At 36.7% G+C, this 72089-nt stretch overlaps 1 protein-coding gene, 1 long non-coding RNA gene and 1 pseudogene across 2 annotated transcripts; 1 reads left to right on the plus strand and 2 right to left on the minus strand.

Annotated features, from left to right (window-relative positions):
- Nucleotides 1–27067: 27067 nt before the first annotated feature.
- Nucleotides 27068–29208, plus strand: LOC149178444 (glycosyltransferase family 92 protein At1g27200 pseudogene; annotated as a pseudogene).
- Nucleotides 29209–29293: 85 nt separating this feature from the next.
- Nucleotides 29294–29963, minus strand: LOC149178445 (uncharacterized). Its single transcript, XR_016258854.1, has 2 exons — nucleotides 29817–29963; nucleotides 29294–29721 (listed from the first exon to the last, which is right to left on the minus strand). It is a non-coding gene; the product is annotated as an uncharacterized LOC149178445 (long non-coding RNA).
- A 661-nt stretch (nucleotides 29964–30624) lies between these two features.
- On the minus strand, nucleotides 30625–32715 carry LOC149178446 (uncharacterized). Its single transcript, XM_089423654.1, is given in 4 exon segments — nucleotides 30625–31563; nucleotides 31659–31866; nucleotides 31970–32206; nucleotides 32302–32715. Coding segments are annotated over 4 exon segments (954 nt in total). The 5' UTR covers nucleotides 32569–32715; the 3' UTR covers nucleotides 30625–31321.
- Between the last annotated feature and the right edge of the window lie 39374 nt (nucleotides 32716–72089).

Raw genomic sequence — 72089 nt, forward strand, 5'->3', positions numbered from 1 at the left:
GCTAAGTCATGCCTTGCCCTTTCTTTGACTTGGTGCTTTGTTTCCTCAATGCATGCCTCCAGGAGCCGGAAAAATGGCAGGCTATCGTCTACCAGCGTTAACAGGAAAAGTAACAAAAGACATACATCTAGATCATCGTTGTGGACAACTGGTCCGAGCATAAACCCGTGTGGTGTACTTGTGAAAGTATGCAGGCATGGTTACCATGTATTGAAAACATCTAATATCATTATGTTAAATGTGGCACTTTGATTTATATTTATTAATAACAATTTTTTTATTTTATTTTTTTATATAAATACTTTACTAAATACTTTCCTCAAAATAAAAAAAAATACTTTACTAAGTTTTGAGATTTGGCTTGTAATTCATGTTTAGGCGGATTAATAACAAGAAGGATTTCATACTCTAATCACTGCTATTTTGACGGCGTAGAACCATTGATCGTACTCCCAAGCACTCTCACCAATGATTTGCTTGATCTCCTTCAGTTCGACGTAGCTCTGTTTCTCCGAGTTAGGCATTTGGAACTTGGCATTTATGTAAAAATAATTTCTAATATATTTTGTTTTTCTCTGCTTTGCATGTTCTCCCCGCCCAAATGAATTGATATCCACAGTATTTTGCAATTACACTAAATCAATAGGTGGAGGTTTTTTTCTTCTTAGAGACTGCATGAATTCCGAATTGCTCTGCAGGTGGGTGGTGTTTTCTTCTTCAAGACTACAAGATTTCTAAAGCCTTTTCTAGATTTCGGTGGGATTGGCTTTGTTGGGACTTTACACAAAACCATTGGGCCTTTACATAAACCATTGTAAATGCATTGCTCCTCGAGTCCCTTTATTACTCTTCATTGTTTTTTATAGGTCTATGCAATATTCAATGTTCGAATTCGAATTTTCAACTACCCGATCCTAACTAACACAAGTTCGAGAACCTAAAAAATGGACATCTACTTTGATCGAAGTTTATTTACAAATATACGGGTTTTCTGGTATTCTCCATGAAATGATATGAGTGCTTGTGAATACCCAGTTCATTTTTCCTTTTGTCTACAGCTCATTACAAGTATGTAATCTGATTATAATGGGCTGCAGATAAGCATAAGGTTGAACCCGAGAATTTGTAACCAGAGGGGGAAACTTGCAGGTTCGTTCTATAAAAGGGGTGCATGCATAATACATATTAGGGCTTCGGGTTCTGCAATTTTTACAGGTTTATTTCTATTTGAATACTTGGATTACCCATTTTTGTATACAGTTGAGATTGCAAAGATTGTAATTGGAAACGAGTTCTGAAGAAGTGAAAAACTAGGCTAAGAAGAGGATTTTTAAATTATTGGTAATTGATTCGTCCTTTCGGTGTGCTTCACTTGTACTTTTCTTTGCTATAACTACAGGTTTCAACAACTTCTTTCAACAAGGTTTTAAGCAGAGGTCGTCCTCTAAACAAAATATCTTGGTCTCTTTGCCAGATTCACTAGGACTTCTAAAGGATTTCAGACTCTAATCACTGCTATTTTGATGGCACAAAACCATTGATCGTACTCCCAAGCACTCTCACCAATGATCTACTTGATCTCCTTTAGTTCGGCGTAGCTCAGTTTCTTCGAGTTAGGCATTTTGAACTTGGCATTTTTGTTTTGAATGAGAGGTTGTATGTTTCCTTTAAGGAGATGAAACATGTTTTAAATTATTGGTAATTGATTTGTTCTTCTACAGGTTTCAACAACTGCTTTCAACAAGGTTTTAAGCAGAGGTCATCCTCTAAACAAAATAGATTGGTCTCTTTGCCAAATTCACTAGGACTTCTGAAAAAATTAAAATTATTCAATGTTTTAGGAACCAATACGTCTAATATTTCATGTTAGTTATGAAATCAGTGGATGTTCCTACATCCCTTGCTTGCAAGTGGTGATGTGAAGGCATAATTCCCTGTTCCCACTAATGAAGGCATGCAATTGATCTCCGGGATGTAGCGTTTTCTCTTTACGGTCAGACTGCACATTTATTTATGATGCTATGCATACATGGGATTAAACTATTAGTAGTACTGGTGGATAAGCTGTTGCTGAATCAACAACATCGACTTTTGGATATGTTGTCTCTGCTACCATAGCCCTTGCTGCTGTTTCTACTGCACCTACTCTAGTCTCCTGAGGATGCTAGCTACAACCAGTTGATCTATTTGCCAATTTGCCAACCAACTTTTGTAGTTTTAGTAACTACAAATTTGAATAAAATTTTAAGCAAAGTTTGTGCACTAAACAAAATAGCTCCCCCAAATTCAATGCCCTTTCAACGCAGGGACTTGCTGCGACGCAGCCCTCCTTGTTTTACTCTTGCGATTGGTGTGGAGAAAACTTTTTTTTTCATTCCGATAGGTTAGAATGAGCCGTGCTTGAAGTAGGGGAACCAACAACAAAGGTATTTACTCTAGATGTAAATTATCTTTTCCAGGTTTACCGTGCACAATAATGCATTATAGAGCCATACCCGACATACAATTCAAATAAGGGACGCAGACCACACTCTCTTTGTCAAGTGGACCGTTCTATCCAATTTTATTTATGGGTCATTGGTCGATAATAGTAACAACCCCAAATCTGAATATATAATGGTTGTGAAAATTAAATTCAAACTCAAATTCGAATTATACATGTTAGTGGAGAAGCTATGTCATTATAATCTCCTGTGGGATAAGTGGAGAAGGTAATGTTCCAAGGAAATATAAACATTTCATAGTCTGATATGCATCTACAGTTGTGGGTTTATACCTCATAATTCATGGTCTAGAGACCATAGAGAGGAAAGAAAAATGCTTCTTAATGAAATTGGAAACTTAAAACAAAAAAAATTCCTTTACGTTAATTGTTTTCGTAGGGTAATAAATAGATAATATATTAAGTAAAGTGTGGTAGGTTATTTTAATTGTTTTTTTAAATTGTAATAAATAGATAATATATTAAGTGAATATAGTGGTAGATTATTTTAATTATTTTTGTATTGTAATGATTAGATAATATATTTTTTCTTTTCTAAATTATGCTAAATTCTATTATTGTAACATAATGGTACATTGAGGCTTTGGCCTTTGCATGTCTGTGCCATAGTTTAAGGCATATAACAACAAAACAAAATTGTGACTGCCCATAACGAGAAACCAGTCCAGTTAAAAAATGAAATTGCAAATATTATCTTGCTACCCATGCAAGGGAAATCAACAATTAAGCATAGTATCTAACCAGGTTTTCAAAAAATCATCAAAGAAACCAAATGACAACAAGTTTTCCAAAAAAGCCCTGAAAAAACCAGATAACATAATTCCCGGAACCTGAGACTCAAAGACACGTGGCATGTTGTGTGGCTGGTCAAGTGTCATGCTGGCAAGTCAAGTGTCATGTTGCGACGACGGGTGTTCCTCAATGATGAAACACATGTGTGCATCCATGTCGTCTTATTCCTGTTGCGTTGCTCATGTGTCATCTTCTGCCTAATGGTCTTGGTCCTTCTCCTCCACAGTTTTCTTGTCCTGAGGAGTGTCCTGCTTCGCCCTTGCGCAGTGTGATCTTCCCTCGACCTTGGCTGGCTCCTCGCTGGTAGGGCATCCACCTCCGGTAGCTAGCTCCTCGTGGAAGGTAATGGAGATGGTGGCGGTTATGATGGGTTGGTTCAGGGAGTAGTGGTAGGTGAATTGGGTTGAGTAGAGGGGCTGCTGTGGACTGGAGGGGATTTCAGTGGGCAGAGAGCCAGAATGCATCGGTTGGAGGCCGAGAGCTTGTAAGCAGCCTCTGATGGTGTGAGTATTTGGATATCGGCTTGTCGTCAATTGAGTCGCGGGGGAGGAGGCGTCTGAGGCAGGAGACGGTGGAGAGCGAGGTAATCTACCTCTGCTGCTCCCTCTTCTGATTCGCATTTTGTGGTGAATCCTAGGCATTTTGACGCTGGGGGGAGGAGAATGTCTGCTCGGAGACGACTCAGAGTGATGAGAGGGCGCAGCAAGTTCAGAGGTTGGCTCAGAGGAAGGAATAGCAGCAGACGCAGGGTGGAGAATAAAAGTGTAGATCAAGCTCTGTGTAAAATGATTGCCCGGACCAATTTCAATGTAGCATAGAATGCTGCAATGCCTGCCTGTAGTAGTGCGTAAGCTTGGTTCTACTATGGCCAGTGGGCAACGACATTGTAGAGGCGAGGGATTAAAGACAATGGCGGTGGAATTAAAATTACCAAAGGTCGCCATTAAGCCGAGCCAAGGCGAGTCGACACAGTCGGATTGATTACAGTGCCAGTTTAATTGCCATTTATGGTCGCTATTAAGTCATTTTATGGTTTGGTGTGCGGGATTACGGAGGGCCATGTGGCCACGCCACTTTCCGTCCCATTTTGCCGCTAGCATATTAATCTTGAAATACACCCGCATCCAAGAGTTGTGCTTCCTTGTGCACCGGGTCAATGCATTCTTGTAATTGAGTTTGATCATTTAGAATGTTGATGGTTCCTGATTGTAGAACCTGATCGTGTTCGACTCCTGTGTTTTCCAGAAGATCGGCAACCTCGTTTCTCTCTCTCTTGACATGAATGAAAGTGGTGGCTCTTCTGTTTTTCATCCATTGCTCTATTAGTTCTAGATGAGTTGGTAGTCTCCTGATGGTGGCTACTTTCGAAGCCAGGGTTCCCATTTGTATTTGGGTAGCCATGTTGATGAGCATTTGAGAATCCCTTTCTATTATAATAGGATGAAAGTTATGTTGATGAGCTAGATTCATACCTTGCCATAATCCTTCCAGTTCTACTGAATTATTTGTGTCCCATCCAATTGAACCAAAGTATAGTAGTAGAGGTTTGCCTTCATGATTTCTGAATATTCCTCCATGTCCTCCTTTGACTGGGTTTCCTTTTGAGGCCCCATGAAAGTTAAGTTTGATCACATTTGTGGGAGGGGGATTCCATTGTGTGGGCGGCTTAGTGATGATGGTGGATTCGTTGTGATCATGCTGAGCCTACGAGATCCGTATTTTCCAGTTTTCCCAAATATTTTGTTCTTGTGCCTGAGTGGGGAGATCCTCTGCTTTCCATTTTTGAAGTGCCAGGGTTTCTTGAATGTTTTGGCATAGATTGTTCTAGATGATTTCCAGTGGAGTACTTTGGTTTTTGAAAATTCTTTTGATCCTTTCCTTCCAAATTGTCCATAGAAGTAAGCCCAGGAGGATTGTCCAGAGAGAGTTTAGAAGCTTGTTGTTGTAGGGAGAAGGGGCCCAGCTGCGAATGGTGCTTGTGATATCCCCCGATATTCTGCAAGGTCGTTGACACCTGAAGGTGAGTTTTTCCTATAATTGGTTTGCCATGTGGCAAGAATCCATGAGATTTTGAATAGTTTCACCTTGTTTTTTGCAATTAGGACAGTATGAGGGTCCCTGGAATCCTCTATTTATTAGATTGTCCCAAGTGAGAATTCTTTGGTGATAAAGCAGCCAGGTGAAGGTAGAGACTTTGGGCCATATTCTAGTAGTCCATAAGCATGTCTAGACAGGGTCTGTTGTTTCCTGTGTTTGAAGCATCAGCTTATATGCTTCTTTTGTTGTGTATATCCCCCTCGGAGTGTATCCCCATCTCAATACGTCTTCTGCACTTGTGTATCTGATTTTCCTACTGGTGAGCTCCTTGTACAAATCTTTGTAGTAATCTTCCATTTCTTGATGTATTACTTATTCAGCTTGTTTCCATTGCCTAAATTGTTGATTGATGTCTTGAGTCTAGTGCTGATAGACATGGTCATTTTGGTTGATGTCATTGCCTTCAAGATTTGGAGGTGTGAGGACTTCTAAAATTTTGGGGCGTTTTTGCCATGAGTCAGTCCAAAATCTTGCAGTTATACCATCGCGTATATCCCAGAAGCTATGTTGTTGTATTAGCGCTTTATGCTGTTTTGCTGCATTCAAAATTAGAGAGTTTGTATCTGTATTGGTGATTCTGATTATCTCTTTCGGCGGTCAATTATTTGCATATTTTGTAGTCCATAGTTTGGCCCATGGTGTGTGTGGGTTTGACACCCAACGCCACCATAATCTTTCTCCCATCAATGTATTGTTGTGTTGAGGATCTCGCAGTCCTAGACCTCCTTACTTTTTTAGTGTGCAGACTGTCACCCATTTTACTAGTGCCCATTTGTGATTTTGCCTTGAGGAACCCCAGAGAAAGTTGCGTTGCATGTCTTTGATCTTTTTAAGCACCATTTCGGTGTTGCAAGTACTGAGAAAAGATAAAGAGGCATAGATTGTAATATTGCCTTTATCAAAATAAGCCTGCTTGCCTTGTTGAGAGCTCTGTAAGTCCATGATGATAGTCGACCTTCAATTTTCTCAAGGAGGTGCTTCCAGGATGCATGCTTTAAGGCTGAGTCTATCAGTGGAGCACCCAAATATTTGGATGGAAGTTTGGTTGGTGAGAAGCCTATGATTCGGGCAATGACTCTTTGGGTTGCAGGGGCAGTATGAAAGAAGAAAATTTTAGATTTTGCAGTGTTTATTGTGGTTCCTGAAGCCATAGAGAACGTGTCTAGCAGGGCTTTAAAAGAGTGAGCTTCGTGGACTGAGGGGTGTCCAAACAGCATATTATCATCCACAAATTGTTGATGAGTGATGGCAGAGGTTCCATGGGCAGAGATGCCTCTGAGGTCTTGGGAGTAAATAGCATGTTTTATAAGGCGACCCAAACCTCCTACCATGAGGACAAAAAGGAAGGGAGATAATGGATATGCTTGACGAATTCCTCTAGAGGGTGAGAAGGGACTTAAGGGGACACCATTAACTAAGATAGAGAAGAAGGCGGATGATATTAGATTCGTAACCCATCTGACCCAGGTCGAGCTAAAACCAAAGGTAGTAAGCATTTGTTTTATGTAATTCCAGCTTAATTTGTCAAAAGCTTTAGTTAAATCAATTTTGAGAAGCATACATACTTTTTTGTTGCTCTTTAAGGAATGTATGATCTCATAAGTCAGTATTATGCCATCCAGGATTTGACGGCCTTCTACATAGCCTGATTGTTCCGGCTATGTAGAAGGCCATGAAAAATCCTTTTGGGCACAGCTGAAGGGTAACATGCCCTTTTGGCTTCCATTTTGAGGCTATCCATCCTCGCAGAGCTTTCTCAGTTCACTGGTACCCTATGAATTTACCTATGAGTGCATGATCCTTCATATATTATATTTGGGCATTGATTCTATGGCTTGGTAGATCTATCTTGGGGCATTCCACTGCAATAGGATTGCATGTTGAAGACGTTGCCTTCTTTGGTTCTTCAGGTCCTGTGGAGGTGTACTCCTTTCCTTTGTTCAAATCTTCCTCTTCCGACTACTGTGCAAGTTGGAGCGGCGGCTGTTACATGCTCCCAGATAAGGGCTGTTCATTTTCATTCCCATTTGGCCTGCTTCCATTGTTGCTACTTGTGTTGGGAGGCCCTGTGGCCTCCCCCATCTGAATGTTCATTGTTTGCGTCTGTCAGATCAGCTAAACCCGCACTCGAAGTGTTACAACTTGTTTTTGAAGGTCTGTTGCCTTTGTCTTTGTGCCGTGGAAGGGTTTGTCAGAAACCCTCGTCCGCCATTTTCCTCTGCTCCATTTCTAGAGATGTGTCGAAAAACCAACGATTGTAATTAATATGTTTTTTGATTAGAAAATATATTAATTGAATTAAGTATGGTAGATTATTTTAATTGTAATAGTTAGATAATATATTAATCGTATAAGTTTGGAAGATTGTTTTAGTTATTTTTATATCGTAATAATTAGATAATTTATTAATTAAATAAAGTGTAGTTGATTGAATTTTAAGATGGGAAAGTTATTTATGACATTTAAGCGTATGAATATCCATATTAATATTATAATGATTATTTTGAATTAATAAAAAAATTTAATTATAAATTAATTATTAATAAAGAATTTATTTGAATCTGGTGAAAATTAAAGAATGATGTTTTCTTTTTCAAGTAAATTTTGTATTATAAATTATAAATAACTGAATTATATTTAGTGAATAATTTTTAAATGATCATTAAATTATTAAATGGATCTTTATAGTTCACATTGATTATTAATTGATATTATTTAATTTACAAGTTTGTTTTTTATAATAAACTACGATAATAGGTTGTTGAGATTAAGAACCTGTTTAAACATGAAGATCATGAATCATATCATATGAAGTTTTATACAATCTCTCTCAGAATATTTCAAATTTCCTGTTAATGAATCAACTCCTTTCATAGCTTCAGAAATTTTAGATTATTTTATTTACAGTGGTGCAGATATTAGGGGCGTAGAATGCCCAAATTCAGTAGCTCAATTTGTTTGCAAGTCGTGTTGGTGTGGACTGCGATTTCGGACTGTTGTAATACTTTATTCACAGCTGGTATTAATATTTACGTTTTGTTTTTATAATCCATGCAGGAGTTGGATCAGATCCGGAGGTTATGATTTCGTAGACGGAAATCGAATACAGATATGAATATGAATGTCAATATTAACACTATCACCTCGCGATTAGGGGCGTAGATTGATAGATTCAGAAGGGTCGTGATCACGTTTTCTTGCAGTTTGGTGTCCGGGGAGTAGAGATGGTCCAGAAGATATGCCACTGTGCCTGCCTCGGCTATGGAGAGGCGTTGATCGTTGGCCCATTTGGTCAGCATACAGTTGTTAAATGTATTAACATTATGACTTAATTCATTTTTAACCTATGCATGCCAGAAAACTCGAGGCAAACCTAGAGGATTGGAATACCCAATTCAATGTCAGATGCATTTTTCAATCAAGTTTTATCACGCACTTTGAATAAAGGTTAGATAGATCATATTTTAAAGTTTTGTCAGCGTCAAATTTTGAATAATCTCTCAGGTTAGACGAGGAGGTCGTCGGCGATTGGAGGAGCCATCTAATTATACATCATGTTTTATATATTTTTATAACATATTTATATATGTTATATTTATTGATGACACGTTCATGTGAGGCAAATAAATCCACTTAGTTGTCTAAATTCAAAAGTGTCGAATATGAGTGAAACTTCCATAGGTTTATATTTACGTATTACAATGGATTATGAGGCTTATGTGCACTTGACCCCTTTGAGTGCGCACATAAAGTAATAAGGTCGAACGATTTATTATAGAAAAGTTGCAAGTTGGTGTAAATTTTGTTTATTTATTAAATTCATAAATTGGAGTGAGTTAATGAATAGAAGGTTTCATATCTATTTTTAATTAAAAAGTGATTTCAAATTATTACACTTTATCAAAATGATATAATAAGTTTTATTAAAATGTATTTATTTTTTTAATATCATATATATATATATAAATTGGGATACAAATATCTTAGTGTCATAAAGATGATAAATTTTTATAACTTTTGACTTTTTGAAATAGTTTAAGATTATGGTTCATTAAAGAACTCTTAATTTAATACTATAATAATAATATAATTGTTAATGTTATAGACAAATCAAACACCATGTTAATTTATGAGAGCCCTATCATACATACATAATCTTGGAAATAATTTCGACGTGGGAGGAATGAATAGTCGGTAGATAAATATATAATTTCTTATAAAATATAAAATGAATAATCACTTCTTTTGATTGTCAATTACCATTCATTTGGTTTATAATAGAATCCATTGAGTTTATAATATAATTTTTTTTGGTTTATTAATCTAAGAGTTTGTATTCCAAGGGTTTAATATAATTTCTTTGGGTTTATAACCATGGTTAACCAACATCACATTATGAGAAATATTGTCCCAAGATGAAAATAAAAAAATTTCAACCATTGTCAACCATGGTCAATCATGATCAATATGGAAATCAATCATGGCCAACCATGGTCCAACATCACATTCTGACAAATATTTTCTCAATGTAAATATCAAGCATGGTCAACCATCATCAACCATGGCCAAGCATAGTTATTGATTGTCAACCATGGTTAACTATAGTCCAACGTCTCATTGTGACAAATATTGTCTCAATTTGAAAGTCAACCTTTACCTATCATGGTCAATGATCATTAATAACCATAGTCACCTTATGACAAAGATTGTCTCATTGTCCAACGTCACATTGTGTCAAACCATGGTCAACCATGGTCCAACGATGCATTGTGATAAAGGTTCTGAATATGAAAAATAACCATGGTCCAACATCGCATTATGACAAAGATTCTCTCAATATGAAAATATATCATTGTCAACCATGGTCGAACGTTGCATTGTGGCAAAGATTGTCTCCCTATGAAAATCAACCATGCTCAACCATGGTAAATCATGGTCAACCATTGTCAACCATCATCTAACATGACATTGAGACAGTGATTGTCTCAATATGAAAATCAACCATGGTTAACCATGTTCAACCATAATATCAATCCCTATGGTTTATAATATAAATCCCTTGGGTTTATTAATCTAAGGGTTCATATCCCTAGGGTATAATATTATTGATAGGTTTATATTAATATTCCTTGGGTTTAATATAAACACCTTCGGTTTATAATCCATTGGGTTTATAATATAAATTCCTTGGGTTTATGTTCCTAGGCTTATTATTCAATGTAGGATTTACAATATTAATCCCTTGCGTTTATTAATTTTAGGGTTTAATTTTCAACAATGGTAAACCATGGTCCAACGTCGTATTGTTACAAAAATTCTTTCAATATGAAAATCAATCATGGTCAACCACTGCATTATGATAAGGATTCTCAATATGAAAATCAACCATGGTCCTACATCGCATTATGAAAAAGATTCTCTCCATATGAAAATCTATCATAGTCAACCATGGTCCAACGTCACATTCTGACAAAGATTGTCTCTCTATGAAAATCAACCATACTCAACCATGGTCAACCATGGTCAACCATAATCTCAATAATATCAATTCCTAGGGTTTATAATACCAATCCCTTAGGTTTATTAATCTAACAGTTCATATCCCTAGGGTATAAATATATTATTGATAGGTTATCCTTGGGTTTAATATAAATCCCTCGAGTTTATAATCAATTGGGTTTATAACATAGATTCCTTGGCTTTATAATATTAGTCATTTGGTTTATAGTCCTAGGTTTATTATTCAGCGTAGGGTTTACAATATTAATCCCTTATGTTCATTAATTCTAGGGTTTATATTCCTAGGGTTTAGTACTCATCCATGGTTCAACATCACATTGTGAAAAATATTCTCTCAATATGAAAATCAATCATGGTTAACCATCGAATTGTGACAAAGATTGTCTCAATATGAAAATCAACCATGTTTGTTTTACAATTTATAATATTTATCTAGGGGTTTATATGCCTTGGATTTACAATATTAATCCTTTGGGTTTGGGGATTTTAGTATTAATCCCTTGCATTTATTAGTTCCTTGGGTTTATAATATCAATCCTTTTGGTTTATTAATCTAAGGGTTCATATTCCTAATGTATAATATTATTTATAAGGTTTATAATTAATCCTATGGTTTAATATAAATATTTTGAGTTTATAATCCATTAGTTTTATAATATAAATTCCTTGGGTTTTTAAAATTGATCATAGGGTTTATATTCCTAGGGTTTAATATTAAGCTTAGGGTTTAGAATATTAATCCATTGAGTTTATTAAGTTCAGGGTTTATATTCTTAGGGAATAACCCCCCATTAACCCTAAACTTAATATTCTTAGGAAATAATCCCTTAGGTTTTTAATATCCTAAGTTTATTCCCTTGGGCTTTTCATATTAATCCCTTGGGTTTATAATATCAATCCCTTCAATGTATTGATATAAGGGTTCATATTCCTAGGGTACAATATTATTCATAGGTTTATAGTATTAATAACTTAGTTTCAATATAAATCATGGTTAACCAATGGTTTATCTACTTCGGATTTATAATATTAGCCCTTGGGTTTAATAATATTAGTCCCTTCAGTTTATAATATCTTGAGGTTTTAGTATTAACTCGTTGGGTTTATAAAACAGTCCATTAGGCCTATTAATCTAAGAGTTCATATTCCTAGGGTATAATACTAAAACACCAAGGAATTAATATTAACGACCCAAAGAGTTATAAACACAAGGGAATAATATTAAACCCTAGCGATTAATATTATAAACTAAAGGTATATAAACCCCAAAATAAATATTATAAATCCAAGGTATATAAACCCTAAAATAAATATTATAAACCCTAAAATAAACATTATTGACCATGGTTGATAATGGTTGATTTTCATTTTGAGATAGTCATTGTCACAATGCGATGCTCGACCATGGTTGACCATGGTCAACCATATTTACTCAAATGTATTTCATATTTATCTTAGGGTTTATATACCTTAGGTCTATAATATTCATTCCTTGGGTTTATTTTTATTTGTTTGGGTTTATAATCACTTGGTTTAATACTGAAAACCCAAGGAATTATAAACCCTATGGAATAATAATAAAACCTAGGAATTAATATTAATTACAAACCCTATCAATAATACCATACCCTCTAAATATGAAACCTTACATTAATAAACCCAAGAGATTGACATTATAAACCCAAGGGAATTTAATATACCCAAGGGGTTAATACTAAAACCCCAAGGGAATAGTATTAACTCAAGGGATTAACACTAAAATCATTAGAGTTTATATTCCCTTGGGTTTTTAGTATTCCTTGGGTATAATTTTATTCATAGGGCTTATGAACTTAAGGGACTAATATTATAAATCTAAGGGATTCATTTTTTTTCCCGTAGAAAAAAGTCGTAATTTTATTCATATGAAGAAAATTACATTTTGTAGATGCATAAAGCATATGCATATGAGCTATTCCTGAAAATCAGGAAACATAAGAATACAAAAAATAAGAAAAGAAGAATTGATCCAGTGGGCCTATACTTTCCTGCCCTTCTTCTTCTCCACTCTTTGCCAACCTCCAGTGTTAGGAGTGGGAGAAATAATGGCAAGCTAGTTTTCCATTGTATTCACTGGTTGTTCTTTATTAGATTCTGATCCTTCGGAACCATGTGTTCATTTGGTGCCACTTATTTCCAGTTGTAATTCTTGCTGTTGTTTCCAAATATTTTACCCCAAGTTAGGTCATCGGGTATTCTCTTCCTGTATGTTTTCCTGTCTCATTTGCATGCCTGTAGGTTTTGTCTTCAATTCCTCCTCTACCAGCGGTTTGGTATGCTGCCAACCTTTGGGTTTTTTCTATTGTTTCTTATTCCCTTTAGGCTCCTTGTTGGCCAGTGGATAGGCGTATTGTAGGTGCCCTGTTTGCAAGCATCCGTGACATCTGAATGTTGAGTTCTCATAGTCAAGCGGTTGTGTCCATAGTGAATTATTAAAATTCAACGTGATGTGATCTAGTAGTCCTTGACTCAGGTCCAATTCTACATATATTCTGGCATATGTGAAAATTGCCCGAATAGCTTTGTCTTCATTGTTTTAAGGAACTTTCCCAAGGAGTTCCCAATGGCTATTAAAAATTTTTGATGCCAAAAATGTAGTGGGAGGTTATGCAACCTTACCCAAATTGGCATTGTTGAAACTATCATGGTATGGGCATTGAAGTTCCGGAACCAGGGAGTGATGAAGAGGCCAGCATTGCCCCAAAACCAAGGCCCCTGATTGATGATGTTGTCTCGTTCTTGTTCTATGCTAAATCTAACTATGAAAAACCCCTTAGGGCATAGATATATTTCACAGTTAGATGACCATGATGAGAAGATCCATTGATGCAGTGTGTCTGATTTTGGCAAAAAACCATTAAATCTACATATAACACCATTATGGGCTAAATCTGTGTATAGATCAGTTACCTCCAGCAGAGATACTGTAAGCATTGGTGATTCCGGCTTCTGTTCCATGATGTAGGGGCCTGGTAGCTCTGATGTGGGTGCTGGTTTGTTTTGCAATGGTTCCTTTCCTTTCATTGCATCACGAAAGGAGCCTGAAGTTTTTGAACTGGCTCCCTTGCATCCGCCTCGCAGTCTCAGGTTGAGAATGATAGTTGAATCTTTAATGACTCCATAGTCCTGAAGTGAGTGATGGTCCTGCAAGCTGAATCCTGTGTATATCAGATTTTGGTATGTTGTTGGGGTTCCCAGTTTGATCTGGATCTCCTTTCTTAACTCTTGAATGCTCGTCCCTCTTCTGATCTGTACACAGCAATGTCTGCCTTCTATCGATCTAATAAATATTTGCGCCAGATCTGCATTCATACATGGTGGATTGACCTTGTCCATGCCTGGATTTGCTGGATCTGCCTTTTCTGTCTGCCCAAAGGAAACCCAGAAAATGGGAATCTGTCTGTGCCTTATTATCTCCTATTCAGGCTCGCTGACTGGCTCTCTTTGGCTTAGAAGGGGAGCCATAGGGCCCATTATAGTTGGTTCTGTAGACAGAGCTTCTAGGCAAAAATCCCCAACCTTCTTCTATTGTGCCTAGTCCACCATAAAGAGGGTGTTTTTTGTAGGTCCGTCAAGCTGATTGCCTACATGGATACATTGGCGATTGTCTAGATCTGGCCAGCGCTTGGCTTGATATACTATTGGGCTGCCCCTTTCTGAGGGCCCCCTTCCATATTTGTAAGAAATGTCGTATTTCGGAGATGGGTAGGCCTTCCAAGTCCCCCGAGGGCCACACCCACCCATCAAGATCTCCCTATCAATGAGCTGTAGGGATCCTCTGATCTGAGGAATTTTCTTGAGCTCTAATCTTATCAGGGATCCTCGGATCTGAGGAATTTGCTTGAGTTCTAACCTTATCAGGGATCCTACTGTTGCAAAGCTACCTGAATGAGGGTAGTTTATCCTTATCGGAACACATACAATTACGTCGTATATCAGATCTGGGTTGCTCTGTTGGATCCCCCTAGAAACAACTAGATCCCACGTCCTGGGGTTTCTCCCCAGACAATTGCTGCTCTTAGGGATGTCAACTGTCTGCACTACGATGGAAAAATAGAGATCTTCCTTAGAATCAGATAGGTTATATGCGGTTCCCAATTCAGATCCGGGCTTGACCATCAGTGAGGGCTTGTTGCACATGAGCCAGTAGTGTGGATCGGCATGAATTGTACCAGATCTGATGGCGAGACGAGCTTCAAGGGAGGAGATGGGTGTTGAGGACTTAGCTAGAAGTGAGGTGCTTCTGCAATGACTGCGGTTGATGTTGTCATTGCCTCCTGTCGTGAGCTAGGGTTCCCAAAATTTTAGAGCGATTCCTTCAATCCCTGATTTCTCCTTAAGGTCTGTAGGGTTTATTAAAGGGATTCATATTATAAACCAAAGGGAATATAAATTCTACCATTTTTAGTATTAATCCCTTGGATTAATATTATTCCCTTGTGTTTATAATATCAGTTCCTTGGATTTATTAATCTAAGTTTTCATATTCCTAGGGTATAATCTTATTCACAGGGTTTGTAATTAATATTAATCCTGAAGGTTTAATATTATTCCCTATGGTTTATAATTCCTTGGGTTTTTAGTTTTAAACCTAAGGGATTATAAACCCAAAGGAATAATATTAAACCCAAGGAATTAATATTACAAAAAGGTATATAAACCCTAAGATAAATATTTATCTTAGGGTTTATATACCTTGGGTTTATAATATTAGTCCCTTGGGTTTAATATTATTCCCTTAGGTTCATAATCCCTTGGGGTTTATTATTAATCCCTTGGGTTTATTATTCTTTTAGGTTTATAGTATCAATCCATTCGGTTTACAATATCAATCATGGTTAACAATGGTCAATCATAGCCAACAATGGTCAACCATGGTTAATCATAGCCAATGATGGTCAACCATGGTAAAATGTTGCATTATGACATTGATTGTCTCAATATGGAAATCAACCATGGTCAATGATTGTCTAATGTCACATTGTGGTGAATATTGTCTTGATATGAAAATCAATCATAGTCAAGCATGGTCAACCATGGTATAATGTTGCATTGTGACAAGGATTGTCTCAATATGGAAATAAACCATGGTCAACTATGGTTAATCATGTTTATTTTAGGGTTTATAATATTTATCTTAGGGTTTATTTACCTTGGGTTTACAATTTTTATCCCTTGGGTTTATAATATCAATCCCTTAGGTTTATTAATCTAAGGGTTCATATTCCTAGGGTTTAATATCATTCGCTTAGGTTTATAATCCCTTGGGTTTTTAGTATTAATCCTTTGGCTTTATAATATCAATTATGGTCGATCATGTTTTATAACTTCAATCATGGTCAACCATGGTCCAACGTCGCATTATGACAAATATTCTCTCAATATGAGAATCAAACATGGTCCAATATTGCATATGAAAAAGAACTGTGCCCTAGTGTCACATTGTGACAAACATTCTCATAATATGAAAACCAAATAATGTCGGATTGTGACAAGGATTATCTCAAAATGAAAATCAACAATGATCAACCATGTTCCAATGTCACATTGTGTCAAAGAATGTCTCAATATGTAAATCAACCATGGAAATCATGGTCACATTGTGCCAAAAATTGTCCCTTCGTCCAACGTCACATTGTGACAATGATAGTCAACCATGGTCCAACTAATGTGGCTCATCCTCAAGACAAAGGTGAAAAAATCTATTGATCCTAAAGAATAAATAGCAAGGATGCATCATGCTCCCGAGTTAGCTGTTAGAAATTAACCGTTAGGAATTAGTTATTGAATTAATAAAAATAATATTTCTTAATTATTAGTTATAGACTAGATGTTATAAATTACCCATTATTTGTTTTTAAAATTATTTATTTATAATACTAAGCTATTATTTTTTTATTTCATATATATATGTTAAAATATAATAATTTATTTATTTATAAATGAAATAAAGACAAGAAAAAGAAGAAAAACAACCATATAAAAAAAATAAAAATTATTCTGACTAAACCATTAATAATGAATTGATTAATGATTAAATATTTAATTATTTAATTAATAAATAAATATTTAAAAATTAATAATTTATTATTAATAATAATATTATGAATTACTAATTAATAATTTAAAAAATTGATAATTATTTAAAAATGTTATTGTTATTACTGAATTTTTATGTTATTGAGATTATTATTATTTATTAATATTACTATAATCATCGAATAAATATTATTGTTAAATATTTAAATTGTATTAAGTAGTTTAAAATTAAATTATAATAGATTATATTTCATATTAATAATTAATATAAATTATTAATTATAATAATAGTAATAACTTTTTATAATATCATTTCTATTATTATAACTTTTTCAATGGTAATTATAAATAAAGTATATAATATTAATGTGGTTGAGCTGGTCTTCATATGACGAAAGAAATTGACATCTCACCATCATGAGTGGAATTTGATTCGATGTATAAATATATTTTAACTTTTAATAGGTTTAGAAAAGCTTAGACGGTAACTTCACTCCCACTCAAACTTTTTATTTTGTAATATTAGGTATTATCCATCATTTTGCCCGTTAAGGACCTTTTAATTCCACTAACGTTCCCGTGGCAATATTTTTTCTATTAAATCCATTTACTGGAGAATCTGCTTTAGGGTTTTTCAGCACACAACTCACTACTGACTAAGTCCATTTAATACAGTATTCCATAATTCTCCATTAGCAACGCACTAGTAACAATACACAGTACAACTGTTCTAACTCTTTAAAATATAAGAGGATTGAAATTTATACATAGTCAACAACTTTCATTTGAATCAGACGTGGTTAACATTTAAATTTTTATGGATATTAGCTTTACTGTATCATACAGTTGAGTCATATTATAAACACGGCTACAAAATATTGAAGTTTTACTCAAAGCCAGGATAAATAATATTGAAGATTTCAGGGTGCATTCAAAAGTTATTCAGGCATCTTAGACTAATATACATAGAAATAATAAGTTGCTAGATATACAAAATTGTGTCTTACGTCCCATTCCAAATTAAATAACGGGAGGGCATTCCGATATTCAGTCGACAATAGAAAGCTTATTCAAACAGGTTACACACTGGTATTCACAGAAATAAGAAGTTGCTATACATACAGTATTGTCTCTTATGTCTCGTTCCAAATGATCACACCTTAATAAAGTTTCTAGCTCCTGAGTACAGCCCAACCCAATACGATGGATATGTGTGAAAGCTTATTGGATTTGGTCATCTCAGGCAAGGAAGTTGTGGGAAAAATAATCTCAACAACAGCTTTAAATAAACTGACAGCAATATACAAATAAGTCAAGCAAATAGACTTTCTTGGCAGGTTGTGGATTTTGTTTGCAGGGTGAAGGACACATTAAAGCAGAACACATCAAGTAATTAAGCAGGAATTTGCACTTAATGAAGGGTTAAATGAAGAAGTACAAATTCTTCACTCCACAACACACATCAGGTAATTAAGAAAGAATGTGCACTTAATGAAGAGTTGGTTAAAACTTATGGTCAAACATTTATTCTGCAACTACTCCTCAACATCTGCAACTTCAGAAAAATCATATATTTTGTACAAGGGCCCATACTATGTCTTAGTACTTTGACATTGTCATGAATTAATGTATTGAAATGTATGTTTTAAATATTTAGCTTAGTTAGAAGTCGTAAGTCTGAAAGGTGAAGAGGAAAGCCAATTTGTTATTAAGTTTTACAGTGAGTTATGCCGCAAATTTTAAGAATTTTTTTTTACTTGGTGAAGGAGTTATCATGCGAACTTATTTTCATGTGTTTGCAAATTAAAATCTAAAATATAATTTGTTGCTATATGTCTCTGGAAATTTCACGTCTCAATTTACAGCCCAATCACTCTGTTTTACCTAGTTCTAATATGAGTTAAATTTGATCTCCACAACTAAAGGACTGAGCGAGGCTCCTCTGCCCTAAATCTTTCAGAGAAGTATTAGAAGAAACAGAAAAGAAAGACGAGAAAAAAGTTTTAATTCAATAGTCTGGAGGGGATTCGATGATCAAGCCGACAATGAAAAGCTTATTCACACATCCTAGCAATCAATATTAATTAATTAACAACTTGATAATGCCTACAAAATTGTCTCTTATGTGTCACTCCAAAATTATTACACTTTCATAAAGTTTGTAGCTCTTCGGTACGGGAGAGTAATGTGCGGAATTTAAAAAAGATGATCGGATTCGGTTGTCATGCAATAAAATATGAGAAGAAAGTAAAATAAAAACGACGAAAAGGGCTTGTATTGAATAACGTGAAAGGGGATTCTGTTATCAAAATGAAGGAGCATTATCGTAGGATTTGCACTCTACAAAAAGCGTGTTTTAAAATTGATTCTGGGTATTCAATAGGCTAGGGCATATGCAGAAATCTGTTGGATTGGATTGACTTTTTGGTGCGCCTCAATAAATTATTACAAATCCATTACCAAATGTAGTTGACAGATACAAAAAGTAATGATATATGCCATTATGACATTAGGCAGGTTTGTAGGTTTGAAATTGATAGCATTAGGGTTTAAGTTTTTATACATTAAACTGATGTATTTTAATTTCCATAGGAGCAACCGACACGTAGTCCAATACGACAGAATGGGCTATGGCAACACCGCTGCAATGCTGATTTTTTTGACAGATTGCGGAGGATTGAAGTGATTGATTTGATAACATTGATTTCAACAATAGGCCCCAGTGCAGGCATGGCTGTAGTGAATGCGTGCGTGGCCGTGGTGTTTCTGTGCTGGGTTAATGTGAACTATGGAACAAAGCACGATACGTTTAAAGATAATGTCTGTCTGAACTAGACAGTGTATTAGTGGAAGCATTATTGTGACTTTCATAGTTAATTAATTTTTGTATAATATTTGCTTCGGATGGTTGATGCTCATAGCCCCATGCTTCCATTAAACAATGGAACTCACATTAAACTAATAGGTAAGAGTTGATTATTCTAAGTCGATGCGACTTTGCGCTTTGCTGGAAAACACACATGCGATTCATCTGTCCTGTCCTGTCCTGTCCGGTTGCTCTATAGTTTCTGTGTCTGCGGAGTGTCCAGTCTGTGTAGTAGTATTTTAGGGTCACGAATGTTAAACATGGAAACATATTTAGCGAGGATTTAATTGGATTTGTATTTCAGCATTAGGGTTGTGTGTCCCACATGCAGGCAGCCCCGGTTGCAGAGTGTGACAATAAATTATGTAAAACAGGAGATGGGATGAAAGACAAAAAGTAGAAAAAAACGTAAAGATGCTGTGGAACATCGGAAGGGTATTCTATCATAGGCCACCTGGTGATATGCTACTTTCCCCTTAAAATATTCAAGCCCCTCACAGTCTCATTTTTTCAGTAAGTTTCAATCTAACTTATATGCATGGCTCTATGATGAATTGGGATCATTACTGTTTAGACGTATGATGTACTGCACTGTAAAGAAATTGGAAGGGTATCTAAGTTTGGCTATATAAATATGGTTGTGCTAAACTTATCATTCAATGGTATTTTGAATTTTCTCTCCCGTTTCACTTAAACATTGGTTAATTCAAAGTGAATCATGTATAAAATAGATCATGACCACTGAACTTGATCGCAAATATTATTTCCATGTATTGCTTCCTATGAAGTAAAGCAATGGGAAGGATGGGTCCAAGTTTACGAGTGATACCGTTAAGCTTGGTATATTGTCAAACACACACATGGCAGCAACAACATAGGGATTATAATATAATAATAATAATAAAGAAAGAAAGAAAATAAAATAATAAAATCAAGTTCGAAATAAATATATATCGAAGTAAACTATAAAAATGGTAAGAATAAGTCAAGTTAACAAAAACTAAAAAGAAATAAAATAAGAAAGAGTTAAATTAAGAGAAATATTAAATCAATCGAAACTTAAAATAAAGAAATAAAAGTTGGCATCTTGACACATTGAATGTGTCCATGCAGATCCCTTTCGATTTTCTCATATATGAAATGGACTAAACTATAAAAATGGTAAGAATAATTAAAGTTAACAAAAAATAAGAAGGAATAAAATACGAAAGAGTTAAATTAAGAGAAATATTAAACTAGCATTTGCACCTTATGTTGCAAAGGAAACGTCGTAAGGCATAGAGTGGAGAATAATAGCGACATGTGAATGGACATTGTTGAAAGCAAGGGTGGATGATAATGAGTTACAATTGCAATAGTTAGTTATGTGTACTTTGAAAATGGATATTTTGTTATGGTCAATCTAATGCATCCATTAATTAGATGACAACGAAAAAGTTTCGAGCCCACGCTGAACCAACACGAATCTTTTCTACAAGACTGAAATTGCCTAAATGATTCCTCAATCAATGGAAATAACTGTTTCCCTCCTGTGATACCTAAAATACATTGTAGGAGAATGATTTTTCAAGTAACTTAATATAACTAGCAATTGCCCCAAAAGGTGCAAAGAGAGGCCGATAGAAATGTTAAATTGAAAGAATTGTATTTTGATTCAAAATAATAAATATTATAATAATTCAATCATTCAAACTAAACCTAGTCAATAAATTGCCTAAAATAAAATAAATCCTTAATCAAAATTATACAAATTATTATTCTTCGTTTCTCTCAATTATTTATATAATAAAATCCAATCAATCATTCAAAATTGAGCACATCAGGCAGGCCATTCCGCTTTGCCCACAATAAAACTCATTGGGATTTCAGATCCATAGGTTGAGAGTGAGCCCCCGCTTTGCCCACAATAGAACTCAATGGGCTTTCAGACCCATAGGTTGAGATTGAGCCCCAGCCTGTTGCTGCTGGTTTTGCTGGTAATTCAAAGGTCTTTTGAATAACATGATGTGTGGCTCAGGACGATGAATGGCATAGTGCACCCATCCATGAGACTGTTGAACTCCAATGGCTCGCCATTTGTTATGGACCAAAAAGAATATCAATTTGGTTAAAATTATTAATATGTTTATAATAATAAAAATAAAAAATAAAACAAACAAACAGATTAGCGCATTAAAAATGGCATTTGAAAACAAATTAGGTGTTGATTACCACATTGGGAAGTTGGCAAAACAGATGCATTTGCATTAAAAATAGCATTTGAGAAAAAAAATGCGGTGCTTACCTCATTGAGAAGTCAGTTCTTGGGAAGCAATTTGGCAGTGTCCGGAGGGAGAACCACATGTCAGGAGATGACACATAACGCCCAATCATCAAAATAATCCATTTGGGTGAAATAAAACCCTAATTACAGATATTCAACTCACCATCTAGACAACCAGCAATCAAGCATACCCACACTCAAAGATAAAACTATAAATATCTCAAAGAAAATTTAATATGCATCTGATTGTAACTGACCAAAAGCAGTGATCAGGCATTTATTTAATATATGTCCAAACTTCCAGGAAATGATTTGCAATGTAAGAACAACGTGGACACATCGTCTCCTTCTCTGCATTTATTTAATTACCTAGCATTCTAACTTTAAAGGGACCTACATAAATTCATGGAAAACCTTCAATCTAGACATCAATAGGTTGTCTTGGGTGGAGGGCCATCATGACAAAGAATTTCAAATACATCTTATAAGGAGATTTTGAAGTTAAAAAATATGATTGTGGGATTGGAACGGTCGTCGATCCTTCAGCTCGACAAAAGCAAATTTCTTAATAAATTCCAGATATCATGGGCAATGATTCCTTCAATTTTATTAAGATATTTGACATTACATCCTTTTATATACTGACTGTGAGGTTCTTATTTTCACTTGACAAAAATCAAGCAGGTCTAAAACCAAAGGCTTGTCCAACAAAGAATGAAAAGCTCAAAATTGGATGCAGGGTCTGCCCCTGGCTTAAGGCCTATTCCACGACTAAGAATACATGTTAATTCATGATAGGCATCATTAACACGGTTTGAATACTTGAAATCTTGTGTTTCTTTTATCACTTAAGTGTTTGGAGTAAGTTTGTTCTCTGTCGCATTAAAAATGGCATTTGAAAAGAAATTAGGTGTTGATGACACATTGAGAAGTTGGCAAAACAGATGCATTTGCATTAAAAATGGCATTTGAAAACAAACTAGGTGCTCATTACCACATAGGGAAGTTGGGAGAACATATGCATTTGCATTGAAAATAGCATTTGAGAACAAAAATGCGGTGCTTACTTCATTGAGAAGTCGGTTCTTGGGAAGCAATCTGGCAGTTTTCGAAAGGAGAACCACATGTCTGGAGATGACACATAATGCCCAATCATCAAAATAATCCATTTGGGTTAAATAAAACTCTAATTACAGATATTCAACTCACCACCTAGATAGCCAGCAATCAAGCATACCCACACTCTAAGATAAAACTATAAATATCTCAAAGAAACTTTAATATGCATTATCTCAAAGAAACTTTGATATGCATCTGATTGTAACTGACCAAACGCAGTTATCGGGCATTTATTTAATATATGTCCAAACTTCCAAGAAATTATTTGCAATGTAAGAACAACGTGGACACATCGTCTCCTTCTCTACATTTATTTAATTACCTGGCATTCTAACTTTAAAGGGACCTACATAAATTCATGGAAAACCTTCAATCTAGACATCAATAGGTTGTCTTGGGTGGAGGGCCATGATGACAGAGAATTTCGAATACATCTTATAAGGAGATTTTGAGGTTAACAGATATGATTGCAGGACTGGAACAGTCATCGATCCTTTAGCTCAGCAAAAGCAAATTTCTTAATAAATTCCAGATATCATGGGCAATGATTCCTTCAATTTTATTAAGATATTTGACATTACATCCTTTTATATACTGACTGTGAGGTTCTTATTTTCACTTGATAGAAATCAAGCAGGTCTAAAAACAAAGGCTTGTCCAACAAAGAATGAAAAGCACAAAATTGGACGCGGGGTCTGCCCTTGGCTTAAGGCCTATTCTACGACTAAGAATACATGTAAATTCATGACAGACATCACTAAGACGGTTTGATGGTGTTGATTATTAAGCATACATCTATTCCATAGAAAAAGACAGAAAGTGAGTACATGACCAAGCCTCTGTATGTGCGCAACATAACCTAACCCCATCATATAAATCCACACATGAAAAGTATTACAATATTTGAAGAATGCACCTAACCCCATATAAACTAGGTATCTGAGAGATGAAACTATCATTTTGCCCAACAATCAATGATCAAACTTCGTTCAATCGTTTAACACCACAAATCCACGGTCAACAATAGGACATGGCGTCCACTGGGGCAATTCATTTCAAAGGGAAACGCTATTTTTTAATATAATTTTTTTATTTAATTTTTTATATTAATATTGAAAAAAAATATTTTTAATTTATTTATATTTATATGTTCAATCGTCTTCTTGAAAAAAATGTTCAATCGTCTAACACCACAAATCCATGGTCAACAATAGGACACGGCGTCCACTGGGGCAATTCATTTCAAAAGAAAACGCTATTTTTTAATATAATTTTTTTATTTAATTTTTTATATTAATATTGAAAAAAAATAAAAAATTAATTTATTTATATTTATATTCAATTTTAATTCAGCATTATTTATTATTTATTTTGATAAATTTTAAATATATATTAGTGAATAATTTATTATTTATTTTGTTTTTTTAATAAAAAAAATGAAAAAATAGATATTAAAAACTTGTTTTAAAATTAATTTCCAATTTATTAAGATGAATTATAGAACCTTTAAAATTCATTGACTTTTTTTTATTTAATTTTTTATATTAACATTGAAAAAAAAAAAAAAAATTATTTATTTATATTTATATTCAATTTTAATTAAGCATTATTTATTATTTATTTTGATAAATTTTGAATATATATTACTGAATAATTTATTATTTATTTTGTTTTTTTAATAAAAATAAATAAATAAATAAATAAATATTTTTTTTTGTAAGCTTAGGTGGGACCTTCTCATTTTCGAGTTTTTACATGTCCGTTATTCACCCCATTTCCAGGGAGGGTAGCACAAGAATCGAACCCAAGATCTCCGGTTTGGTGAGACTTCATTTCCACGACCATTGCCACTTGAGCTACATATTAATTTAAAATTAGTTTCCAATTTATTGAGATGAATTCTAGAACCTTTTAAAATTCATTGACTTTTTTGGGTTTTGGCTTAGAAAATGACACTAGAACAAAAATCTCAGCTTATAAAGTTGATGAGGTGACATTTAATCTTCATTTTAGGTAGATAATATATTGATTTATTTTTCTTTTAATTTCAATCTTTCCAAATTTTAATGTTACACCTAAAAACTATATATTGAAATATTTCTTAATATTATAAAATTTAATATATTTTTTCAATAAAATATTTAGAACAGTTTATCAATCAAATTTGAAATAAATTTAAATCCAAAATTTTACCATTGAATTTTCGTTAAAAATAGGAAAAGGAAAATTCTACTTCAGACAACAGAAAAGATTTCCGATTAACTTTAGTCTCTGGATACTTCAGGCACAGCTCCACTGAGATTTCTCAGGTTACTCACCGTCGATGCACAATTTATCGATTTTCAATGGCAACTTCTTCCATGCCCCCTCTGTGTCTGTGCTCTGTATTATTTATAGTTGCGTTATTTCTTGTAGCACTTCATTCTGAAAGAAAAGCTCTGGTACAGTGCAGCAGCGGAACAACTCTGACACCTTGCAAGTTGTTGTTGTATCTCTCTGACACCTTGCAAGTTGCTGCTGTTAAAGATACATCAATAATGTCCAGAAACCGTAGAAGTACTAGTAAGGAATCATTAATAAACAATGATTTTACAGACTACAAACTATTATGGGCATCAAATGGATCTGTTTTCTCGAGAATGGGCAATAGAAATTCTGGGTTCCTTCTTCTTCTCCTAGTTTTTCTGGTTTTCGTCATTGCAGGCACAACCGTCTCAGATCTCATCTTCCAAGGTATATATAATTACTATCTTCTTGAATGTTGATCTATACATTACAATCCTAAACAAGTAAAATATGAATTTCGGTGGCTTTGTTTAGCTGCATATGTTGATGTAGACAGCCAGAAACAACTTATTACCCTTATTTTTACAAGGTTGTTGCAGAGCCCCATTTTTCTAGGCATTAATTCTTGATGCATAAATGTCTGTAAAATGTTGAATAGCAGAATGGTTTTTGTAGCTAATAGATACTTTGTTCTTGGCTCTACAGTTAAATCATACTGGGTTAATACCAAGACATGGTCAAGAAATGTTTTTTTTTCAATATGGAAGCCTGCAAGAAAGCTTAATGGAGAAAGAACCCAATCTGTATAAACCACAGGCTGCAAAATTCACAAAGAGCTTTCCCCTGTTGCTAACCAATCAAACCAACAGGAGTTCCTTCATCCAAGACATTGTATTTCTTCCTGAGGAAGTCCTCTTCTTAGTACGCCTGTCTTCTGCAAACTCCAATCTGATATCCCACAAATCATCCCCCAGCTGTTCATTCTCGCAACAAATCCATACACCAGTGAATGCCATCGAGTATTTACAATTTGGATATTCTACCCAACCACGAGCTGCAGTCAGATGCCAGGCTCCTCCCCCTCCAACCCACTGGTCTGCAACATCAGTTGCCCTAGTGGACACAGCTAATTATAGCTCAGATTTACCAGAGATCATCACAGCAAAATTGGGTTACTTTGATCATTCCAGACCCATCAAATGAGATTATATGGTATATGAGAGCTTGGCCACAGAGAGGGATATTGTTGTATTTGCCAAAGGGATTAACAATAGACAAGGACTGAACATTGAAACCAAATATCTACGCTGCATATTCAACAATACCATTGAAACTATGGTCACACTCTGGACAAGAAGTCTTTAGATGCGAGCATCCCAATGAATCAGTTCGTTATCAGCTCATTGCCTCCGAAATCATTCTCCGAATCCATGGGAAATCAATTCCTTCTGTCGCTTATTATGAAATCCCGCCATCTCATCATTCAAGCAAAAGTAGTACTCAAGATAATGCACAGAAAATGAGACTACTCTGTGCCTGCACCATGGTGTTCAACGTTGCAAAATACATAAGAGAATCGGTTATCTACCATTCTCATCTGGGTGTGGAACACTTCTTTCTGTACGATAACAACAGTGAAGACGATCTGGCAGAAACTGTTGAAGGGTTACTGTCAGAAAATTACAAGGTAAGCAGGCATCCATGGCCATGGGCCAAGACACAGGAATCTGGATTCTCACACTGTGCTCTCATGGCCAAACAGAAGTGTCAATGGATGATGTACACTGACGTTGACGAGTTTGTATTTTCTCCTTCATGGCTAAAGCAACTCAAGGCCAATGCCAATATTGGGTACCCATTAAAGAATACTGCATCAAAAGCACCTCTGAGGCGATTAGTAATAAATCTTAGTAGATTAGTAATAAATCTTAGTAAACCGGGGGCTGCATTGACAAGGCAAATTTCTTTGAGATGCAGAAATTTTGGACCCTCGGGCCTCCGGGAGCACCCGCAGAGAGGGGTTACTCAAGGGTACACTTGCAGGGAAAGGAAGCTGAAGTGCTACAAATCCATACTTCTTTTGGAAGCTGCCTCTCCTAAGTTGCTCAATGTAATACACCGCTTTCAGTTGAAGAAGGCATACAGAACAGTGTATGTGAAGGCCCAGAGGACAGTGATCAATCACTACAAGTACCAGGCTTGGAGTGAATTCAAGGCTAAGTTTCGGAGGAGGGTGTCTGCGTATGTCGTGGATTGGAAAGAGTCTAGGAATGTTGTGTCCCAAGATCGAGCTCCAGGCCTTGGCAACAAGGCCATCAAACCCCATGAATGGGAGAATATGTTCTGCCATGTGAATGACAGTGCATTGAAGGAGTTTACAGGTAGAGCGTTTTCTTTGAATAATAAAGAACCAGGCTCCAAATTACAGTGGCAATGAAGGGCAACTGCAATTGTATGTATGTATAGGGTTAAATCAATAGGAGGTTGTCAATGATAGATGTAGTATGCGGTTCGTTGAGTGGATCTGAAAGTCCACCATCCAGCCAAAAAGCAAAACAAATATTTTATTTAACAAAAAAAAATAGCGCAAGCTCTGAGTTACAACCCTGTATTCATAAGTATCATCAGTGTATTTATCTGAGTACTGAATTTGAGGCATCCTGGTCAAGCGAACTAAAGGCTTGAATGATCTGAACCCAAAGAAAGGAAATAAGGGCCAATGATTCAAATCCATCCATAAATTGCAATTAAACGATACAGTATTTTTACCCAGATAACAGGGACTAACATTTAAAACAAAATAACGATAAACCCAGAAGTAATCCCCGTAGTTATTTTAAAAATAAATTTAATATTTGTTTTAATTTTTCTGTTGACCCAAATGAATTCGAAATCCATATAATTGGATCTGAAGTCTTCAATGTTGTATTATACTCGTTGCAGTTCTAGACGGTCCTGCCAGTGTGGTCGTGGGTTTCAACCTGTCATGCGTAAGGTCTTCTTCGAGTATGACTAGTTCCAACAAATTTCAATTATCTAGGACTTAAATTTGAGTGTAATGGAATTGCAGATTCAGAAATATTCTGAAATTTTGACAATAAGGGATGGTATTTCATATTTCCAAAATAATCTGAATCTGCAATCTCGATAAGAAAAGAATGGCGGGTAATTAAACCAGGCTCGTTGCAACAGCTTCCTTAGGACCCGTAAGCTTGAGGTAAACCAGGCTCATCACATTAGCTTCCTAAGGACCCGTAAGCTTGAGGTTTTTGTTTTTTAGGTTTAAAGGTTTTTTTTTTTTTTTTTTGGGTAGTTTAATAAGTATGTGTAGTTTAATGATTGTGAGGTTTAAGAGATAAGTGGGAAGTTTGGTTTCCACAAATTTCACCATGACAAAACAATATACGCTTGAGAGATCAATAAGCTTCCATTAAATTAGAGTTTAGAGGTAGTCGAGCTCAATCCATCCCCACTCTCATGTCCTCAGTCCTTTTTTAAGGACCCTGGATTGGTTTGACTAACATAGATGGGGACTCTAGAGTTATAATCGCCTGGGCCAAGAGCTGTTGCAATCTCCAGACTCTGAATCTCATCTCTTGGCAGCAGATGATCCAGAATCTGTCTCAATCTTTCCGTCTGATTCGGAGCAAACCATTCAAACAGGGAACAGGAGAAAACCAGTAATCTGAATCTATACTAATCTAATCCCACATACTTTGTATGGACAGGACATAACTCGTCGAGAGAAAATCACTAGTCATCTGTATTATTTAATGGAAGTTATCCACTCAAAACCATATCATAACTTAACCTTTACTACTTTCTCTTTGGTTTCCATGCTTTCCAGAAGTCTTATAAAAAGCGTTTACGTTCACTTGAAATTTACACAGAGTGTCTAATATGTTCCAAAAGCAAAATAATTAGTACCTTAGCCATATACTCGTAAAGGAATTGCTCAGTAGGAATAGCCAGAATGACCCACTGACACTAGTTCGGCCAGATGCAATGCACCGCCTTTGGACAGTGGGATATCCCTTCTCTCCTGTACAGATTTTGATATGGCTAGATATACAGATACCCTACCTCCTTCACTTGGCAATGGCAAGACTCTAGTAAGTCGCCTTCCGTTGTTAAACAAGTACTCAACAGAATCACCTTCTGTACTAAAACCTTTCTCTGCTATGCTGTAAAGATGATCTGCAATTAACACCAGCGAAATTCAGTAACAGTTGGATATCTGGTCATATGCCAACATATTGCAGGAATCATGGATAGTATTCAATCCTCCTTACCTACAAAGAGGGGATCATCCTCTGCCATCTTGCAAAGTTGGGTAAGAAAAGGACCATATATGGAGGGGTTGTCCACTCGGCCTATGACATATGATTGAGAGGGACAGACCTTCCACACCAACTTAGAGCCTCTGCTCTACATCTTATGCCTTACCACATTCTTTATAAAGTCCTTGCTAGTAAGTTTCTCTAACAGCAACTCCAGAGTCTGTAACTACAAAGTTTTTAATGTTACTTAGCCCAAATAATTAAAACAAAAAATGAATTCAAGCTTTCTGAATCATAAAGTTTCATAATCTATGAATGCACACCTTTTTGCTGAGGGAATTGATGCGATCCGATTGGGCAGCTGCAGCCCTGGGAAGCTTTAGAACCAAATTGCACTCATCCTCCAGGAGGCATTGAGAAGTCAATTTCTCAAATACTTTTTCATGAATCTCTGCTATTTTCATATTCAACATCATAACCACGGGTAAGGATGAAACGGCAATAGCTCCTATATGAACCACTGGGGAGATCATGGCAGGGCTGCAGACCTAGGATGGATATGATTTCACACTTGCTTCAATCATGCTTAGTTGGTACAGCATTCACCCTATTAATTCGTTACCCTTCATCCAGCCTTTGGGATTATTGACAGCTTAAAGTAGCCTCATTGAGTAGCCCCTAATTAGGCCCCATTGAAGCCCCATTGAGTCGTCCCCTCTCCCTGTGGATTCGCCAAGCAGATTGATTGGATCATCCGGGTACTAAGCCCATCCCTGGGGTGGGTGGGTAAATAGTGGTCGAGAGTTCAGCTGGCTCACCCTCACCCTGGTTGAAAGAGCCCTGGTTATAGAAGAATAGCCCCCTTATCGCTATCGCTTGCCATATATTTGAGAGCGCTGATCGCTATCACTTGCCTCCATGTTGGGGAATGAGCAATGATGGAGGTGGTGCTGGTGCTGGTAGTGGTTCTGGCACTATTCGTTTCTACCTGCCCGATTGTCTAAATCAACCTGTTAAGTGCCATTCTCTTGGAACAAGGGCGAACCTCATAATCAAACTCCAGGCAGGATGTGGTTTGACTAACATAGATGGGGACTCTAGAGTTATAATCGCCTGGGCCAAGAGCTGTTGCAATCTCCAGAATCTGAATCTCATCTCTTGGCAGCAGATGATCCAGAATCTGTCTCAATCTTTCTGTCTGATTCGGAGCAAACCATTCAAACAGGGAACAGGAGAAAACCAGTAATCTGAATCTATACTAATCTAATCCCACATACTTTGTATGGACAGGACATAACTCGTCGAGAGAAAATCACTAGTCATCTGTATTATTTAATGGAAGTTATCCACTCAAAACCATATCACAACTTAACCTTTACTACTTTCTCTTTGGTTTCCATGCTTTCCAGAAGTCTTATAAAAAGCGTTTACGTTCACTTGAAATTTACATAGAGTGTCTAATATGTTCCAAAAGCAAAATAATTAGTACCTTAGCCATATACTCGTAAAGGAATTGCTCAGTAGGAATAGCCAGAATGACCCACTGACACTAGTTCGGCCAGATGCAATGCACCGCCTTTGGACAGTGGGATATCCCTTCTCTCCTGTACAGATTTTGATATGGCTAGATATACAGATACCCTACCTCCTTCACTTGGCAATGGCAAGACTCTAGTAAGTCGCCTTCCGTTGTTAAACAAGTACTCAACAGAATCACCTTCTGTACTAAAACCTTTCTCTGCTATGCTGTAAGGATGATCTGCAATTAACACCAGCGAAATTCAGTAACAATTGGATATCTGGTCATATGCCAACATATTGCAGGAATCATGGATAGTATTCAATCCTCCTTACCTACAAAGAGGGGATCATCCTCTGCCATCTTGCAAAGTTGGGTAAGAAAAGGACCATATATGGAGGGGTTGTCCACCCGGCCTATGACATATGATTGACAGGGACAGACCTTCCACACCAACTCAGAGCCTCTGCTCTGCATCTTATGCCTTACCACATTCTTTATAAAGTCCTTGCTAGTAAGTTTCTCTAGCAGCAACTCCAGAGTCTGTAACTCCAAAGTTTTTTATGTTACTTAGCCCAAATAATTAAAACAAAAAATGAATTCAAGCTTTCTGAATCATAAAGTTTCATAATCTATGAATGCACACCTTTTTGCTGAGGGAATTGATGCGATCCGATTGGGCAGCTGCAGCCCTGGGAAGCTTTAGAACCAAATTGCACTCATCCTCCAGGAGGCAGTGAGAAGTCAATTTCTCAAGGTCTACAGTGACAGAAGGAACCATCTTGACAATCTTATCAGACTCCCTTCTCTGGTTAATCACTTCAACTTTAACAGGACGAGAGAATGTGACTAATTCATCTTCTTCATCAGACTCTACATCTTCCTGTTTCAAGAAACAAAGATATTGTTCTAAGAACACACTCTTAAAAATCCCACAGAAACCATTACCCAAAAGAGCTGAAGGGTATATATACTCACCTGATCATCAGTAGGGCAAGAATTGATGATTTTGATATCTCTGGAGAAGCCAGTGTTTACATTGGTTTGCTTCATGGCCACCAGGTCTATGGCATAAAGCTTTCCTGAAGGGTACTTGACAGATTTAACAGAACCCAACGTAATATTTCAGTCCCCATTCTACTTTGCTCTCAGAATTTTCCTTGCATCCTCTGGAGAATATAGAACCCACTTGGTCTCATCTTTCCACCAAACACCCTTCTCAGTTGGATCAGCGATTTTGCACATATTGCTTCTGAAGCAGCGACAATGCAGGCAGAAATTATGCTGTGCACAACAAACTTTGACGGTGTGAAAAACAAATATAGCAACAGGCCTGGCAGAAACTATGCAGTGGAAAGCAAATTTGGGAGGGTAGAGCTTCGAACAAGTAAACATGGGCAAACATAAGATACCAATCTTCATAGCCAAACAACCTGTGACTAGATTGATGGGACAGTTCCTTAGGAATGACAGGAGAACTGATTTTAATCGTTCGGCTTCCAATGATCAACTAAACTGCTTTTAATCTCCGGCTTCCTACGATCAACGATCAAATTTTGTTTAATCGTCTAACACCATAAATCGACGGTCAACAATAAGACACGGAGTCAGCTGGGGCTATTCCTTTCAAAGGGAAACGCCTTACGGCGTAATTAACCTAAACTTAAATTAAAGAAATAAAAGTTGGCATGTTGACACATGGAATGTGTCCATGCGGATCCCTTTCGATTTTCTTGTTTATGTAATGGACGTTAGGGAGTATGAGATTCATCCATTCTCTTGGGAGAAAAGTGTTGTAAGACAAAAGGTTCTCTGGTAGTTGTACGTTGATTGAGCGTTTGGGAGTGGCCAACTTTAGAAATATTATGTGCAGCTGAACCTATAGTTTGGTGGAGACTCACCCCCAAAATATTTGTTACAGCTAGTCAACTCCGAAAGCACAAATAAAGAATATCGTCAATACAGGTAATTTTTCTCTACTCGTATTTTTTGAAAATTTTATGTTAAATAGTTGAATAATTGGGTGTTGATTATTAATCATATAAATTGATGTAATTATTTTTATATTTTAAATCGGGGTTCTTACATATGGTATCAGAGTTGGTTTCCACTCTTGTAACATCAACGTAAAAATTCGATAAAAATACGTATACTTAATTAGTTTTATTGATAATTTTGTTTGTGGTGAAATTAAAATCAATCCAATTTGGAGTTTTGGAAATTTCCCTTCTATTATCAATTTTTGGTTGCGATTATTTGTTAACCTTATTTTCATAAACCCAAAAAAATAAAAAAATATTGAGAAAATAATTAATTAGGGTTCTCATGAATACTCTAAATATATTATATATTATCTTGTATTTAAAGAATAAATTTAAAAAAAATTAATAAATTAATTAAAAGAAAAAAGAAAAAAGAGAGAAAGGAGAAAATTCTAGTTTTGGGCTCAAGACATCCTAGGTTTCTCATAAATACTATAAATATATTATATTTTTTATTAAAGAAAGAAAAAAATAGTTTTCAGTGTGGCTCCAATCCGTTTTGAGAATCAACATCACTATTTGTGTAGTGGTAAGCAATATCATAAGAAGAAACAAAAACTTGAGACTGAAGGCATTTATAAACATGCCTTAATGGCCTTAACACATTTTTATTAGAGTCCAAGGTAGAAACAAGCTAACACAGGCTTACCTATCAATACACAAAACCCAACCATTCATCCAGTGGGGACAACAATTTGACATAAATTCCTTGCGCAAAGGGGTCGTATATAGGACACCTGTGAGTATATTTAAGAAATGGAGGTAAGTGTTACATACGAGGAGACAAATATCCATGATATGGAACCATCACAATTTAATGCTCCCATCTTCGGTTAGCAGCACAAGTGATTTTATGCTTATTAATCCCTGCCATTTGGTAATGGCATGGGACTATAGTAATCAGAATCACGATTTTTAGCATTAATTCATTTAACGAGTATGCAATTTATACACTAAGTTTGCAGCGTATACAACCAATTCCATCTATTAACTATATGGCAATTTATTTCATCATCTTATTTGGCCTCTTCCCGAGGAGGAGAGGCCAAAAGCATATGTTATTTTTGACTTTTGTTGTTTTTATTATTTGGGAAGTGGAGACTAATGCTAGCATTAGTTTTACCGTTATTAAATGTTATGAAATGTTATACTATGGTATTATAAGTTAAAGTCATTTGCGGGTTGAAGTTGCCAGGTCGGTTGAAGCTGTCAAGTGGTGAACTGTTGAAGTTGCCCAGTGGCAAATGCATGTTGTTGCTATGCCTCTTTAATGGTTGAAGTTCCTTGCTACGGTGTTTGGTTTACCTGCGCACTCTTATCGGGTCGAAGAGAAGTAAGATGGTTGGCTTTGTCTGATCGGGTGGTATCGTATCTTGGAATATGGCATACGTTCCTATGGTATACGGGGTCAGGAAAGACCTTTCCATGGGGTGTATGTTCCATCTGTAGAGAAGAGTTCCCGCACAAACAGACACAGGGAAAGACTGAATATCGGGGGAAAGAGGAATCCCGCCCGCATGTCGAGTGCACTATCACCTTCCTATATATGCTATGGGGCAACCCTGTTACGTATGGATGCATTCATGGGTGTCTACTGATGCTAGTGCTAGTGGACAACTTGGTACTATGCTTCTTTCTGCACATATGTTCTTACTCATACTTCAATTGTTCTTAGTCCTTAAGCCGACTTCCCTAGTTTCTTTCTACTTCCCTGGTTTGGTTTCTTTCTACTTCCCTGGTCTCTTTTTACGTGTAGATTCTTCATCACACAAAGAGTAAGCAGGTCCGTGTGAATTGAACGAATGATGAAAGTAAACAAGTCAGTTCGTATTAGCAGGTATTTATCAATGAAAACCTATGTATGAATAAGAACTAGAAAGATTACTCAGTGCTCACAGGATTGCATATATATAAATATATATAAAGAGTGCAGAAATAATCACTTCATTTATATATCAATAATTTGGGTTGATTTGTAAACTCAGAGAAATAGGCAATGCTACAATTATATATCAATAATTTGGGCTGGTTTGTAAACTCAAAGAAATAGACAACACTGGAAATATATATTGATAATTTGCGCTGATTTGTAAACTCAGAGAAATAGGAAACACTGGAAATATATATTGATAATTTGGGTTGATTTGTAAACTCGAAGAAATAGGCAACATTGATACAAATGCACTTAACAATCAATAATTTGGGTTGATTTGTAAACTAAGAGAAATAGGCAACACTGATACAAAAGTGTAGGCAACACTGATACAAATGTACTTAACAATAGACTTTGGACATAAACATCTATATCATAAATTGTCAATTAATACACAGTGAGTGAACAAGAAATTAAGAGAACCTCATGAAATCAGTAGCCATATAAATTTGTTTGAGAATTCCAATCAGCTCCATCAAGCTTCCTCCAATAAATTGAAAAACATTCAAGTTTGATATATAAATATATGCCCAGAAATGTATAGAAGATTGTTCCAAGTAATAAGCCAAAGCCACACGTCCTTTATATGAACAATGGTACAGGTTACCCCTTCTATTCATCTTTATGCACAAGAAATAATTACAAGGAAACTCATTTATCCTCAAATCTGTTATTACCCCAACTCGCCCTCAAGTGCTTATATGTCCTCACAACACATTAAATGTAGAAAGGAAGATATATAAGCTCCAATGCACGACCAAAGAGGGTGCGACCATTTTAGGAATGTTGACCAATTCCAGCAAGCGAATACATCCCCACTTGATTAGGAAACCACTATCAAATGCAACCCCTTTTAAAATATGCTCAACTATTTTGTTCACCTTCTCCTACTGATTTTGAAATATTTTCAATTCCACATTTAAAACAGGCAAACTAAATGATTGTAGTTTTGGAATCTTTCCACCTTTAAACCAGGAATATTAAATGATTGCAGTAATTGGCTTATCCTTCAAGAAAGATGCCAAAAACTTATAGAATTTTTTATGGTTTTTATAATGACTTGAAATGAGTTTTTATGAGTGGATTTGGATAGCACACACTGTAGATAATAGTTTTTCCTAATAAATAAACTTTGAAATTCTTCCAAAGATATACTAAGCAGAGGAATCATCAGATATTCAACTTCACATTAAAACCAAAATTCATTTTCATGGAAAACGCTCTTTCTAGTGATTGAAAAATTCAATATAGGGGACAAAGATTATGGTTTGGAAATTAAAACCCCCACCAAGAAAATTTGCAGAGACACACTCACACAGCTAGCAACCAACTGAATGAAAGGAAGAATGCCAGTAGGGATCAATTTCCTTCAGATGAGTTCGGTCGCATTCCCAAATCAAATTGGTAATAAACAAACTTCGTCATTTAGCATACCATATACCAAGCCATTGGTTGCCCGCTCTTTATCTCTATCTAGAACAACGCAGGCTCTCCATGCCCTTTCCTGTGGTGCTAAGTTGTGCCCTGCCCTTTCTTTGACTTGGTGCTTTGTTTCCTCAACGCATGCCTCCAGGAGCAGGAAAAATGGCAGGCTATCGTCTACCAGCTTTAACAGGAAAAGTAACAAAAGACATACATCTAGATCATCGTTGTGGACAACTGGTCCGAGCATAAACCCGTGTGGTGTACTTGTAAAAGTATGCAAGCATGGTTACCATGTATCGAAAACATCTAATATCATTATGTTAAATGTGGCACTTTGATTTATATTATTAATAACAAATTTTATAATTTTTATTTTTATATAAGTACTTTACTAAGTTTTGAGATTCGGCTTGTAATTCATGTTTAGGCGGATTAATAAAAAGAAGGATTTCATACTCTAATTACTGCTATTTTGATGGCGCAGAACCACTGATCGTACTCCCGAGCACTCTCACCAATGATCTGCTTGATCTCCTTCAGTAAAATGTAGCTCTGTTTCTCCGAGTTAGGCATTTGGAACTTGGCATTTATGTAAAAATAATTTCTAATATATTTTGTTTTTCTCTGCTTTGCATGTTCTCCCTGCCCAAATGCATTAATATCCACACTATTTTTCAATTACACTAAATCAATAGGTGGAGGTTGTTTTCTTCTTAGAGACTGCATGAATTCCCAATTGCTCTGCAGGTGGGTGGTTTTTTCTTCTTCAAGACTACAAGATTTCCAAAGCCTTTTCCAGATTTCGGTGGGATTGGCTTTGTTGGGACTTTACACAACCATTGGGCCTTTACATAAACCATTGTAAATGCATTGCTCCTCGAGTCCCTTTATTACTCTTCATTGTTTTTTATAGGTCTATGCAATATTCAATTTTCGAATTCAAATTTTCAACTACCCGATCCTAACTAACACAAGTTCGAGAACCTAATAAATGGACATATACTTTGATCGAAGTTTATTAACAAATATACGGGTTTTCTGGTATTCTCCATGAAATGATATGAGCGCTTGTGAATACCCAGTTCATTTTTCCTTTTGTCTACAGCTCATTACAAGCATGTAATCTGATTATAATGGGTTGTAGATAAGCATAAGGTTGAACCTGAGAATTTGTAACCAGAGGGGGAAACTTGCGGGTTCGTTCTATAAAAGGGGTGCATGCATAATACAGATTAGGGCTTCAGGTTCTGCAATTTTTACAGGTTTATTTCTATTTGAATACTTGGATTACCCATTTTTGTATACAGTTGAGATTGCAGAGATTGTAATTGGAAACGAGTTCTGAAGAAGTGAAAAACTAGGCTAAGAAGAGGATTTTTAAATTATTGGTAATTGATTCGTCCTTTCGGTGTCCTTCACTTGTACTTTTCTTTGCTATAACTACAGGTTTCAACAACTGCTTTCAACAAGGTTTTAAGCAGAGGTCGTCCTCTAAACAAAATATTTTGGTCTCTTTGCCAGATTCACTAGCACTTCTAAAGGATTTCAGACTCTAATTACTGCTATTTTGATGGCACAAAACCACTAATCATACTCCCAAGCACTCTCACCAATGATCTACGTGATCTCCTTTATTTCGGCGTAGCTCTGTTTCTTTGAGTTAGGCATTTTGAACTTGGCATTTTTGTTTTGAATGAGAGGTTGTATGTTTCCTTTAAGGAGATGAAACATGTTTTAAATTATTGGTAATTGATTTGTTCTTCTACAGGTTTCAACAACTGATTTCAACAAGGTTTTAAGTAGAGGTCATCCTCTAAACAAAATAGATTGGTCTCTTTGCCAAATTCACTAGGACTTCTGAAAAAATTAAAATTATTCAATGTTTTAGGAACCAATACGTCTAATATTTCATGTTAGTTATGAAATCGGTGGATGTTCCTACATCCCTTGCTTGCAAGTGGTGGTGTGAAGGCATAATCCCCTGTTCCCTGCCCTTTCTTTGACTTGGTGCTTTGTTTCCTCAACGCATGCCTCCAGGAGTAGGAAAAATGGCAAGCTATCGTCTACCAGCTTTAACAGGAAAAGTAACAAAAGACATACATCTAGATCATCGTTGTGGACAACTGGTCCGAGCATAAACCCATGTGGTGTACTTGTGAAAGTATGCAGGGATGGTTACCATGTATCGAAAACATCTAATATCATTATGTTAAATGTGGCACTTTGATTTATATTTATTAATAACAAATTTTTTTATTTTTATTTTTATATAATACTTTACTATGTTTTGAGATTCGGCTTGTAATTCATGTTTAGGCGGATTAATAACAAGAAGGATTTCATACTCTAATTACTGCTATTTTGATGGCGCGGAACCACTGATCGTACTCCCAAGCACTCTCACCAATGATCTGTTTGATCTCCTTCAGTTCGACGTAGCTCTGTTTCTCCGAGTTAGGCATTTGGAACTTGGCATTTATGTAAAAATAATTTCTAATATATTTTGTTTTTCTCTGCTTTGCATGTTCTCCCCGCCAAAATGCACTGATATCCACACTATTTTGCAATTACACTAAATCAATAGGTGGAGGTTGTTTTCTTCTTAGAGACTGCATGAATTCCCAATTGCTCTGCAGGTGGGTGGTGTTTTCTTCTTCAAGACTACAAGATTTCCAAAGCCTTTTCCAGATTTCGGTGGGATTGGCTTTGTTGGGACTTTACACATTGGGCCTTTACATAAACCATTGTAAATGCATTGCTCCTCGAGTCCCTTTATTACTCTTCATTGTTTTTTATAGGTCTATGCAATATTCAATGTTCGAATTCGAATTTTCAACTACCCGATCCTAACTAACACAAGTTCGAGAACCTGATAAATGGACATGTACTTTGATTGAAGTTTATTTACAAATATACGGGTTTTCTGGTATTCTCCATGAAATGATATGAGCGCTTGTGAATACCCAGTTCATTTTTCGTTTTGTCTACAGCTCATTACTAGCATGTAATCTGATTATAATGGGCTGCAGATAAGCATAAGGTTGAACCTGAGAATTTGTAACCAGAGGGGGAAACTTGCGGGTTCGTTCTATAAAAGGGGTGCATGCATAATACAGATTAGGGCTTCGGGTTCTGTAATTTTTACAGGTTTATTTCTATTTAAACCAAGCCGAGGGGGGTAGACACAGTCGGATTGATTACAATGCTAGTTTAATTGCCATTTATGGTCGCTATTAAGTCATTTTATGGTTTGGTGTGCGGGATTACGGAGGGCCATGTGGCCAGGCCACTTGCCGTCCCATTCTACCGCTAGCATATTAATCTTGACATACACCCGCATCCAAGAGTTGTGCTTCCTTGTGCACCAGGTCAGTGCATTCTTATAATTGAGTTTGATCATTTAGAATGTTGATGGTTCCTGATTGTAGAACCTGATCATGTTCGACTCCTGTGTTTTCCAGAAGATCGGCAACCTCGTTTCTCTCTCTCTTGACATGAATGAAAGTGGTGGCTCTTTTGTTTTTAATCCATTGCTCTATTAGTTCTAGATGAGCTGCTAGTCTCCAGCTGGTGGCTACTTTCGAAGCCGTGGTTCCCATTTGTATTTGGGTAGCCATGTTGATGAGGATTTGAGAATCCCTTTTTATTATAATATGATGAAAGTTATGTTGATGAGCTAGATTCATACCTTGCCATAATCCTTCGAGTTCTACTGAATTATTTGTGTCCCATCCAATTGAACCAAAGTATAGTAGTAGAGGTTTGCCTTCATGATTTCTGAATATTCCTCCGTGTCCTGCTTTGCCTGGGTTTCCTTTTGAGGCCCCACGAAAGTTAAGTTTGATCACATTTGTGGGAGGGGGATTCCATTGTGTGGGCGGCTTAGTGATGATGGTGGATTTGTTGTGATCATGCTGAGCCTACGAGATCCGTATTTTCCAGTTGTCCCAAATATTCTATTCCTGTGCCTGAGTGGGGAGGTCCTCTGCTTTCCATTTTTGGAGTGCCAGGGTTTCTTGAATGTTTTGGCATAGATTGTTCTAGATGATTTCCAGTGGAGTACTTTGGTTTTTGAAAATTCTTTTGATTCTTTTCTTCCAAATTGTCCATAGAAGTAAGCCCAGGAGGATTGTCCAGAGAGAGTTTAGAAGCTTGTTGTTGTAGGGAGAAGGGGCCCAGCTGCGAATGGTGCTTGTGATATCCCCCGATATTCTGCAAGGTCGTTGACACCTGAAGGTGAGATTTTCCCATAATTGGTTGGCCATGTAGCAAGAATCCATGAAATGCTGAATAGTTTCACCTTGTTTTTTGCAATTAGGACAGTATGAGGGTCCTTGAAATCCTCTATTTATTAGATTTTCCCAAGTGAGAATTCTTTGGTGATAAAGCAGCAAGGTGAAGGTAAAGACTTTGGGCCATATTCTAGTAGTCCATAAGCATGTCCAGATGGGGTCTATTGTTTCCTGTGTTTGAAGCATCAACTTATATGCTTCTTTTGTTGTGTATATCCCCCTCGGAGTGTATCCCCATCTCAATACGTCTTTTGCACTTGTGTATCTGATTTTCCTACTGGCGAGCTCCTTGTGCAAATATTTGTAGTAGTCTTCCATTTCTTGATGTATTATCTATTCAGCTTGTTTCCATTGCCTGAATCCTTGATTGATGTCTTGAGTCTAGTGCTGATAGACATGGTCATTTTGGTTGATGTCATTGCCTTCAAGATTTGGAGGTGAGAGGACTTCTAAAATTTTGGGGCGTTGTTGCCATGAGTCAGTCCAAAATCTTGCAGTTCTACCATCGTGTATCTCCCAGAAGCTATGCTGTTGTATTAACGCTTTATGATGTTTTGCTGCATTCAAAATTAGAGAGCTTGTATCTGTATGATTAGCTCTTTCGGCGATCAATTATTCGCATATTTTGCAGTCCATAGTTTGGCCCATGGTGTGTGTGGGTTTGACACCCAACGCCACCATAATCTTTCTCCCATCAATGTATTGTTGTGTTGACGATCTCGCAGTCCCAAACCTCCCTACTTTTTTAGTGTGCAGACTGTCACCCATTTTACTAGTGCCCATTTGCGATTTTGCCTTGACGAACCCCAGAGAAAGTTGCGTTGCATGTCTTTGATCTTTTTAAGCACCATTTCGGTGTTGCGAGTACTGAGAAAAGATAAAGAGGCATAGATTATAATACCGCCTTTATCAAAATAAGCCTGCTTGCCATGTTGAGAGCTCTGTAAGTCCATGATGATAGTCAACCTTCAATTTTCTCAAGGAGGTGCTTCCAGGATGCATGCTTTAAGGTTGAGTCTATCAGCGGAGCACCCAAATATTTGGATGGAAGTTTGGTTGGTGAGAAGCCTATGATTCGGGAAATGACTCTTTGGGTTGCAGGGGCAGTATGAAAGAAGAAAATTTTAGATTTTGCAGTGTTTATTGTGGTTCCTGAAGCCATAGAGAATGTGTCTAGCAGGGCTTTTAAAGAGTGAGCTTCATGGACTGAGGGGTGTCCAAACAGCATATTATCATCCACAAATTGTTGATGAGTGATGGCAGAGGTTCCATGGGCAGAGATGCCTCTGAGGTCTTGGGAGTGAACAGCATGCTTTATAAGGCGACCCAAACCTTCTGCCATGAGGACAAAAAGGAAGGGAGATAATGGATCTCCTTGACGAATTCCTCTAGAGGGGGAGAAGGGACTTGAGGGGACACCATTAACTAAGATAGAGAAGAAGGCAGATGATATTAGATTCATAACCCATCTGACCCAGGTCGAGCTAAAACCAAAGGCAGTAAGCATTTGTTTTATGTAAGTCCAGCTTAATTTGTCAAAAGCTTTAGATAAATCAATTTTGAGAAGCATACATACTTGTTTGTTGCTCTTTAAGGAATGTATGATCTCATAAGTCAGTATTATGCCATCCAGGATTTGATGGCCTTCTACATAGCCTGATTGTTCCGGCGATGTAGAAGGCCGTGAAAAATCCTTTTGGGCCCAGCTGAAGGGTAACATGCCCTTTTGGCTTCCATTTTGAGGTTATCCATCCTCGCAGGGCTTTCTCAGTTCACTGGTAGCCTATGAATTTACCTATGAGTGCATGATCTTTCATATATTGTATTTGGGCATTGATTCTATGGCTTCGTAGATCTATCTTGGGGCATTCCACTGCAATAGGATTGCATGTTGAAGACGTTGCCTTCTTTGGTTCTTCAGGTCCTGTGGAGATGTACTCCTTTCCTTTGTTCAAATCTTCCTCTTCCGACTGTTGTGCAGGTTGGAGCGGCGGCTGTTACATGCTCCCAGATAAGGGTTGTTCATTTTCATTCCCATTTGGCCTGCTTCCAATGTTGTTGCCTGTGTTGGGAGGCCCTGTGGCCTCCCCCATCTAAATTTTCATTGTTTGCATCTGTCAGATCAGCTAAACCCGCACTCAAAGTGTTACAACTTGTTTTTGAAGGTCTGCTGCCTTTGTCTTTGTGCCGTGGAAGGGTTTGTCAGAAACCCTCGTCCGCCATTTTCCTTTGCTCCATTTCTAGAGATATGTCGAAAAACCAACAATTGTAATTAATATGTTTTTTTATTAGATAATATATTAATTGAATTAAGTGTGGTAGATTATTTTAATTGTAATAGTTAGATAATATATTAATCGTATAAGTTTGGAAGATTGTTTTAATTATTTTAATATTGTAATAGTTAGATAATTTATTAATTAAATAAAGTGTAGTTGATTGAATTTTAAGATGGGAAAGTTATTTATGACATTTAAGCGTATGAATCTCCATATTAATATTATAATGATTATTTTGAATTAATAAAAAAAATTAATTATAAATTAATTATTAATAAAGAATTTATTTGAATGTGGTGAAAATTAAAGAATGATGTTTTTTTTTTTTCAAAGTAAATTTTGTATTATAAATTATAAATAACTGGATTATATTTAGTGAAATTAAAAAAATAATTTTTAAATGATCATTAAATTATTAAATGGATCTTTATAGTTCATATTGATTATTAATTGATATTATTTAATTTACAAGTTTGTTTTTTATAATAAAATATGATAATAGAGGTTGTTGAGATTAAGAACCTGTTTAAACATGAAGATCATGAATCATATCATATGAAGTTTTATACAATCTCTCTCAGAATATTTCAAATTTCCTGTTAATGAATCAACTCCTTTCATAGCTTCAGAAATTTTAGATTATTTTATTTACAGTGGTGCAGAGATTAGGGACGTGGAATGCCTAAATTCAGTAGCTCAATTTGTTTGCGAGTCGTGTTGGTGTGGACTGCTATTTCGGACTGTTGTAATACTTTATTCACAGCTGGTATTAATATTTACGTTTTGTTTTTATAATCCATGCAGGAGTTGGATCCGATCCGGGGGTTATGATTTCGAAGACTGAAATCGAATGCAGATATGAATATGAATGTCAATATTAACACTATCACCTCGCGATTAGGGGCGTAGATTGATAGATTCAGAAGGGTCGTGATCCCGTTTTCTTGCAGTTTGGTGTCCGGGGAGTAGAGATGGTCCAGAAGATATGCCACTGTGCCTGCCTCGGCTATGGAGAGGCGTTGATCGTTGGATACTCCTATTTCCACTGTAATATTAATGCGCTCTGACATGCGGGGCGATAACCAGATATAACGCGTGCTGTTTTTGTTCTCTAATCATTACCAGATATAACGCGTGCTGTTTTTGTTCTCTAATCATTTCGGCACCCCCATTATATCTGGTTATCACCCCCACATGTCAGGGCTCATTAATATTGCAATAAAAGTAGAAATAGGAGTTTCCTTATCGTTGGCCCATTTTGTCAGCATACAGTTGTTAAATCTATTAACATTATTAACATTATGAGTTAATTCATTTTCAACCTATGCATGACAGAAAACTCGAGGCAAACCTAGAGGATTGGAATACCCAATTCAATGTCAGATCCATTCTTCAAAGAAGTTTTATCACGCACTTTGAATAAAGGTTAGATAGGTCATATTTTAAAGTTTTGTCAGCGTCAAATTTTGAATAATCTCTCAGGTTAGACGAGGACGTCGTCGCGATTGGAGGAGCCATCTAATTATACATCATGTTTTATATATTTTTATAACATATTTATATATGTTATATTTATTAATGACACGTTCATGTGAGGCAGATAAATCCACTTAGTTTCTAAATTCAGAAGTGTCGAATATGAGTGAAACTTCAATAGGTTTATATTTACGTATTACAATGGATTATGAGGCTGATGTGCACTTGACCCCTTTGAGTGCGCACATAAAGTAATAAGGTCGAACGATTTATTATAGAAAAGTTGCAAGTTGGTGTAAATTTTGTTTATTTATTAAATTCATAAATTGGAGTGAGTTAATGAATAGAAGGTTTCATATCTATTTTTAATTAAAAATGATTTCAAATGATTACATTTTATTAAAATGATAGAATAAGTTTTATTAAAATGTATTTTTTTTTTAATATCATATATATATAAATTGGGATACAAATATGTTAGTGTCATAAAGATAGATAAATTCTTATAAGTTTTGACTTTTTGAAATAGTTTAAGATTATGTTTCATTAAAGAACTTTTAATTTAATACTATAATAATAATAATATAATTGTTAATGTTATAGACAAGTCAAACACCATGTTAATTTATGAGAGCTCTATCATACATATATAATTTTGGAAATAATTTTGACATGGGAGGAATGAATAGTCGGTAGATAAATATATAATATCTTATCAAATATAACATGAATAACCACTTCGTTTGATTGTCAATTACCATTCATTTGGTTTATAATATAATCCATTGAGTTTATAATATAATTTTTTTTGGTTTATTAATCTAAGAGTTTGTATTCCAAGGGTTTAATATAATTTCTTTGGGTTTATAACCATGGTTAACCATGGTTCAACGTCATATTATGAGAAAGATTGTCCCAAGATGAAAATAAAAAATGTTCAACCATTGTCAACCATGGTCAATCATGATCAATATGAAAATCAATCATGGTCAACCATGGTCCAACATCACATTCTGACAAATATTTTCTCAATATAAATATCAACCATGGTCAACCATCATCAACCATGGCCAAGCGTAGTTAATCATTGTCAACCATGGTTAACTATAGTCCAACGTCTCATTGTGACAAATATTGTCTCAATTTGAAAGTCAACCTTTGCCTATCATGGTCAATGATCATTAATAACCATAGTCACCTTATGACAAAGATTGTCTCGTTGTCCAACGTCACATTGTGTCAAACCATGGTCAACCATGGTCCAACGTTGCATTGTGATAAAGGTTCTGAATATGAAAAATAACCATGGTCCAACATCGCATTATGACAAAGATTCTCTCAATATGAAAATATATCATTGTCAACCATGGCTGAACATTACATTGTGGCAAAGGTTGTCTCCCTATGAAAATCAACCATGCTCAACCATGGTAAATCATGGTCAACCATTGTCAACCATCGTCTAACATGACATTGAGACAGTGATTGTCTCAATATGAAAATCAACCACGGTTAACCATGGTCAACCATAATATCAATCCCTATGGTTTATAATATAAATCCCTTGGGTTTATTAATCTAAGGGTTCATATCCCTAGGGTATAATATTATTGATAGGTTTATATTAATAATCCTTGGGTTTAATATAAACACCTTCGGTTTATAATCCATTGGGTTCATAATATAAATTCCTTGGGTTTATGTTCCTAGGCTTATTATTCAACGTAGGATTTACAATATTAATCCCTTGTGTTTATTAATTTTAGGGTTTAATTTTCAAGAGTGGTAAACCATGGTCCAACGTCGTATTGTTACAAAAATTCTTTCAATATGAAAATCAATCATGGTCAACCACTACATTGTGATAAAGATTCTCGATATGAAAATCAACCATGGTCAACCATGGTCCTACATCGCATTATGAAAATATTCTCTCCATATGAAAATCTATCATAGTCAACCATGGTCCAACGTCGCATTCTAACAAAGATTGTCTCTCTATGAAAATCAACCATGCTCAACCTTGGTCAATCATGGTCAACCATGGTCAACCATAATTTCAATAATATCAATTCCTAGGGTTTATAATACAAATCCCTTGGGTTTATTAATCTAATGGTTCATATCCCTAGGGTATAAATATATTATTGATAGGTTTATATTATTAATCCTTGGGTTTAATATAAATCCCTCAGGTTTATAATCAATTGGGTTTATAACATAGATTCCTTGACTTTATAATATTAATCATTTGGTTTATAGTCCTAGGTTTATTATTCATCGTAGGGTTTACAATATTAATCCCTTATGTTCATTAATTCTAGGGTTTATATTCCTAGGGTTTAATACTCAACCATGGTTCAACATCGCATTGTGAAAAAGATTCTCTCAATATGAAAATCAATCATGGTCAACCATCGAATTGTGACAAAGATTGTCTCAATATGAAAATCAACCATGTTTGTTTTACGATCTATAATATCTATCTAGGGGCTTATGTGCCTTGGATTTACAATATTAATCCTTTGGGTTTGGGGATTTTAGTATTAATCCCTTGCATTTATTAGTTCCTTGGGTTTATAATATCAATCCTTTCGGTTTATTAATCTAAGGGTTCATATTCCTAATGTATAATATTATTTATAAGGTTTATAATTAATCCTACAGTTTAATATAAATATTTTGAGTTTATAATCCATTAGTTTTATAATATAAATTCCTTGGGTTTTTAAAATTGCTCATAGGGTTTATATTCCTAGGGTTTAATATTAAGCTTAGGGTTTAGAATATTAATCCATTGGGTTTATTAATTTCAGGGTTAAACTTAATATTCTTAGGAAATAATCCCTTAGGTTTTTAATATCTTAAGTTTATTCCCTTGGGCTTTTCATATTAATCCCTTGGGTTTGCACTATGACAAAGATTATCTCAACATGAAAATCAACCGTGGTCCAACTTTGTATTGTGACAAAGATTGTCTCAATACGAAAATCAATCATGGTCCAATGTTGCAGTGTGACAAAGATTATTAATATTAATTTTAGGGTTAATATTCTTAGGGTTTAATGACTTGAGTTTAGTAATCGAAGAGTTTATATTCCCTTGGGTCTTTAGTATTAATCCCTTGGGTTTATAATATCAATCCATTCAATGTATTGATATAAGGGTTCATATTCCTAGGGTACAATATTATTCATAGGTTTATAATATTAATAACTTAGTTTCAATATAAATCATCGTTAACCAATGGTTTATCTACTTCGGATTTATAATATTAGCCCTTGGGTTTAATAATATTAGTCCCTTCAGTTTATAATATCTTGAGGTTTTAGTATTAACTCGTTGGGTTTATTATTCTCTTGGGTTTATAAATCAGTCCATTAGGCCTATTAATCTAAGAGTTTATATTCCTAGGGTATAATACTACAACCCCAAGGGATTAATACTAAAGACCCAAAGAGTTATAAACACAAGGGAATAATATTAAACCCTAGCGATTAATATTATAAGCTAAAGGTATATAAACCCCAAAATAAATATTATAAACCCAAGGTATATAAACCCTAAAATAAATATTATAAACCCTAAAATAAACATGATTGACCATGGTCGATAATGGTTGATTTTCATTTTGAGATAGTCGTTGTCACAATGCAATGTTCAACCATGGTTGACCATGGTCAACCATATTTACTCGAACGTATTTCATATTTATCTTAGGGTTTATATACCTTAGGTCTATAATATTAATTCCTTGGGTTTACTTTTATTCGTTTGGGTTTATAATCACTTGGGTTTAATACTGAAAACCCGAGGAATTATAAACCCTAGGGAATAATATTAAAACCTAGGAATTAATATTAATTACAAACCCTATCAATAATACCATATCCTCTGAATATGAAACCTTACATTAATAAACCCAAGAGATTGACATTATAAACCCAAGGGAATTTAATATACCCAAGGGGTTAATACTAAAACCCCAAGGGAATAGTATTAACTCAAGGGATTAACACTAAAATCATTAGAGTTTATATTCCCTTGGGTTTTTAGTATTCCTTGGGTATAATGTTATTCATAGGGCTTATGAACTTAAGGGACTAATATTATAGATCCAAGGGATTCATTTTTTTTCCCATGGAAAAAAGTCGTAATTTTATTCATATGAAGAAAATTACATTTTGTAGATGCTTAAAGCATATGCATATGAGATGTTCCTGAAAATCAGGAAACATAAGAATAGAAAAAATAAGAAAAGAAGAATTGATCCAGCGGGCCTATACTTTCTTGCCCTTCTTCTTCTCCACTCTTCGCCAACCTCCAGTGTTAGGAGTGGGATCAATAATGGCAAGCTGGTTTTCCATTGTATTCATTGGTTGTTCTTTATTAGATTCTGATCCTTCGGAACCATGTGTTCATTTGGTGCCACTTATTTCCAATTGTAATTCTTGTTGTTATTTCAAAATATTTTGCCCCAAGTTAGGCCATCAGGTATTCTCTTCCTGTATGTTTTCCTGTCTCATTTGCATGCCTGTAGGTTCTGTCTTCAATTCCTCCTCTTCCAGCGGTTTGGTATGCTGCCAACCTTTGGGTTTTTTCTATTGTTTCTTATTCCCTTTAGGCTCCTTTCTGGCCAGTGGACAGGCGTATTGTAGGTGCCCTGTTTGCAAGCATCCGCAACATCTGAATGTTGTGTTCTCATAGTCAAGCGGTTGTGTCCATAGTGAATTATTAAAATTCAATGTGATGTGATCTGGTAGTCCTTGACTCAGGTCCACTTCTACACATATTCTGGCATATGTGAAAATTCCCCGAATAGCTCTGTCTTCATCTGTTTTAAGGAACTTTCCCAAGGAGTTCCCAATGGCTATTAAAACTTTTTGATGCCAAAAATGTAGTGGGAGGTTATGCAGCCTTACCCAAACTGGCATTGTTGAAACTATCATGGTATTGGCATCGAAGTCCGGGAACCAGGGGGTGATGAAGAGGCCAGCATTGCCCCAAAACCAAGGCCCCTGATTGATGATGTTGTCTCATTCCTGTTCTGTGCTAAATCTAACTATGAAAAACCCCTTAGGGCATAGATATATTTCACAGTTAGATGACCATGATGAGAAGATCCATTGATGCAGTGCATCCGATTTTGGCCAAAAACCATTAAATCTACATATAACAGCATTATGGGCTAAATTTGTGTATAGATCAGTTACCTCCGGCAGAGATACTATAAGCATTGGTGATTCCGACTTCTGTTCCATGATGTAGGGGCCTGGTAGCTCTGATGTGGGTGCTGGTTTGTTTTGCAATGGTTCCTTTCCTTTGACTGCATCGCGAAAGGAGCCTGAAGTTTTTGAACTGGCTCCCTTGCATCCGCCTCGCAGTCTCAGGTTGAGAATGATAGTTGAATCTTTAATGACTCCATAGTCCTGAAGTGAGTGATTGTCCTGCAAGTTGAATCTTGTATATATCAGATTTTGGTATGTTGTTGGGGTTCCCAGTTTGATCTGGATCTCCTTTTTTAACTCTTGAATGCTCATCCCTTTTATGATCTGTACATAGCAATGTCTGCCTTCTATCGATCTGATAAAGATTTGCGTCAGATCTGCATTCATACATGGTGGATCGACCTTGTCCAGGCCTGGATTTGCTGGATCTGCCTTTTCTATCTACCCAAAGGAAACCCGGAAAATGGGAATCTGTCTGTGCCTTATTATCTCCTATTCAGGCTCGATGACTAGCTCTCTTTGGCTTAGAAGGGGAGCCACAGGGCCCATTGTAGTTGGTTCTGTAGACAGAGCTTCCAGGCGAAAATTCCCAACCTTCTTCTATTGTGCCTAGTCCACCATAAAGAGGGTGTTTTTTGTAGGTCCTTCAAGCTGATTGCCTACAGGGATACATTGGCAATTGTCCAGATTTGGCTAGCGCTTGGCTCGATATACTATTGGGCTGCCCCTTTTTGAGGGGCCCCTTCCAGATTTGTAAGAAATGTCGTATTTTGGAGAGGGGTAGACCTTCCAAGTCCCCCAAGGGCGACGCCCACCCATCAAGATCTCCCTATCAACGAGCTATAGGGATCCTCAGATCTGAGGAATTTTCTTGAGCTCTAATCTTATCAGGGATCCTCAGATCTGAGGAATTTGCTTGAGCTCTAACCTTATCAGGGATCCTACTGCTGCAAAGCTACCTGAATGAGGGTAGTTTATCCTTGTCGAAACCCATACAATTACGTGGTATATCAGATCTGGGTTGCTATGTTGGATCCCCCTAGAAACAACTAGATCCCACATCCCGGGGTTTCTCCCCAGACAATTGTTGCTCTTATGGATGTCAACGGTCTGCACTGCGATTGAAAAATGGAGATCTTCCTCAGAATCGGACAGGTTATATGCGGTTCCCAATTCAGATCCGGGCTTGACCATCAGCGAGGGCTTGTTGCACAGGAGCCAATAGTGTGGATCGGCATGAATTGCACCAGATCTGATGGCGAGACGGGCTTCAAGGGAGGAGATGGGTGTTGAGGACTTAGCTAGAAGTGAGGTGCTTCTGCAATGACTACAGTTGATGTTGTCATAACCTCCTGCCATGAGCTGGGGTTCCCAAAATTTCAATGCGATTCCTTCAATCCCTGATTTCTCCTTAAGGTCTGCAGGGTTTATCAAAGGGATTCATATTATAAACCAAAGGGAATATAAATTCTACCATTTTTAGTATTAATCCCTTGGATTAATATTATTCCCTTGTGTTTATAATATCAGTTCCTTGGGTTTATTAATCTAAGTTTTCATATTCCTAGGGTATAATCTTATTCATAGGGTTTGTAATTAATATTAATCCTGAAGGTTTAATATTATTCCCTATGGTTTATAATTCCTTGGGTTTTTAGTTTAAACCTAAGGGATTATAAACCCAAAGGAATAATATTAAACCCAAGGAATTAATATTACAAAAAGGTATATAAACCCTAGGATAAATATTTATCTTAGGGTTTATATACCTTGGGTTTATAATATTAGTCCCTTGGGTTTAATATTATTCCCTTAGGTTCATAATCCCTTGGGGTTTATTATTAATCCCTTGGGTTTATTATTCTTTTAGGTTTATAGTATCAATCCATTCGGTTTACAATATAAATCATGGTTAACAATGGTCAATCATAGCCAACAATGGTCAACCATGGTTAATCATAGCCAATGATGGTCAACCATGGTCAAATGTTGCATTATGACAATGATTGTCTCAATATGGAAATCAACCATGGTCAATGATTGTCCAATGTCACATTGTGACGAATATTGTCTTGATATGAAAATCAATCATAGTCAAGCATGGTCAACCATGGTATAATGTTGCATTGTGACAAGGATTGTCTCAATATGGAAATAAACCATGGTCAACTATGGTTAACCATGTTTATTTTAGGGTTTATAATATTTATCTTAGGGTTTATTTACCTTGGGTTTACAATTTTTGTCCCTTGGGTTTATAATATCAATCCCTTAAATACTTAGCTTAGTTAAAAGGTGTAAGTCTGAAAGGTGAAGAGGAAAGCCAATTTGTTATTAAGTTTTACAGTGAGTTATTCCGCAAATGTTTAAGAAATTTTTTTTTACTTGGGGAAGGAGTTATCATGTGAACTTATTTTCATGTGTTTGTAAATTAAAATCTAAAATATAATTTGTTGCTATATGTCTCTGGAAATTTCACGTTTCAATTTACAGCCCAATCACTCTGTTTTACCTTGTTCTAATGTGAGTTAAATTTGATCTCCACAACTAAAGGACTGAGGGAGGCTCCTCTGCCCTAAATCTTTCAGAAGTATTAGAAGAAACAGAAAAGAAAGACGAGAAAAAAGTTTTAATTCAATAGTCTGGAGGGGATTCGATGATGAAGTCGACAATGAAAAGCTTATTCACACATCCTAGCAATTAATATTAATTAATTAACAACTTGATAATGCCTACAAAATTGTCTCTTATGTGTCACCCCAAAATTATTACACTTCCATAAAGTTTGTAGCTCTTCGGTACGGGAGAGTAATGTGCGGAATTTAAAAAAGATGATCGGATTCGGTTGTCATGCAATAAAATATGAGAAGAAAGTAAAATATTGAATAACGTGAAAGGGGATTCTGTTATCAAATGAAAAAACAGAATCACATGAAGGAGCATTATCGTAGGATTTGCACTCTACAAAAATCGTGTTTTAAAATTGATTCTGGGTATTCAATATGCTAGGGCATATGCAGAAATCTGTTGGATTGGATTGACTTTTTGGTGCGCCTCAATAAATTATTACAAATCCATTACCAAATGTAGTTGACAGATACAAAAAATAATGATATATGACATTAGGCAGGTTTGTAGGTTTGAAATTGATAGCATAAGGGTTTAAGATTTTATACATTAAAGTGATGTTATTTTAATTTCCATAGGAGCAACCGACACGTAGTCCAATACGACAGAGTGGCAACACCGCTGCAATGCTGATTTTTTTTACAGATTGCGGAGGATTGAAGTGATTGATTTGATAACATTAATTTCAACAATAGGCCCCGATGCAGGCATGACTGTAGTGAATGCGGGCGTGGCCGTGTTGTTTCTGTGCTGGTTAATGTGAACTATGGAACAAAGCACGATACGTTTAAAGATAATGTCTGTCTGAACTAGACAGTGTATTAGTGGAAGCATTATTGTGACTTTCATAGTTAATTAATTTTTGTATAATATTTGCTTCGGATGGTTGATGCTCATAGCCCCATGCTTCCATTAAACAATGGAATTCACATTAAACTAATAGGTAAGAGTTGATTATTCTAAGTCGATGCGACCTTGCGCTTTGGAGGAAAACACACATGCGATTCATCTGTCCTGTCCTGTCCTCTTGCTCTCTAGTTTCTGTGTCTGCGGAGTGTCTAGTCTGTGTAGTAGTATTTTAGGGTCACAAATGTTAAATATTGAAACATATTTAGCGAGGATTTAATTGGATTTGTATTGCAGTATTAGGGTTTTGTGTCCCACATGCAGGCAGCCCCGGTTGCAGAGTGTGACAATAAATTATGTAAAACAGGAGATGGGATGAAAGACAAAAAGTAGAAAAGAACGTAAAGATGCGGTGGAACATTGGAAGGGTATTTTATCATAGGCCACCTGGTGATATGCTACTTTCTCCTTAAAAGATTCAAGCCCCTCACAGTCTCATTTTTTCAGTAAGTCTCATTTTTTCAGTAAGTTTCAATCTAACTTATATGCATGGCTCTATGATGAATTGGGATCATTACTTTTTAGACGTATGATGTACTCCACTGTAAAGCAATTGGAAGGGTATCTAAGTTTGGCTATATAAATATGGTTGTGCTAAACTTATCATTCAATGGCATTTTGAATTTTCTTTCCCGTTTCACTTAAACATTGGTTAATGGGGCTATTCAAACTGAATCATGTATAAAATAGATTATGACCACCGAACTTAACCGCAAATATTATTTCCATGTATTGCTTCCTATGAAGTAAAGCAATGGGAAGGATGGTCCAAGTTTACGAGTGATACCGTTAAGCTTGCTATATGGTAAATTTATCATTTAATGATATCTTCTAATTTATTGTCTCACATAAAACATGGGATAATAGAGTTATTTCACTTAAAACATCGGTTAATGAAGTTATTTAGTTGGGTTATAATTGCACTTAAAAACATGGATTAATGGAGTTATTCCAAATAACTAATGACTACAGAACTTAAGCCAGAAAAGAATATCTTCATATTTTTCATAGATGAATGGAGTTAGTTCAAAGTAAATCACCTTACACAAGTTAACGAAGAAACTAATCTTTTCACATTTTGGATAGGTGAATAGAGTTAGTTCAAAATAAATCATGTAGCTAGCTGGAAAGAACATTTTCGTGTATTTCTTTTTTTCAGAGAGAAAATCAACATGATATTATATTAAGGAGATATAATAGGCATAATACAATATCAGACCATATGATCTAACCAAAAAGCATAGGCCAGAAATAGACGGGATGCTGAGCAGATATGGGAAAATACATGCCAGATGAGCAGATAAATACACCGAAGAGACATAACAGTCCATCATAACAGTCCCTCATAAGAGGTCCATGGAAGAGCATCAGAATCAAAACGAGCAGATCGTATATACAGAAGACCCATAACAGCCAAATCAAAAAGAGATCCTTGAAGGACGGCAGCATATAACCATCAGAATCAAAACTGTTCAGACAAAGCAGAAATAAGGATCGGAATGGAGGAAATGGGAGTCTTTGAATCCTGAAACATGCGCGCGTTCCGCCATTTCCACAAGAGCCAGCACGTGTAGATGAAAAGCGATCTCCATTCTGATCGTTGAACGGACCACCATCTGAAACCATCCTGGACAGAAGCGAACACCTGGTAAGGAAAACCAAAAGAAAGGGAAAGATCATACCAGACTTGGGATGATGCCGAACATTGGAAGAACATATGGAGATTTGTTTCAGATGCCTGGCAGCACATGGTGCATCTACCGGGCCCCATCCATCCCTTTCTCTGAAGAACTTCCCAAGACAGGTTCCTGTTAGAGAAAACCAACCATGAAAATAAAATCGCCTTTAGCTGACAGGAAGATTTCCAGAAAATGGAGGGGAAGGATGGGCCGGGAAGCGGCGGAAGAAGGGATGAGGCAGCCGTGTATAAGTCCTTGACCCTTGCAGTCTGTTTGAAGAGCCCCATCGACCATACTAACTCATCAATCGAGCCTGTTTGAGTGATGCCTTTCCCATCAAAACAATTTACAGCCAAATCCCATGTCTGCCGCAGATGAGGGGGCAAACCAAGTTCATCGCTATCCTTCCAAATTGGCGCAGAAGACGACCATGTACTGATCAGCTTATTCCAAGTGAAGATCCCTTTGGTGTGAAAATAAGCTATGAGGTCAGGAGACAGCGAGGATTCCAGCCCATAAATGGTAGAGTCAATACCGAGAAGAACGTTGGAACCAGAGGAGAAGCGCCATTTTAAGAAGCCAAGAAAGAGCGCCTGTACCTTTTTGAGGCTGAGCCAGATGGCAGAACCCCTCTCCGACCCCAGGGAATTCCTCCTATACCAGTGAACCATCGGTTTTCCCTTCAGATATTTGTGTTTAATAATAGAGCTCCAAATGCCATCTCCGTAGATGCCTCTGTGCAGAGACTTGCAGAGGAGGGCCAAGCCGAAAGACCGCATGTGAAGAAGGCCCCAACCGCCTTCCCTCTTCGGACGAGAGATGGCGTCCATTTTGACCAGGTGAATCTTAGCTTGATGCGTTCTTCCGCCCCATAGAAAATTAGCAGTCAAAGAAACTATCTTTTTAATGATGGATGCCGGAAGAAAATAAAGATGAGCCCAGTAAACGGCAAGGTGGGAAAGGACCGATTGGACCAGTATTAGTCTGCCTCCCAGGGAAAGAAAGCGCATCTCCCACTTTGAGATTTTGCTATAGAACCGGTCAATTAACCAGAGCCAGTCGGATTTGCGATTCCCTTTTGGTTTGAGGGGAAAGCCCAAATATTTAAATCCTTCGATTATAGGTGCCATATTAATACCAAAAACCTCAGCAATCCATTGAACTAGCGCCTGGTTAGTGCAATTGTGATAGAGCATGGATTTGATTTTATTTATGACCAGTCCCGTAGCAGATTGAAACTTGAGAAAGATCTCATTAAGACAGAGCCAAGAAGATTTATGAAGCATGGCGCAGACAAGAATGTCGTCCACAAAGAGGGAAAGAAATGTCTTCTTACAGATCTTGATCGGAAGAAAACGCCGGTCAGCAACCGCTTTATTAATCCGAGTGCTGAGAGAGTTCATGACAAGGATAAAGAGCAGGGGAGAGAGGGGACAGCCCTGCCGCAGCCCTCTTTCAGCCTGAAAGAAGGATGATGGGATGCCGTTGATGATAACAGAGTATGAGACGTTTTCGACACATGCCATCACCCAATTGATTCCCTGTGCCCTCAGACCAATTTTTGCAAGGAGAATTCTGAGAAATCCCCAATCAACACAGTCGTAAGCCTTTTCCAGATCTATCTTTAGGATAGCAGCATCAGTGTTTTTGGTTAGGACTGAAAATAAACACTCCTGTGTCGTGGCGACTGCATCAAGAATATTCCTGCCTGATAAAAAGGCATGTTGGTCCCTGGAGATGTAGGCACTGAGAACAGGTTTCAATCTCTCAGCTATAATTTTTGATATGACTTTGAAAAGGATGTTACATAATGCAATGGGCCTGAAGTCTTCCAATGATTCCGATTGCTCCTTTTTGGGAATTAATGCAATGAAGGTGGCAGTGAGAGCACTGTTTATGTTGCCAGACAGCCGAGTGGCATCCACCATCCCTAGCAAATCTTCTTTAAACATATCATAAAAGTGCAAGAAGAACTCGATCGGCCAGCCATCTGGTCCAGGACATTTGTCCTTTTTGAACTTCTTGATAGCTTTCTGTAGTTCCTCTTCCGAAATGGGCTTGAAAAACTCTGAGTTCGCATCATCATCAAACATGACTGGCACTTGTTCAACCACCCAAAAGACATCACATATGTCATTCATCCGCCGCTGATATTGCTTATGAAAAAACCTTGAAGATTCCATCGATATGTCCTGCTGAGAAAAGAAATAGCCCCCTTTTCCATCTTCGATCCTCCAAATGGCATTTTTACTTCTCCTTGAATTTGCGAAATGGTGGAAAAATTTTGTATTTCGGTCGCCTTCTTTGAGCCAGAGTGCTCTACTTTTGAGTCGCCAGGTTGACTCCTCCTTTTGCAGTATCTCCTGTTTCCTCTTTTCCAAAGATCTGAAATGGATTTTTTGTTCAAAAGACAGGCTGTCGAAACTAATAGTATCGGAGAAGATACTAAGTTCCTTTTTAATATCCTCCAGTTCCTGTTTATCCTTCTTTTTTTGTCTGATAGACCAGTCCTTGGCCACCTCCCTCAATGATTGAATCTTTTCACGAAAAGAGGAAAGAAAAATCGTCTGGGACTGCTTTAATTCCTGCCATTTATTTGAAATGGCTTCATTGAAAGATTTTTCAGTCAGATAGGTCCTGTTGAACTTAAACGGGTAGCCCAGCGTATATTGAGATTCCTGCCAATCAAGAAATATGGGACGGTGATCCGATGTGTGATCCATACCAGTTCTGGCCACTGGCATACCCCAATCCGCTATAACTCTGGCATTTAAAATAAAGCGGTCAAGTCGCTTAGCAATAAAAGCCGAACCAGATCTGTTGTTGTCCCAGGTTGGGGATAATTTACGAGGGACAACATCAACCAGGTCCCTGTGCAAGAATTCCGAGCGAAGCCTGTCAGCAATGGGATCATTCTTCCTGCAGTTGCCCCAGCATTCATTTGAATTGAGAGTGGCATTGAGGTCCCCCGCGATCAGCAACGATTGGATATCTAGAATTTCGGAGGCAAACAACACATCCCAGAAGGAGGATCGGTTTCTGTATGGCGCATATATGTTCAAGATGTTTAGGAGCTTTGACTGACCTCTGATATGAGCTGTGATTAATATTCCTGCACAACACTTGAAAGCTTTAGCTTTGACCCAAGTCGGATCCCACATCACAACCAGACCACCCGACAAACCTTCAGCATCGGACGCCACCATATGCCAGGACGGAAACATCCTGCGAAAAAAGGCGAGGGATACATTGCTAGAGTGCATTGTTTCCTGAATGAAAATGATATGAGAATGGGCTGCTGCAAAAATCTCCTTAAGCGCCAAAAATTTGGGGAGGGCGCCCAATCCCCTTATGTTTAAAGAGGTCAGGAACGTCATTTAGAAGATTGACCAGCCATACAAGCTCTAGGCGGCTGGGGATCAGGGGAAACTGTGACTGGAACCTCGACAAGGGAAAGATTTGTAATGCCGTAGTCAGAAGCAATGGTTCGACCTCTGAAGTGATGGCTACCACCTTTGTGCTTTTTCCGGACGGTAATGTTTTTTGCGGAATTGGGACTGATGGATGGAAAAGAAGGCTTGTGGATGGTTAAAGGTTCCAGAACTGGAGGGTTCTTCTGTAGAAGGATATCGATATCACTGTCAAAATTATTGGCCGGTGATTCCCACTGGGATAAGATAGTCGACGGGCATGGTAATGGCTGCTTACCTTTAGATATGACTGCAGAGGGTGACACCGGAGAGAGCGACGACGAGCTAAGAATGATGGGATGAGAACCCACCACGAATTCACCCTTATTCATGGGAGAAGGAGAGGGCACCGGGTTATCCACTGGGGGCTCGGGAATATAGGGGCAGCGAAGGTCCGGCGAGGGCGAGGCCTCGGGCCGCTCCTGCGAATAAAGCTGAGGAGATGAAGAGACTTTTTCTTTTGGCGGAGCATGGTCATGGATACCTGTATCTTCAGACATAGAGTCCGCACCCATTAATCTGCCTCTATGAAGTGGACGCCGTTTAGACTTACGATTAAACCTGAGGCTGCAGTTTTTGATAAGGTGACCAGTGCGGTGGCATTGAGAACAGCGAAAGGGTATGCCCCAGAAGTCGAGTCTTTGACAAATTGAAGTCCCTTCCCATGTTATCACTATATGATCCGGATAGCCACCTTTGAAAGGCTTCTCAATCAATATCCAGGCAATCCTCTTGTCTTTTTCCCCCCTGACCCAAGGATCAACGTAAATGAATTTACCAACAACATTGCCAATCTCCATGAGGGTCTCAACAGATCGATGGCATGTTTTTAAGAGGGTCGAAACCCACATACCATCGGGACAATGACAAAAAACTCCTGCCAAACACCCAAGGCTTGTTTAGAATCATTTCAAGATCCTCAGGGTTTAGAAAGTGGAATGAAAACCAGTCTTTCATAAGCCGAGAAATGACTGGAGAGTATCCAATCAAAGAAGTCCACTTCGATGACAGCCAGGATCTCATTTCATCCTCTGACATTTGTGGAAAATGCCATTTACCGACAAGAGCGAGCTTTTGTAGATTGTCAATGCGGTCCACCAAAATAGCACTGGAGACAGAGACCGCCTTTGGAGGAGGGACAATTTTAACCGGGTGCCAGGTTCTTTTAGGTCGCTCATCCTTATCCCGATCACAACTAAATCTGGGGGGGTCCATATCTTTTTTGTTCAAATCAGGGAAGGAGAAAGCCTGTGAGGGAGACGGAAGCATCTCTTCCACCGTGGCATGCCAGGTGGTGTCTTGGATGGCAGCTTCATGTGCCCTTTCCGCCTCTATGGCAGCTCCAAAGAGCGCCTGAGTGGACAGTGAGTCACTGTCAGCCGACATTCTGTGCAGATAGAATGTTCAGGAGGATCTGAGGATGAAGGACTGCACGGGAATGAGTGAGAAGATAGTCATAAAGTGATTAGTACGCAAATGGAGCCTGGATGATGAGATCCCTAGAGAGAAAAGACTAGGAAAAGTACAGATATGAGGGGATCCTTGGATTTTGTCAGAAGGGCTAGATATGGAACTTAATGGTGCCAGCAGAGGAATGGTACTGTAACCATCAGAAAGGAAGCTGGTAGGACTGATGATTACGATCTAGTGTCATGTAGAATTTAATTTTCTAGGCAGAGATTGACCAGAACTCCACCGCCAAATGACAATTTGAAATAAAAAAGGAGCTTTAGACAGCCATCATATCAATGAAGCTGCACAGACGCCGGAAAAATATTTGAATTGTGAAAGCCGACCTATAACCGATGAGAAAAAACGGAAATCCTCATCCGTTGAATGGCTTGAGAGCCCAGGGGAGTCGAAACTGAGCAACAGACCAAGGAAATTTCATCTGTCTATGCTACTGGTTCGTTATGGCAATCTAAGCAACAACATTATATGTGAAAGACACACCACCATCTTCCTATGCGGCACCTTATATCAGAGCATGGACTGTATATAAATATTGATGCCTTAATCTTATTTAAAATCGCTTTCAACATGATATAACAGGAAATATAGTGAAATACTAGAGAGCAGTGAAGACAAAAAACTAAACAGTGGCTAAACCCGAAAAATAAAACATTGTCCAGTAACAATTCTATCGAAGTTCTAATATTATCGTAAGGAGCCTAATAAAAGAAAAAAACAGCAGGGAGAGCAGGAAACAGACCTGTTAGAGGAGTCCATAGCGCAACCAGGAACTGAGGAGCCATGTCAAGGAGCCAAAACGTAATAGAACAACTGAGAATAAAGAAGAAGGATAGGGAGTGAAATTCTGATACCGTGCCTCTGGCCGGGCCGGCCAGAGAGGAGAAAAGGAAGGAAATCGAAGGGGAATGAGATATATAGTTGTTGTAGAGAAGACTAGTGACGTTGAAGAGACCAGGTGTTTCCCTGCATGGCCTGGCACCTGTATGCTGATCCCATGAAGCGTGTCCGGCACGAAAAAAAGGTAGCCATGCACCCGAGCTGATGGCCTTCGCTGGTTGGGTGATGACTGGAGCAGTAAGAGCTTATTGGATGAGTGTTGTGGAAGACAGCTGCTGGAAGGCTATGGCACTGTGTTCATGGCATCCCCTGTCCCGACGCACTCCGGAGCTCCTCCAACCTCCTCCCATTTTCGTGTATTTCTTTATATGAAGTAAAATGAAGTAAGTTTAATATATAGTAATCTCAATCATGGGTGATACAAATGTCAATCATTGGCGATACAAATTAATGAAGAAGGGAAAAAAAGGAAATGAAAATATTCCCTCGGCAGTCTAATATCTGTGTTTAATGTTTAGTGCTTCCATCATAAAATATTAAAATATAAAAGAATACCCTCTATAAACATTTTAACAAGGGGTTTTTCTTTAGCCATTCCGTGCCATTATTCACATAAAGTGAATAAGGGGAAAGTATTATAGCCAATTTAAAAAGGTTTTATTTGCAAATGGGTACCATGATCATTTTAAAAGTTTTAGTTTCAAATAATTACCATGGTCATTTCAAAATTTTCATTTTCAAATGTTATGGTTGAGTTACTTTTGTTTCATATGTCCACATTCAAATTATATAGCATTGGGTTATAAAAGTTGTCATTTCATGCTCGAGTATTATGACTGTAAATTATTGTTAAGTTCGAGATTCAGTTGATACATTTAATAAGTAATTGTCAAAATCGAAACCAGTAGACATATTACCAGTGACATTAGTGGAGCTTGTAGTTACATTAAAAAAAATCATAGCAATACAAAAATTATTAACAAAGAATTATATCCAGTTTACAGTGTTTTCAGTTATTAGTATAAGTGTGTTGGAAACGAAGCGTAATTTTGAAATGTCTGGAAAAATTAAAGTAAGAATTAACATAACTTAAATAATGTAAAAATATTTCAAATTTCGTAAATCAAATAACATCATATTCATGTTTCACATACAATTAAATATTTCAAAAATTTGCTTCCACCTTGGCCTATGATAACTAGCTTTCGAAATTCCATCATAAAACCGGCCTAATTTACTTCATTGAAGCACCGATTGTTTGAGGGAGGTGGGAAAAATACACCCATATTTATATCTCCATAAAACTAGGCTTTTGTTGGGTTTAACTTGTATAGTTTAATCACACAGAGTCTGATCCATCCATGTTATTCAGCGCGTAGAAGAAGACTTTCGGTACTCAAAAGGGATGACTTGTGCTTCTCTTTGAAGTGGCGAGACCTACAGTTCGGTAATAGGACATCGTATGAGGGCAAGGCATGGAATACTATTTTGTATTTCATCGTTCAGGCTAATATGATTATAAAGAGCTACGATCACTAAAACTATTTAAAATAGTTTTGGGGAAAATGAGAAACAAAATTTATTAAGATATACGGTAGTTTTTCAATATTTTGTTGTGATATAAGTGTCAAGTCAAAATAAATATAGTAATGTATATTTAAATGTTGAAATTATAATTTCCACTGCACTACTTTACTTTAAAAAAAGCCACCGCCATTACTGTTTTTTCACCCTTTAATTGTTTTTGTGTTCCCGAAGGAGGAAGATCAGATCCACCGCTATGCCATTACTTCTAAACAACAGCATTAAAGAGCAGAATGGCCGAAAGTGAAAAGAACCAGCCTCGAGCCGTCGCAGCATTTATCAGCCATGGATTTCAACACCACCGACTCAAGAAATACAACAAAAGATCAGATTTGTTCATCATGAGCAGCAGATTGTAGTAGAGACTTCATCAGCGAGTTAAAGCAGTTATGACCGCTTCCCGCACTGTAAAAGGCAGAAAATGTAATGCACTATAAAATGCAGACACAACAGTGTAGAAAATATAGAGAGTTTTCTTTGTAATGCACAACAGTGCAGAAGTTTTTGTAATACGCAGCAGCACGTATAAAAGAATGAAAAATTTACACACAACAGTGTAAAAATTTTCAAGAAAGAAACAGAGTGTTACAACAGCATTAATTTTGAGCAGAAACAGAGTGTTTTGTAGATGCACAGGAGTGCAGACACACCAGTGTAAAGTGCAGACACAACAGTGCAAAAATAGTGTGTTGATTTTCAGAGGAGACAGAGTATTTTGCTTTCTGTAATGTACAATAGTGCAGACACAGTAATGTAATTTTTCTTTACAACGTGAAGTTTTTTGAAGTTTTTGAATTGTCTTTAAAGCAGCCTTGTAGTAATCCCTCTATTAGAGGAAGTATTGTTAATGAATACAAAGTCCCTTTTGTTGTGCGTTGTTGAAACTTTATTATCAGAAAATATTTTTTTTGTTACGAGACGTCAAAACAGAGTGTTGCTGAAACACCGTTGCTGAAACACTGCATTCAGCAATTGACGAAACTGCGTTGCTGAAACACCGTATTCCGCAAACGATTTTTATTTCCGCTGTGTTAAAACAGAGTATTGTTCTGTTTTATTCAGTTTTATCAGAAATTCCCAACATGGTATCAGAGCTTGTCCAGGCTCTTTGAAGACATCAAAGAAGTTGAAGGAAGGTTTCTTGCTGCAACAAATTATCCAGCAGAGTGAAAATGCTGTCAAGGTATTTTTCAGATTAGTTTTTTGTGTAGCTTTTGAAGACAATTAAGTTATTTGTAATACACAGTCAAGTATTGCAAGAATGGCCAGCACCAGCACCAACGTGGGTATGTTTAATACCTAGCTCCCACAGTTTAATGGGAAAAACTATGACCACTGGGCAATAACCATGAGAGTCTTGTTTGCCTCACAAAACTTATGGGAACTTGTTGAATATGGATTTGAAGAGCCAACAAATGAAGATGAGTTTAATGGATTAACTCAGGCAGAGAAAGAGCTGTTGAAGAGCAATAAGAAGAAGGATTCAAAAGCCCTTGTATTTTTATATCAAGCAGTGCATGAGAGTGTGTTTCCAAGAATAGCAGCAGCCAAGACATCCAGAGAAGCATGGCAAACTCTCAAGACAACCTATCAAGGTGTGAAGACAGCGAAACTACAGTTGCTGAGGAAAGACTTTGAGAACCTGCGCATGAAGGAGTCAGACAATATTGACTCATTCTTCACACAAGCAATTGGTTTGGTCACACAGATAACGTCTCATGGAGAAACTCTTGAAGAAAGGAGGATTGTGGAGAAACTATTGAGGTGCCTACCCTCAAAGTTTGATGTGATTGTCACCACCATAGAAGAGACAAAGGACCTCTCAAATTTTTAGTTGATGAACTTCATGCATCACTGATAACACATGAGCAGAGGTTAAGTAGAAATGAAAACTCATCTCTAAAGCAAGCTTTCAAGACCCAGATGTCATTTGGAAGAGGAAGAGGTCAAGGCAGAGGAAACAAGAGGGGAAGAGGCAGAAACCAATACAGAGGTGGAAGAAACAGTTCAGCAAACGTCCAAGGAAGAGGCAACAATCCAAATCAGAACCAAGGCCATGGCAGCAGCCAACAAAGTGGACAACATCATGCTCAAGGACAAAGGTATGAAAAATCCAATGTCCAATGTTATTACTGTAAAAAATATGGGCACTATGCAAATGAATGTAGGAAGAAGCAGCATGATATGAGTAATAGATCTAGTGCAAATATCACTAGAGAAAATATCAGCCAAGATAATGTGTTGTTAGTTTGTAATATGGCTGAAACAAATAGTGAAGATATATGGTTTCTAGATTCTGGTTGCAGCAAACATATGACAGGAAACATAGCCCTGTTTTCTGCTTTAGATCAAAGTGTGCAGTCACAAGTCACACTTGGGACTGATAGTAAAATTTCTGTTATGGGAAAAGGAGAAGTTAAAATATTTACAAAGAAAGGTGAAAAGAAAACCATAGCAGATGTCTATTATGTTCCCGGAATGAAGTGTAACCTCTTGAGTATTGGACAGCTTGTTCAAAAGGGTTACAATGTTTTCTTTGAGAATGATATATGCACCATCATGGATAGAAAACCCAGCAAAAGATGTATTGCTGAAGTGAAGATGACAAGGAACAGGATGTTCCCTCTCAGAATAAGGGCAGATTTGAAAAATAAAGAAATAATTGTAGTAGTGACACAAGAGGCTCTCCAAAGCGTACCAAAGGATGAAAATTGGTTGTGGATTTTGAGATTTTGACATCTCAACTTTGGAGGTATTAATTTGTTGAGTAGAAAAGGAATGGTAAGAGGATTACCATTAATAGAGAAACCGGATAGCCTTTGTGAAGGTTGTATCTTGGGGAAACAACACAGAGAAAGTTTTCCATCAAGGAAAAGCATAAGGGCAAAAGCACCCTTAGAGATTGTCCACTCAGATTTATGTGGACCCATGCAAACCCCATCATTAGCAGGCAGCCAATATTTTCTAACATTTATTGATGACTCTACCAGAAAGACTTAGGTTTATTTCCTGAAGAATAAGAGTAAAGTGTTTGAAAATTTTCAAAATTTCAAAGCACTTGTAGAAATCAAAGTGGGCTGCGTATCAAGGTTTTGAGAACTAACAGAGGAGGTGAGTATATCTCCAAAGAATTTTTACGTTTTTGCAGAGAAAATGGAATTCATAAGCAATTTACAGCAAGGTACACCCCGCAGCAAAATGGAGTTGCTGAAAGGAAGAATAGGACCATCATGGATATGGCGAGGAGCATGTTGAAGGCAAAGCATTTGCCAAATGATTATTGGGCTGAAGCTGTACACTGTGCAGTATATATTTTGAATAGGTATCCTACAAAAGCAGTGATGAACAAAGTGACGGAAGAAGCATAGAGTGGAAGAAAGCAAGGAGTCACTCACATGAAAGTTTTTGGTTGTGTGGCTTATGCACACATTCCAGATCAGCTAAGGAAGAAATTGGACAACAAAGGGGAGAAATGTATTTTAATTGGATACAGTGAGGAATCCAAAGTTTACAGGTTGTATATCCCATCTACCAAGAATTTTTTTGTGAGCAGAGATGTTAAGTTCATTGAGGAGGAAGCTTGGGATTGAAGCATAGAGAAAACAGTGAATGTTAAAAACTATTTGTCTCATGATGAAGATGATGAGGAGATGGCTGAAACACCCCAAACAGCAGCGCCAACACAAGGACAGCAAGAGACACCCTTGAGGAGAAATGAAAGTGCTTCTCTAAGCACACCACAATGAGGAAATTCAAGTGCGTCCTCAAGCACTTGCACACCAAATGAAAGAGGTAAGAAATTCAGAAATTTAAGTGACATTTATGATGAGAGAATGAATTCTTTGTTTGCTTTGTATTGTCATGTTGATTACCCTGTTCATTTCGAAGATGCAATTAAAGATGAGAAATGGATAGAAGCTATGGATGAGGAGATGAATGCCATAGAAAGAAACAAGACATGGGATTTAGTTGAGCTACCAAAAGGTAAAGAAGTCATTGGAGTTAAATGGGTCTACAAGACCAAGAGTAATGCTGAAGGCAAGATAGAAAGACATAAAGCAAGACTTGTTGTCAAAGGATACAAGCAGCAATATGGGAGAGATTATGAGGAGACTTTCGCACCGGTTGCAAGAATGGAAACCGTGAGAACAGTGCTGTCCATGGCAGCACAAAACAAATGGAAAGTTTACCAAATGGACGTGAAGTCAACATTCTTGAATGAGAGGTTTATGTTGAGCAACCTCTAGGCTATGAGAAGAAAGGCCAAGAGCACAAAGTTTGCAGATTGAAAAAAGCTCTTTATGGGCTGAAGCAAGCGCCAAGAGCGTGGTACAGTAGGATAGATTCCTATCTACTGGAGAACGGATTTGAGAAGTGTGAGGGAGAACCCACTGTTTACATCAAAGAAAAGGACGGTAAAATTTTAATTGTTGTGTTATATGTTGATGATGTTATTTTCACAGGTAATGATGACTACCTCATTGAAAATTTCAAACCAGTCATGAAAGAAGAATTTGAGATGACTGACATGGGTTTGCTGAGATACTTCTTAGGAATAGAAGTAGATCAAAATAAAAATGGAATTTTTATTTCGCAGGCAAAATATGTAAATGAAGTGTTGGGCAGATTTAACATGCAGGACAGCAAGGCAGCAATCACTCCCACAGTGATGGGATTAAAACTCAGCAAAGAGGACACCCGCAAGGATTTTGAACCTAGCGTGTACAAGGGCATAGTTGGCAGCGTTATGTATTTCACTGCAACTACGCCGAACATAATGCATGTTGTTAGTTTAATTTCCAGATTCATGGAGAGGCCAAAAGAAACACATTGGCAGGCAGCAAAGAGAATTCTGAGGTATGTTAAAGGTACAAAAAGGTATGGCATTTTTTATACTATTTCAGAATGTTCAGATTTAGTTGGATACACAGATAGTAATTGGGCTGGAAGTGTAGATGACCGGAAAAGCACATCTGGTTACGTTTTTCACATAGGTTCAGGAGCCATTTCATGGGCTTCCAAGAAACAGCCAATTGTGGCGTTGTCTACAGCAGAAGCAGAGTACATGGCAGCTACAGCAGCAACGTGTCAAGCGGTTTGGATGAGGAGAATGTTAAGAAGCTTATGCCAAGAGCAGGAAACAACAACGGTTATTTTTTGTGACAATAGTTCAGCTATTGCGTTGTCAAAGAATTCTGTGTTCCACAAAAGAACGAAACACATAGACACAAAGTTTCACTACATCAGAGAATTGGTGAACAATGGAGAAATCGTTTTACAACATTGCAGGACTCAGGAACAGGTTGCGGATATTCTGACCAAGCCATTGGACCAGAAAAGTTTTGAGTTTTTAAGGAAACGTCTGGGTATGACTGATAACCCAACAGTTGAAATTAAAGGGGAATGTTGAAATTATAATTTCAACTGCAGTGAACAGTTAAATAGCAGCAACTACTTTACTTAAAAAAAAGCCACCGCCATTACTGTCTTTTCACCCTTTAATTGTTTTTGTGTTCCCGAAGGAGGAAGATCAGATCCACCGCTATGCCATTACTTCTAAACAACCGCATTAAAGAGCAGAATGGCTGAAAGTGAAAAGAACCAGCCTCGAGCCGTCGCAGCATTTATCAACCATGGGTTTCAACACCACCGACTCAAGAAATACAGCAAAAGATCATATTTGTTCATCATGAGCAGCAGATTGTAGTAGAGACTTCATCAGCGAGTTAAAGCGGTTGATGGATAAGTTATGACCGCTTCCCGGACTGTAAAAGGCAGAAAATGTAATGCGCTATAAAACGCAGACACAACAGTGTAGAAAATATAGAGAGTTTTCTTTGTAATGCACAGCAGTGCAGAAGTTTTTGTAATACGCAGCAGCACGTATGAAAGAATGAAAAATTTACACACAACAGTGTAAAATTTTTCAAGAAAGAAATAGAGTGTTACAGCAGCGTTAATTTTGAGCAGAAATAGAGTGTTTTGTAGATGCACAGGAGTGCAGACACACCAGTGCAAAGTGCAGACACAACAGTGCAAAAACAGTGTGTTGATTTTCAGAGGAGACAGAGTATTTTGCTTTCTGTAATGTACAACAGTGCAGACACAGTAATGTAATTTTTCTTTACAGCGTGAAGTTTTTTGAAGTTTTTGAACTGTCTTTAAAGCAGCCTTGTAGTAATCCCTCTGTTAGAGGAAGTATTGTTAATGAATACAAAGTCCCTTTTGTTGTGCGTTGTTGAAACTTTATTATCAGAAAATATTTTTTTTGTCATGAGACGTCAAAACAGAGTGTTGCTGAAACACCGGTTTCAGCATTGTTGAAACACTGTTGCTGAAACACTTCATTCAGCAATTGACGAAACTGCGTTGTTGAAACACCGTATTCTGCAAACCATTTTTATTTCCGTTGTGTTAAAACGGAGTATTGTTCTGTTTTGTTCAGTTTTGTTTGGAATTATTAGAAATTCCCAACACTAAAGATATATTTATGGAATTGGATAATTTTAAATAAAGTATTTTTAAAGTAAAAAAAATACATATTTATAAAATTTTAATAGGGAGGGATTTTTAACTTTAATCAGATATAAAATTTTAGGATACAAATTTATTATGTGTAGCAAGTAGTTCCAATTTTATAACTATCTTTGCAACCTGGAATATCACTCATCAATTCATAAGTATTTCTGAGAAATTTGATCAAATCAAGTACTTAAGGATTGACATGAAATGATACAAGGTAATATGAACCAATGTGACCTATAAGGGAACAAACTACACCGCCCTAGGGGCTAGAAAAAGTTTCAAAAAAAATGACCTAGTGTCTCGAGGAACCATTAGAAATTCAAAATTTTCATTAATGACAGTTGTGAAGATGCAACCATAAAATTAAGAAAAAACAACACATGGTGAGAGAAGATGAAACTTGTCTTCATTTTCATGGCTTTGTCAAAGATGACCAAGTGATAACATAAAATAAAATTTCTTTCATTTGCACCTCGGACAATTTTTCTCTGATGCCAATTCCATGAAATAGTAGAATGAAAATACCAGCGGCCATTATTGACAATCTATTATCATTGCTTGACCTTTTCCTCTGTGTGTAACTAGAAAATCGTCATGCCCTTCACTTGTGTGTGTAGATGGGAAATTTTTGTACCCTTCGCCTTTATGTTTGGTTGGAAAACAACCATGGTCTTTGGTTGGAAAATGACCATGAATATAGTTATTAGAAATAACCCCAGACTTGGAAGCTGCATTTCTTATAAATGCCCCCAAGCTCGCTTGCAATTTTTTTTCTAATTCTAAAAAATGGGTCTCAACTGACCACGTTCTCATTAGTTGTTTTATTCCCTGTAGAGCTCAATATTTTCTTTCACCTAGCCATTTGATAAACCTTTTCGCTAGATCCTCATTTTTTTTTATCACCGAAGGAGCTTAGGGTTTTCCCTCAACTAGTTGTTTGATAACCCTTTTTACCATATTCTCATTTGTTGTTTTATCTTCTAAGGAGATTGGGGTTTCCCCTTGACCAGTTGTTTGATAACCCTTTTGTCTATAGGCGATGTAATTATAGGAAGGTTGAGAAAGCCACATGATCAGAAATGCTCTTTACTACAAGTGGACATGTGCTGGGTTTGGGAAGGAAGACAACAATGCTCCAAGTATTCAACGAGTAATATCGGGCTTTATTTCTATTTTTATTTTTATTGTTTGACAACTATTTCAAATATGAGATATCGTTACAAGCTTACTATACCCCTCAACTCTACCCAAAATGAAACACATACAACTTTTGTTTCTTTACATCCTTTGCTTCTTATGCTGGCCTCTTTGCTCTTATGATGACATTCTTGAGAGTTCCATCTCTAGATGGAAAAAGCCAACTCACTCACAAATCAACTCTCTATAGCCTTATATATATATTCCTTCCTTAGTTTATTTTTTGGGTATCTCTCAAATATGTTTTGATGGAATTAGAAGTGGGAATTATTAATAGAGTTAATTCGGTGTCACACACTATACACTATTGAAAGACGACAAACTTTCTCAATTTAATAAGAAATTCAAAGAAAATAAGGCTACACATAGGCTTGATAGACATTTAGAGCATCCAAGTAGGCAGGGTAGGGGAAAGTCATTCTCTTCAATTTCTTTATTTTATGCTTAGCTTTTTACAATTGTTATATGAATTTGACAGAGAAATATCTAAGGTCCTCTCACCTGAAGGTGTCTTACGACAAAATTTCTCAATTTTATAAGAAATTCAAAGAAAATTGGGCTACACATAGGCTTTATATACACTTAAAGCATCCAAGTAAGCAGGGTAGGGGAAAGTCTTTCTCTTCGATTTCTTTATTTTATTCCTAGGTTTTTACAATTCTTATATGAATTTGATAGAGAAATACCTAAGGTACTCTCACGTGAAGGTGTCTTTATTGCAGAGGAGTATGGTTGTGATGTGAATTTTGCCTAAAAAAAATTCTGCATTATATAGAGAATGAATTTGTATTCATAAGGCACAAGGTGACAAATTTCTCAAACTAGACTAAATTTTATGATAAGGATTGAAAATTTCATGACAAATTTTGTGATAAAATGTACTCAAAATGTAGGATTCAAGATGTTCCTAAACATGTGAAAGAATGATTACTCAGGCAAATTGGATAGCTACAAACACCAAAAATATTTCTAGAAAGTTATGGACACTGCCATCAATAGAAATAATGCTATGAACATAAATATTGTCATCAATAAAGATGTTATCTCGCACGCAAAAAAAACACTCTATGTAGAAAAACAAAATCTCTTTGGGCAGAAGTAGAGATACTCCCAAAGACAAATAAAGAAGTGTTAATTCCATCAATAGAAATGTTATAAATTTCTATGGGAAAAAGTAAAGATTATTGCTGTAGAGCACTTTGCAAGCTTCCATTCCACAAAAACAACATTAAAGATTCCATTCTGCAGAATTAACATGAAACATTCAAACTATAAAGCATTTTGTAAGCTTTAATTCCACAAAAATAACATGAAATATTTGAACTACATAGCACTTTGCAAGCTTCTATTTTGCAAGAATCCATTCCACACAAATTGAATAAAAAAAATCTGATGCAAACTACAACTTGTTCACATATAATCTCTGGACATGTAAAAATTAATGCAAACTAAGACAAGATTCATATTAATACCTTTAACATTAAAGTAGCATTAATCCATATGAAGAAATTCATATAAATACATCTCTTATTTTCCTAAGTTTGAATTTTTTTGAACTTGATAGGAAGCCAAATAAAATCTCAAAATCATGGATTGGTACTTTAATCCATATGAGGAAATTCATATAGATACCTCTCTTATTTGAGTTTTAATTTTCTTGAACTTGATATAAAGCCAAATAAGATCTCAAAATCATTGATAGGTGAAAGTGGAATATTTTAAATGTATTATAGGCTTAATAAAAGTGTGATAAATTGTAGCCCGGAAAATTTTCTTAAATCCTTACGTTTAT

Source organism: Pinus tabuliformis, chromosome 4_1 (assembly GCF_031772625.1).
Source record: "Pinus tabuliformis cultivar Carrire ecotype Pingquan chromosome 4_1, CPIR1, whole genome shotgun sequence".
Taxonomy (NCBI): domain Eukaryota; kingdom Viridiplantae; phylum Streptophyta; class Pinopsida; order Pinales; family Pinaceae; genus Pinus; species Pinus tabuliformis.